Genomic DNA, 63,143 nt, shown 5'->3' with positions numbered 1-63,143 from the left:
CCATGAAGGCCTGATTCACATAGTCCCCTCTGAACAGTTGATGTTGAGATGTGTCTGTGACTTAAACTTTGTGAAGCATTTATTTGGGCTGCAATTTCTGAGGCTGGTAACTCTAAAGAACTTATCCTCTGCAGCAGAGGTAACTCTGAGTCTTCCATTCCTGTGGCAGACCTCATGAGAGCCAGTTTCATCATAGCGCTTGATGGTTTTTGTGACTGCACTTGAAGAAACGTTCAAAGTTCTTGAAATGTTCCATATTGACTGACCTTCATGTCTTAAAGTAATGATGCACTGTCATTTCTCTTTGCTTATTTGGGCTGTTCTTGCCATAATATGGACTTGGTCTTTTACCAAATAGGGCTATCTTCTGGATACCCCCCTACCTTGTCACAACACAACGGATTGGCTCAAATGCATTAAGAAGGAAAGAAATTCCACAAATTAACTTTTAAGAAGGCACACCTGTTAATTGAAATGCATTCCAGGTGACTACCTCATGAAGCTGGTTGAGAGAATGCCAAGAGTGTGCAAAGCTGTCATCAAGGCAAAGGGTGGCTATTTGAAGAATCTCCAATATAAAATATATATGGATTTGTTTAACACTTTTTTGGTTACTACATGATTCCATATGTGTTATTTCATAGTTTTGATGTCTTCAGTATTATTCTACAATGTAAAAAATGGTAAAAATAAAGACAAACCCTTGAATGAGTAGGTGTGTCCAAACTTTTGACTAGTAGTGCATATACATATATATATATATATACATATATATACAGTGAGGGAAACAAGTATTTGATCCCCTGATGATTTTGTACGTTTGCCCACTGACAAAGAAATGATCAGTCTATAATTTTAATGGTAGGTTTATTTGAACAGTGAGAGACAGAATTGTTACCTGTATAAAAGACACCTGTCCACAGAAGCAATCAATCAATCAGATTCCAAACTCTCCACCATGGCCAAGACCAAAGAGCTCTCCAAGGATGTCAGGGACAAGATTGTAGACCTACACAAGGCTGGAATGGGCTACAAGACCATCGCCAAGCAGCTTGGTGAGAAGGTGACAACAGTTGGTGCGATTATTCGCAAATGGAAGAAACACAAAAGAAATGTCAATCTCCCTCGGCCTGGGGCTCCATGCAAGATCTCACCTAGTGGAGTTGCAATGATCATGAGAACGGTGAGGATCAGCCCAGCAGGAAGCACCAGTGACTCGGTTAATAAAAAAGTGGTCAGATGACGCAGATGCTAAGCTACAGGACTGTTTTGCTAGCACAGACTGGAACATGTTCCGGGATTCTTCAGACAGCATTGAGGAGTACACCACATCAGTCACTGGCTTCATCAATAAGTGCATCGATGATGTCGTCCCCACAGTGAACGTACGTACATACCCCAACCAGAAGCCATGGATTACAGGAAACATCCGCACTGAGCTAAAGGGTAGAGCTGCCGCTTTCAAGGAACGGGACTCTAACCCGGACGCTTATAAGAAATCCCGCTATGCCCTCCGACGAACCATCAAACAGGCAAAGAGTCAATACAGGGCTAAGATTGAATCGTACTACACTGGCTCTGACGCTCGTCGGATGTGGCAGGGCTTGAAAACTATTACAGACTACAAAGGGAAGCACAGCCGCGAGCTGCCCAGTGACACAAGCCTACCAGACGAGCTAAACCACTTCTATGCTCGCTTCGAGGCAAGCAACACTGAAGCATGCATGAGAGCACCAGCTGTTCCGGATGACTATGTGATCACGCTCTCCGTAGCCGATGTGAGTAAGACTTTTAAGCAGGTCAACATTCACAAGGCCGCAGGGCCAGACGGATTATCAGGACGTGTACTCCGAGCATGTGCTGACCAACTGGCAAGTGTCTTCACTGACATTTTCAACATGTCCCTGACTGAGTCTGTAATACCAACATGTTTCAAGCAGACCACCATAGTCCCCGTGCCCAAGGACTCTAAGATAACCTGCCTAAATGACTACCGACCCGTAGCACTGACGTCTGTAGCCATGAAGTGCTTTGAAAGGCTGGTCATGGCTCACATCAACAGCATTATCCCAGAAACCCTAGACCCACTCCAATTTGCATACCGCCCCAACAGATCCACAGATGATGCAATCTCTATTGCACTCCACACTGCCCTTTCCCACCTGGACAAGAGGAACACCTACGTGAGAATGCTATTCATTGACTACAGCTCAGCATTCAACACCATAGTGCCCTCTAAGCTCATCACTAAGCTAAGGATCCGGGGACTAAACACCTCCCTCTGCAACTGGATCCTGGACTTCCTGACGGGCCGCCCCCAGGTGGTAAGGGTAGGTAACAACACATCTGCCACACTGATCCTCAACACGGGGGCCCCTCAGGGGTGCGTGCTCAGTCCCCTCCTGTACTCTCTGTTCACCCATGACTGCATGGCCAGGCACGACTCCAACACCATCATTAAGTTTGCCGACGACACAACAGTGGTAGGCCTGATCACCGACAACGATGAGACAGCCTATAGGGAGGAGGTCAGAGACCTGGCCGTGTGGTGCCAGGACAACAACCTCTCCCTCAACGTGACCAAGACAAAGGAGATGATTGTGGACTACAGGAAAAAAAAGAGGACTGAGCACGAAAAAAGAGGACTGAGCACGCCCCCATTCTCATCGACGGGGCTGTTGTGGAACAGGTTGAGAGCTTCAAGTTCCTTGGTGTCCACATCACCAACGAACTATCATGGTCCAAACACACCAAGACAGTCGTGAAGAGGGCATGACAAAGCCTATTCCCCCTCAGGAGACTGAAAAGATTTGGCATGGGTCCTCAGATCCTCAAAAAATTCTACAGCTGCACCATCGAGAGCATCCTGACTGGTTGCATCACCGCCTGGTATGGCAACTGCTTGGCCTCCGACCGCAAGGCACTACAGAGGGTAGTGCGTACGGCCCAGTACATCACTGGGGCCAAGCTTCCTGCCATCCAGGATTTCTATACCAGGCGGTGTCAGAGGAAGGCCCTCAAAATTGTCAAAGACTCCAGCCACCCTAGTCATAGACTGTTCTCCCTGCTACCGTACGGCAAGCGGTACCGGAGTGCCAAGTCTGGGTCCAAAAGACTTCTCAACAGCTTCTACCCCCAAGCCATAAGACTCCTGAACAGCTAATCATGGCTACCCGGACTATTTGCACTGCCCCCCCACCCCATCCTTTTTACGCTGCTGCTACTCTGTTAATTATTTATGCATAGTCACTTTAACTCTACCCACATGTACATATTACTTCAACTATCTCAACTAGCCAGTGCCCCCACACATTGACTCTGCACCGGTACCCCCCTGTATATATAGCCTCCCTACTGTTATTTTATTTTACTTCTGCTCTTTTTTTCTCAACACTTTTTTGTTGTTGTTTCATTTTTACTTTTTTTGTTAAAAATAAATGCACTGTTGGTTAAGGGCTGTAAGTAAGCATTTCAATGTAATGTCTGCACCTGTTGTATTCGGCGCATGTGACCAATAAAATTTGATTTGATTTGATTTGAACTACATGGGAGGATCTTGTCAATGATCTCAAGGCAGCTGGGACCATAGTCACCTAGAAAACAATTGGTAACACACTACGCCGTGAAGGACTGAAATCCTGCAGCGCCCGCAAGGTCCCCCTGCTCAAGAAAGCACATATACAGGGCCGTCTGAAGTTTGCCAATGAACATCTGAATGATTCAGAGGAGAACTGGGTGAAAGTGTTGTGGTCAGATGAGACCAAAATGGAGCTCTTTGGCATCAACTCAACTCGCCGTGTTTGGAGGAGGAATGCTGCCTATGACCCCAAGACCACCATCCCCACGGTCAAACATGGAGGTGGAAACATTATGCTTTGGGGGTGTCTTTCTGCTAAGGGGACAGGACAACTTCACCGCATCAAAGGGACGATGGACGGGGCCATGTACCGTCAAATCTTGGGTGAGAACCTCCTTCCCTCAGCCAGGGCATTGAAAATGGGTCGTGTATGGGTATTCCAGCATGACAATGACCCAAAACACACGGCCAAGGCAACAAAGGAGTGGCTCAAGAAGAAGCACATTAAGGTCCTGGAGTGGCCTAGCCAGTCTCCAGACCTTAATCCCATACAAAAATCTGTGGAGGGAGCTGAAGGTTCGAGTTGCCAAACGTCAGCCTCGAAACCTTAATGACTTGGAGAAGATCTGCAAAGAGGAGTGGAACGAAATCCCTCCTGAGATGTGTGTAAACCTGGTGGCCAACTACAAGAAACGTCTGACCTCTGTGATTGCCAACAAGGGTTTTGCCACCAAGTACTAAGTCATGTTTTGCAGAGGGGTCAAATACTTATTTCCCTCATTAAAATGCAAATCAATTTATAACATTTTTGACATGCGTTTTTCTGGATTTTTTGTGGTTTGTTATTCTGTCTCTCACTGTTCAAATAAACCTACCATTAAAATTATAGACTGATCATGTCTTTGTCAGTGGGCAAACTTACAAAATCAGCAGGGGATCAAATACTTTTTTCCCTCACTGTATATATATATATATATATATATATATATATATATATATATATACAGTTGAAGTCGGAAGTTTACATACACTTAGGTTGGAGTCATTAAAACTTGTTTTTCAACCACTCCACAAATTTCTTTTTAATAAACTATAGTTTTGGCAAGTCGGTTAGGACATCTACTTTGTGCATGACACAAGTAATTTTTCCAACAATTGTTTACAGACAGATTATTTCACTTATAATTCACTGTATCACAATTCCAGTGGGTCAGAAGTTTACATACACTAAGTTGACTGTGCCTTTAAACAGCTTGGAAAATTCCAGAAAATGATGTCATGGCTTTAGAAGCTTCTGATAGGCTAATTGACATAATTTGAGTCAATTGGAGGTGTACCTGTGGATGTATTTCAAGGCCTACCTTCAAACTCAGTGCCTCTTTGCTTGACATCATGGGAAAATCAAAAGAAATCAGCCAAGACCTCAGAAAAAAAATGGTAGACTTCCACAAGTCTGGTTCATCCTTGGGAGCAATTTCCAAACACCTGAAGGTACCACGTTCATCTGCACAAACAATAGTACACAAGTATAAACACCATGGGACTGTGCAGCCATCATACCGCTCAGGAAGGAGACGCGTTATGTCTCCTAGAGATGAACGTACTTTGGTGCAAATCAATACCAGAACAACAGCAAAGGACCTTGTGAAGATGCTGGAGGAAACAGGTACAAAAGTATCTATATCCACAGTAAAACGAGTCCTATATTGACATAACCTGAAAGGCCGCTCAGCAAAGAAGAAGCCACTGCTCCAAAACCACCATAAAAAAGACAGACTACGGTTTGCAACTGCACATGGGGACAAAGATCATACTTTTTGGAGAAATGTCCTCTGGTCTGATGAAACAAAAATAGAACTGTTTGGCCAAAATGACCATCGTTATGTTTGGAGGAAAAAGGGGGTCGCTTGCAAGCCGAAGAACACCATCCCAACCGTGAAGCACGGGGGTGGCAGCATCATGCTGTGGGGGTGCTTTGCTGCAGGAGGGATTGGTGCACTTCACAAAATAGATGGCATCATGAGGAAGGAAAATTATGTGGATATATTGAAGCAACATCTCAAGACATCAGTCAGGTAGTTAAAGCTTGGTCGCAAATGGGTCTTCCAAATGGACAATGACCCCAAGCATACTTCCAAAGTTGTGGCAAAATGGCTTAAGGACAACAAAGTGTCAAGGTATTGAAGTGGCCATCACAAAGCCCTGACCTCAATCCTATAGAACATTTGTGGGCAGAACTGAAAAAGCGTGTTCGAGCAAGGAGGCCTATAAACCTGACTCAGTTACACCAGCTCTGTCAGGAGGAATGGGTCAAAATTCATCCAACTTATTGTGAGAAGCTTGTGGAAGGCTACCTGAAACGTTTGACCCAAGTTAAACAATTTAAAGGCAATGCTACCAAATACTAATTGAGTGTATGTAAACTTCTGACCCACTGGGAATGTGATGAAAGAAATAAAAGCTGAAATAAATCATTCTCTCTACTATTATTCTGACATTTCACATTCTTAAAATAAAGTGGTGATCCTAACTGACCTAAGATAGGGCATTTTTACTAGGATTAAATGTCAGGAATTGTGAAACTCAGTTTAAATGTATTTGGCTAAGCTGTATGTAAACTTCCGACTTCAACTGAATATATATATTTTACAGATCTAAAAGGACGCATTCATCCACGATGCTTTAGATTAGTAACAGTAAAAGCCAGAGGAAGAAGCGACTCTGATGCTCATGGGGATATATTTGATATATATGACATTCAAAAGCTGTGCTACAACCTTCTAAAGTCAAGGAGTCAAAGAAATTGATCTATTCCCTTTTTGTAAAAGAGAATATGTATAATTAAATTGAGAGTTCATATAAATTATTATAATAAAACATATTTGGTTGTGGAATAACATTTGGGGAAATCAGATCAAGAATATATTTTCCTTATCGATTATGATTATTATTAAATAGCCTACCTAAAATATGTCAAGAGTCTTGTTAAACTACGTAGAATTGCAGGAGATTATCTTAAAAACAAATAAAAACATCCTAGGTCCCTCAAATGAAACAAAATCAAGCTGGTGGTGCATTTAATATATGCTACCTCAATAAACAATAATAATAATAATAATAAGAAGAAGAAGAAAATAAGAAAAGGGGGGAGGGGGGATTGTTCAAATGTGAAAAAGGGGGCCCTGGGGAAAACCCCTGGCGTGGTGTCATGGTACTACTCACAATATTAGTAAAGGTGCTATCTTTGATATCAATTGAGGTGCATTCATTTAATAGTAGGCCAAAAGGTTAAATGTTGAAATGTTAAATGTTTACAGCAAAGTGCCCAATAGTCTACTTCATGATGTCAAATAAATTAGGCCTGCCCAACATTTGCCAGAAGATACTGACCCTACCGTTATGCTTGTTTACACTGAGCTGCACTGGGGTCGGAATGCAATCATGGTTACATTAAGACACTGTGGAGCCGGCGCCAGAAATGGGTCGGAAAACGTACAGGATAACAAACCTGTACCCCAAATTTTACCTTTATCCACACACTGATACACGTATCGAGAAGATTGAAATACTGCAAGTTTTCCAGGAAAAATTCCCTTTTCGTCCTCATGCTAGCTAGCAGTAGCCACCACAGCCATTTTGGAATGGCAGTGTCAGCCAATTAGCTCCTTTGTTGTTCAACGCGATGTGTCATTCCATAATGGCTGCTGTGGCTACTGCTAGCTAGCATGAGGACAGAAAGGGTAGTTTTCCAGAGAAACGTGCAGTATTTCAATCTTCTCGATGGAGCAGTGTGGATAAAGGTACAATTTGGAGTACAGTGGCATATCCCTGCATTGAGGTACATTTTATGACCCATATCTCGCGCCGGCGCCACAGTGTCTTAATGTAACCATGATTGCATTCCGACCCCAGTGTAGCTCAGTATAAACAAGCATAACGGTAGGGTCGGTATCTTCTGGCAAGCCCAACATAGACTATTTATGCTATAGGGATGCTCAATCAATGAAAACAAACCTGTTCAGATGTCAATCTACTAGTGTTCATTCGTCCAAAACAATTGATCCAGAGTGGAAGACAAAACAATAATTCATCCTTTCATTCAAAAGAGCAATTCCCAAATAATGACATCTTCGTTTTTTGGACAAAGTCAGCCAGAGAGCCAGAACAAAGCGTTGGGAGAAAAGAGTGCATCAGGATCCTCTGGGCTCCTGATGTGTTACAGAGAGAGGCTGAGCAGCAGGTGGCAGTCTTAGATCCTAGTTGACACATCTGTGGTTCCATGAGCAAAACCGGGCACTCCTCAGCAAAAAAACAGTTCAGTTAACTTCATCAGTGATTGCTCACTCCAGGCGGCCCACCTTTTTACACTGACTCAATTGTTACACAGGGATTGGCAATGGCATAGGCTATATTTGGACAAATACAAATAGTTTTAGAATTATGAATCACATTAGGATTATATAGGATTAAAATAGGTGAATTATATAGGGCCCCCCACTTATGCTTTTTCTCAGAAGTAATTGTTGAGAATTGTTTCAAACAATGTTGTCAATCACACCTTGCCATACCCTCCAGTAAGAAAATTAATTAATCTGCATTCATCTCTCAACAGAACAAAACAATGCTCCTGCAGTTACATATCTCTCTATATTCTAATGCGCTAGCTGTGGTTGAAGTTGTTCACCAGCAGGAGGTTGCATACTAATGCTCTACCTGCCTGTCAGAAGAGCAGACAGCTGACCCGGGAACAGAAGGTAGAGAACACGTGTCATGCCAGAGGGGTCAGAGTCCACTGGCCCAGCACTCCAGCAAGCTTCACATCATGACAGGGGAGCTGGCTGCGGAGAGAGTTATTTGCATTTTAGGTGGAGGAGCTACAAAAAATAAAATGAATTAAAAGCACAGAGTCAGCATGAATAATTTCCCCCCAGCACATGCGAAAACCAGCACACCAGAGCATTGTAGCCAGTGCATCTCCTCGTCAAACTTAATCCTCTCAAATCTGCACGGGTGGGGGAGGGGTGACATATCTATCCTAGGCCTGAGCAGCAGAGAGAAGCGGATTAGACATTTCTATTGTTTATGTAGGAATATTTCAAAGAGTTGCATGAAAAGTTCATTCCTTTCTCAAAATACAATATGCAATTTGATGGTAGAACATGCCCAAAAGCCTTTAACAAAGCTCTGTAAAAGTATTACTGAAAACAAAACTCTGCACACATTTAGCACACTGTTGGTGACACTGCAGCCTGTAATTAACAAAATGATGATTTGAATCAGCTGTGTAGTGCTAGGGCAAAAACGTGCACCCAGGGAGGGCCACAGGACCGAGTTTGGGAAACCCTGCACTAAGCTGCTAAAATGGTGGTTTAGTTTTTACATCCACTTTCAATATATACATCTTTATGTTTAGAAGAGAATACAAATTATAATCAAACTTATAATAACCGAACTTAAACTAGGAGCCATTCCGCAATAGGCAATGATGGTTATTTGTGTTAACTGGATAGGAAGGGTTCTATTAGTGTGCCTTTTTCATTCCAATATTCTCATGATGAAAAATGTACAATGTTTTTTTGAAGAGGCAACTTGAATTACCATTTCCCCTGTTCACACCAGCAGGTTCAGCCCCAGGCTATGTTTGTTTTCCTTGCTTGGAGAGCGTTCTGGGCTGCTGGAAAACCCATTCGTGCCACAGCGGGAAAATCTGCTCCTCTTCCGCTGGGGCGTAGTGTAGCGTGGCAGAGCTTCATGTCACTAATGTGGGCAGAGTGATAGGGCCTGCCAGATCTTCTCCCCCGTTGGCTTCTGATGGAGCGTCATATTGCTCACAAAACCAACATACCTGTTTCGCTTAAGTGGTGGCAAGGCCACTAAACAACTATTTACAATCCTCACCAATGTAAACTAAGAGGGATTGTTGAATGGCGGTTTCAGAGCTCTCAGACATTACATTTCACTGAAGAGTGATTGAAAGTTGTCCCGAGTATCTCAGTTGGTAGAGCATGGCGCTTGCAACGCCAGGGTAATGGGTTTGATTCCCACGGGGGACAAGTATGAAAATGTATGTAAGTCGCTCTGGATAAGAGCGTCTGCTAAATGACTAAAATATAAATGAAAGTAACTCCTGGACATCTCTAATAGGATTAAATGAGACAACAGTTGTGTGCAGCCTTCAAATAAATTAGAGGAAAGTCACTGTCTTGTCTTTATATCTAGCATTACCAGACAGAACCACAAGGGGAGGATAGGTAACAGAGATTAATCTCCTAAAGATCTATCGGCTCATTTAAATATGCTCATCTCACACACCAATCTAGGCAGTCTACTGATTGAGGCAGTATTTATGATAATGTACACATTGGATGGATGGCAGACATTTAGTGGGAATAGTTTGGTTAAACTAAAGATGATACCAATTTAAAAATCTACAGTATCTAGGACATTTTTATTGGAGAAATCTGTATTTGGATCTAGTGACATTTAAATACTCAGTGGTGTAAAGTACTTAAGTAATAATACTTTAAAGTACTACCTAAATCGTTTTTGGTGGTATCTGTACTTTACAACTTTTACTTTTACTCCACTACATTCCTAAAGAAAATGATGCAGTTTTTACTCCATACATTTTCCCTGACACCCAAAAGTACTCATTACATTCCGAATGATTAGCAGGACAGGAAAATGGTCCAATTCACACATTTATCAAGAGAACATCCCTGGTCATCCCTGATCTGGCTCACTAAACACAAATGCTTTGTTTGTAAATTATGTCTGAGTGTTGGAGTGTGCCCCTGGCTATCTGTACATTTAAAAATGAAAATAGTGCTTTTTGGTTTGCTTAATATAAGGAATGTTTTACTTTTACTTTTGACACTTAAGTATATTATAGCAATTACATTTACTTTTGATACTTAAGTATATTTAAAACCAAATACTTTTAGACTTTTACTCAAGTAGTATTTTACTGGGTGACTTTCACTTTTACTTGAGTCATTTTCTATTAAGGTATCTTCACTTTTACTCAGGTATGACAATTGGATACTTTTTCCACTACTGTAAATACTGAGATTAATATGAAAACAACAGCTGTCTTTTAGCATTATGGAGACATGGAAGTGTTTCATGTTGCACTTCAGATGTGAACGGTTAATGGAAATGCAGTAAGAGGAAATGTTTAATTGACGAGACCTGTCTCATTATGTTCCTTCATGCCTCTCTTTCAAGTCAGGGTTTCTGTCAGACACAACCACTAATTAGAAGTTATCAGCAGAACTCCTCAATAACACTTCTCTGCTTTAATTGTTCTGCCATTTGAAAATAACGAGCATAGACATGCAGACATACAGACATGCAAACCGCCACTGGCCCCTCTGATTTAAAGGATTTTAAAAAGACTGGCTTTCCACCTTAGCTCTGGACACAGGGAATGTCAGATAAAAAAAAGAAAGTCAAATTATTTTAATGTTTTATGGGATAGTATATTAGACAACTTGTGTTTTGTACACTGATAAGCTATTGGATTCTGTACCAGTCCCGAATACACCATTGGAGGCCATTTAAAAGAGAGCATGACTTGGCATTGTATTAAAAAAATGTAGACCTTAGTCATTGTGGCCAGAACTGTTATGTAAAGTAGAGCTGTGCGATATGGACAAAAATACATATCACGATAAATTGTCTGAATTGATGCGATAACGATAAATAGAAAGACGCGTTTCTAACATTAATGTGCACCACAGTTTAAAAAAAGTATCCTTTAAACTACTACTACTAGTTTGATGGTTGTAGCCATCAATTGTCCCATTAATAATCACCCATATTAGCAAACGTATTTCCTTTCAAACTTCACATTTCTCTAGTATAGGCTACTTATCGTAATGAACGATATCAGCAAAATGCTTGCGATAAGTGATCGGTATCGCTAATTTTCAGTTTATCGTCCCAGCTCTAATGTGAAGCCTACACTAGGCCCTATTCCCACTACAAGATATGACAGAGTCTTAGGCGCGGCGAAAGAGAGTTCTACTTTTTCATTCACATTAAATCCTTGCCTTACCTTTGACTCTTGAATAATGCAACATTTCACAAGCATGTGCAGATAATTAAAGGGTTTCTTTTCTCATCTATAGGCTGCACTCATTACATTTTAGCTTCAAGACAAAAGCACAGTTGCTAAAAGCATGTCTTCATCAAGTAACGTTATCCTATAAAACATTTACGATTAACCCTCTCATACGAATATAAAAGTACAATAGGCCTACCTTACGACAAACCAGGCTACATTTGTATCAATATCATGCCAATCATTACATGTGGTAAAAGCAAATTGTGACTGAACCAGCTGTTTTATATGGAAGCTCATACCCGCCACCCAAAAATTTAAATAAAATGCAGTGGCAATGGAATATGAACGACAGTCATCCAACACGCTGTAATAGAAATAAGGCCATGCTCATGAAAAAAAAAACACATCCTCCCTCATCATAAACGGCACTGACCGCCACTGCCCTACGCTCCATATTTTCCACTGGCTGCCCCACCACCACAGAAAGCACTGAGCTAGGCTGAAACATCTGCATTTTGGAACTGCCTTTTCTCAAGAAAGCAAAAAAGGGACCATGTTTGTATGGAGGCTTTATTAACTCAATTATTGTTTTTATATTTTTACATTGTTTGCGAACTGATATGTGACACGTATTAATGCCTAAATAACATGCAAAACAGGCAAAAAAAAGTATATATATATATATACAGTTGAAGTCGGAAGTTTACATACACCTTAGCCAAATACATTTAAACTCCGTTTTTCACAATTCCTGACATTTAATCCTAGTAAAAATGCAGTGTCTTAGGTCAGTTAGGATCACCGCTTTATTTTAAGAATGTGAAATGTCAGAATAATAGTAGAGAGAATGATTTATTTCAGCTTTTATTTCTTTCATCACATTCCCAGTGGGTCAGAAGTTTACATACACTCAATTAGTATTTGGTAGCATTGCCTTTAAATTGTTTAACTTGGGTCAAACATTTAGGGTAGCCTTCCACAAGCTTCCCTCAATAAGTTGGGTGAATTTTGGACGAATCCTCCTGACAGAGCTGGTGTAACTGAATCAGGTTTGTAGGCCTCCTTCCTCGCACACGCTTTTTCAGTTCTGCCCACAAATGTTCTATAGGATTGAGGTCAGGGCTTTGTGATGGCCACTCCAATACCTTTACTTTGTTATCCTTAAGCCATTTTGCCACAACTTTGGAAGTATGCTTGGGGTCATTGTCCATTTGTGTCATGCGTCAGTGTGTAGCGGTAGGATGGAGTCAGGCGCAGGACACAGAACTTAGTAAACGACATACTTTACTTAACAAAAGTAACAGAGCATATCTTCCACGCAGGGAAGAAAAAATACCAGCTCACAAGAAAGACAGAAAAACAACGAACAATCATGCACAACACCATGAGGAAACCAGAGGGTAAAATAGGGAAACAAATTAACGTGATGGGAATCAGGTGTGTGCAACCAAGACAAAACAAGTGGAACACAGAAACATAGATCGGTGGCAGCTAGTACTCCGGTGACGACGAACGCCGAAGCCTGCCCGAGCAAAGGCAGCCTCGGCTGAATTCGTGACAGTACCCCCCCCTTGACGCGCGGCTCCAGCCGTGGGCCGACACCGGCCTCGGGGACGAGGAGCAGGGCGAGTCGGATGACGACGGTGGATATCCCTCAACAGGGAGGGATCGAGGATGTCCCTCCTAGGAACCCAGCACCGTTCCTCTGGACCGTACCCCTCCCACTCCACAAGATACTGCAGGCCCCCCACCCGACGCCTCAAATCCAGGATGGCCCGGACCGAGTACGCCGGTGCCCCCTCGATGTCCAGTTGGGGCGGAGGAACCTCCAGCACCTCAGACTCCTGGAGCGGACCAGCTACCACCGGCCTGAGGAGAGACACATGGAACGAGGGGTTAATACGGTAATCAGGAGGGAGCTGACATACCTCGTTCAATCTCCTCAGGACTTTAAATGGCCCACAAACCGCCGACTCAGCTTCCGGCAGGGCAGGCAAAGGGGCAGGTTTCGGGTCGAGAGCCAGACCCGGTCCCCCGGTGCATACACCGGGCCCTCACTGCGGTGGCGGTCGGCGTTCGCCTTCTGTCGCCTGATAGCCCGTTGCATGCGTACATGGGCAGCGTTCCAGGCCTCCTCCGAGCGCCGAAACCATTCATCCACCGCAGGTGCCTCGATCTGGCTCTGATGCCATGGTGCCAGGACCGGCTGATAACCTAGTACACACTGAAATGGAGACAGGTCAGTAGAGGAGTGGCGGAGGGAGTTTTGGGCCATCTCTGCCCAGGGGATGTACACCGACCAATCCCCCGGCCGGTCCTGGCAATATGACCTCAGAAACCTACCCACATCCTGGTTTACTCTCTCCACCTGCCCATTACTCTCGGGGTGAAACCCTGAGGTCAGGCTGATCGAGACCCCCAGATGGTAGTCTGTAGTACCGTAGGGAGACCGGGCAAGGGAATGAGACAGCAGGACTTAGAAAACCGATCCACAGCGACTAAGATCGTGGTATTCCCCTGTGACGGGGGGAGGTCCATAACAAAATCCACCGATAGGTATGACCACGGCCGTTGTGGAACGGGTAGAGGTTGTAATGTCTTGAGATGTTGCTTCAATATATCCACATAATTTTCCTTCCTCATGATGCCATCTATTTTGTGAAGTGCACCAGTCCCTCCTGCAGCAAAGCACCCCCACAGCATGATGCTGCCACCCCCGTGCTTCACGGTTGGGATGGTGTTCTTCGGCTTGCAAGCAACCCCCTTTTTCCTCCAAACATAATGATGGTCATTATGGCCAAACAGTTCTATTTTTGTTTCATCAGACCAGAGGACATTTCTCCAAAAAGTACGATATTTGTCCCCATGTGCAGTTGCAAACCGTAGACTGGCTTTTTTATGGCGGTTTTGGAACAGTGGCTTCTTCCTTGCTGAGCGGCCTTTCAGGTTATGTCGATATAGGACTCGTTTTACTGTGGATATAGATACTTTTGTACCTGTTTCCTCCAGCATCTTCACAAGGTCCTTTGCTGTTGTTCTGGGATTGATTTGCACTTTTCGCACCAAAGTACGTTCATCTCAAGGAGACAGAACGCGTCTCCTTCCTGAGTGGTATGACGGCTGCGTGGTCCCATGGTGTTTATACTTGCATACTATTGTTTGTACAGATGAACGTGGTACCTTCAGGCATTTGGAAATTGCTCCCAAGGATGAACCAGACTTGTGGAGGACTACAATTTTCTTTCTGAGGTCTTGGCTGATTTCTTTTGAAATACATCCACAGGTACACCTCCAATTGACTCAAATGATGTAAGTTAGCCTATCAGAAGCTTCTAAAGCCATGACATCATTTTCTGGAATTTTCCAAGCTGTTTAAAGGCACAGTCAATTTAGTGTTTAACTTCTGACCCACTGGAATTGTGATACAGTGAATTATAAGTGAAATAATCTGTCTGTAAACAATTGTTGGAAAAATGACTTGTGTCATGCACAAAGTAGACGTCCTAACTGACTTGCCAAAACTATAGTTTGTTAACAAGAAATTTGTGGAGTGGTTGAAAAACAAGTTTTAATGACTCCAACCTAAGTGTATGTAAACTTCTGACTTCAACTGTATATATATTTTTGGCTAAACAGGTGGGGCTCAAAACAGGTAGGGCTCTGCCCCACCTGCCCTGAATGACGGGTCGCCACTGTGTAGGAGTGTTGGCTCAACAAGACAATTCCGTTTACACTGCCCTGCTTCAAGGGTGGCAACTGTCAGGCAAGTGTTGTGCGCTACCTCCATAGGTAGTGGTCGAGATGTAGCATGTACGCAAGTTTACATTTGAGTAATATGTGTAGCCGATGGTTTTTTACGAAAAGTATAGTAAGTGTGAAGAGGCTATAAGAAAAAAAGAGGCTATCTAGAACCTAAAACAGTTCTTCAGATGTCCCCATAGGAGAACCCTTTGAATAACCATTTTCTGTTCCAGGGAGCACCCTTTTGGGTTCCTGCAGAACCCTTTCCACAGAGGGTTCTACATGGAACCCAAAAGGTTTCTACCTGGAACCAAAAAGGGTTCTACCTGGAACCAATAAGGGTTCTCCTATGGGGACAGCCAAATAACCCTTTTTTCTAAGAGTGTATGCGAGCCTAGGATGACTAAGTAAATCAAGGAAAGTTCAATTAAATCTGGAACAACTGACTAGTAACAAGGATCCCTTACCCAGTTCTTCTTCTTCTCTATCCAGGTTAATATACTGTCTAATCTTACTCTTACCCACTAAAGTTTAATACTCTAACTTGTTACTCTGATCAGGGCCTCGGTCTTGACCTTGATAATACCTTGAACCGTGGAAGAACCTCAACTCAATACCCATGCCTCCAGCCTGGAATTCACACCTATTGGGCTGGGCAGCTCTGGCATGAAGGGAAAATATATCCCTCAGTTCTCTGAGAAACTATTCACATTTGGGTGGGGGTGCATATGTCCACCATTGACAAATCACAAACTCACTTTGATACCATTTGTTGATGACCATCATTAGATTTGCATGAAGTTTCTGTTTAGTGATCTTGAGGCTTCTTCATCTTAACACCATTCTCTTGAGTGTGCCAAAGTGCCATACCCTCAGAGCACCAACCTAAACCATAAAAAGCCAAAAAGAGGTCACCCATATACGTCTTTGATTGCCCTGAGGACACAATCCCCCTTAATAGCACATTATCCTTGCCTCAATTACCCACACTGCAATGGTGGGGGGGGAGTAATTAGTAATCATTACACAACTGTTTGCCTGTTATCAGAACCCACTGGTAATCAGCAATCTGCTCCTAATTTACCCTTTATTGTCCTGTCTGATTAAGGCTCTGCAGCTGTGAGCTGGTTTGTGAGGACCCCTGGATTGGGTGTGATGCTCTATTTTTATAAATGACGATGACAAGGACCTTCCAGTCCCCTACCACCACACCCCTGACCTGGTGGGCTGTAGATTATGTCCGCTATCCTGGTGTGGGAAGAAAGACAATGCCCAGCCCCAGCGTCACCCCAGCTGCTTTAGAAACAATGCCGAAGCCCAGCTCCACTCTCTGGAGCAATGGGAGCTATGGCAAGTATGTGCATTAGTTTAGCAGTCTCTTGACTTTAGCAGCTGCTCTTGTCATTATGGTTTCTACAACATTGTTATTTTAGATTGTCTGCAGTGCTGTTTTCTGTCTAATGCTCATGTTCATGATGGAATAGAACACTAGGGAGTTAGCCTAAACGGAGTATTGGTGTAGTGCAGGCCAGGGTGCTGCATGTGTTAGAGCGTGTGTAGTGGTGGAAGATGACAGCGTGGGTAGAAGTGTAATCTCAGGGAAGTTCAGACTTCAAAGGCAGTGTCCCACGTCTGACTTGAAATAGAGACACATTTCATCACCTCCTGCTACCACTGACTGAGCTGGTGCCTCCCCTGCTGCAGAGTGCAGCCGACCCATGAGACAGCGTCAGGGGCAAGAGCCAGAGAACTTTATGTCCGGAAAACACAACTCAAGTCCCACATCTAAGCGACAGATATAGAGATCTCCAAAATGTGGATGCAATAGCTGTTTTATGATTGAATCACATTTTTATTTTAGAGAATATAATTCTATACACACCCCATTATCCAGTTTCATGTTTTTCTTTACCTCATGCCTTCCGAGATATTTGGTGGTACATGTATACTTTGGGGTTGTGTTGTTTTTCACACATCAGGTGTTTATAGGAGTGGAAACGGAAACCGGTTTTCTCACTAGAGGATGAAGTGACAATTAATGCTAAGTGTGTGATGAACACTGACTGAGTCGCACCTGCTTCATCGTTTATTGGAGGCAACAATAGACCCTATCATCTAAACTATGATATCATCAGATCAATCAAGAACTGCCTTTGTTTTGGACTGGGTTATGTTAAAAGGGATATTTTGAATTTGTGCGGTTAAGCAGCTATGAGGAATAGCTTGGCTGAATTGATTTATTAGGATTCAATAGCCTCAATTCATAGTATTATCTGTGTGAGAGATTATCTACTGTCTACTGTATATGGTTTTGAGGGACCTGGAGAGCTGATGCTCTGTGTATCAACAATGTCATCTTCAGTCATCCCAATCCCCTCTTTTCAGCCCCCTGCCCTTGTTCCAAACTTTTACCATCTGCATGACTGATACCCAGTCTTACAAGCTATCTTTTCCCCTTCCTTCAGAAGTCGTGTATCAGGTGTCCAGTTATTAAAGGAACTCATCGTCTGATGGTGACGCAGGCTTCTTGCTGTGGTGTCAATGGGGAGAAAACACACATGAGAAGCACAGCAGCACCTCTCACCACCCTGTCCACCTTGAAATCTGGCACCTCTTTTAAATAGCTGGAAGAGTATTTATAAAGAGAAACATCAGAGGTCTGACATGTGAACTGGCTGACAAGTGCATCTCTGTGAAAAATGGCCTTGGTTTAATGTCTGAGTTAATGGTGGCTGGGCAGGGGGGTGATAGTGGCTCATCCTATTCTGTACATGGCTGAAGGAAGGTAAAATAATCAAGCAATACTGTATGTCACTTTAAACACACTCTGTTGTTGCTATGCGAAATCAATACCTCAATAACTACAATACCGTAGACCATCAATTCGTAAGCTGATCGTAAATTAATATTAGGCTGATGCTATCTGTTCCAGGCCAGGGACCATATGAAAGTTACCCCCATGTCTAAGAGGTGAGTTACAGTACACATGTTATATAGAACAACACACTACGACCCTTACTAAAATGGTCTTTGGTATGGTTTTAGAAGGTACATGCCTTGTACTATCATGTCATACTATGGTGTTCATGTCACACACTCTCTTTCACAGACAGTTCCTGGATCCTCTTCCCAGTCACATTTAAAGCCCTCAGCTCTCTCTTGTTTGAAGTGACCATCACTCGGCAGTGTATGAAACCAGACACTTGATGTACATCCTGTCGCTCTCCTGCTCCTATATGAGGCCTAACACATTCTCCAGTCCAATCAGTTTAGTAGGCTATTGTTCCCTGCTATAATGGGAACAGTGAGTTAAGGACAGGGATAGGGGTAACTTTCTCCTCCTCGTCTAACTATTGTCATGTCCCAGTCATGGGATTGTACTGTATATTAGATTATTGACCACCTGTTGTCACAACCTTCCCCTCATAACGTTCCTAACCTAACCGACACAGTGCTAATCTCTGCTCTACGCTATCAATTAATACGATTTGGAGGGCAAAGGCTGAGTAGTGAAGGATCAGTCATTAGGCCTCAGGAGAACCTGTTTTCACTTCTAAGCAGAGGCAGTGCATTGAATATGTTTATGGAAAGCTGTCAATAAGCAACACTTCAGAATTGGTTTTCAGCTCTCTATACAGTCCCTCATGTAACATTGATGTGCAATAACTCAAATGATATATAATGAAGACCTCCCATATGTACAATTGCACATGACTGAAAGTGAATGCTGTTTTGAGATCTTTATTTCATGGACACTGCGGTTTCACTCCATCTTCTTATTCTCTGCACAGTTGTCTCCTTCTCTGTTAATAAAAAGCATGAGATGGAGACCCATGAGGCGGCGCACAATTGGCCCAGCGTCGTCTGGGTTAGGGGAGGGTTTGGCCGGCCGGGATTTCCTTGTCCCATCGCGCTCTAACGACTCCTGGCGGGCCGGGAGCCTACAGGCTGACTCGGTCACCAGTTGGACGGTGTTTCCTCCGACACATTGGTGCGGCTGGCTTCCGGGTTAAGCGAGCAGTGTGTCAAGAAGCAGTGTGGCTTGGCAGGGTCGTGTTTCGGAGGACGCATGTCTCTTGGCCTTCGCCTCTCCCGAGTCCGCAGGGAGTTGCAGCGATGGGACAAGACTGTAACTACCAATTGGATATCATGAAATTGGGGAGAAAAGGGGGTAAAAAAGTACAAAAATAGAAACAGTATATATAAAATATATTATTTGTTTTAAACGTGAGCTGGCGCACACTCAGAATTTATTTTTTTGTGTAGAGGTGCTGACTAATAGCGAATACACTGTAAGCTATAGAAAATAAATAAAGAGAGTCTCCTTCTCTGTTAATAACAGTGATTAAATAATTACATGTACATATAGCAAGTCTATAGAGAAAGAAACTGCTGATTTAATTAACAGCAAGTAAAGTAACTCTAATATCACCTCCTAACAAATTCAAGCAGGGTCCATAATTCTTTATCCAAACCACAGGCTCCAGCTAAGAGTAAGGCAGCGCTGCAAAATGTCCCTCAGAGAATTAATAAAAGAGAGTAGACGGATTAGGAGATTATTAAAGAGAGAAAGGGTCTACCATCAAACATAGGGATTAGACTTCTCACTTTATTGATATCGAGCTACTAACTGAAATTCCCATGGCAGATAGTGCTCTGTATTGTGAGGTAAAATGGGACGTTTTCCTTCCAGATGGAATGAACATAAGGAGGGGATAACCCTTTGATGACAAGAAATGTAGAGTTACTTGCATAACCCTTGGTCTATGATAATATGAGTGAAATGTCTCACAATGGGATTCGCTCAGCGGATCACTGACGGCTTGAAGAAGCAATCACACAACGTCTGTTGGAGACAGACAGGTCGAGTTGCGAATGAGGTGAGCCCTTCTCCTTATAAGGCGCCACTTGCCTACCCACTGGTCCTTCTCAAGCATGCCTCTCTTCCTTGCGCATTAGCAAGCAGGGAAACACAGTGAGACATCTCACTCATATTATCATAGAACCGGGGTTACGCAAGTAACCCTAAGTCCTATTTCAAATACTTGTTTCGATGTCTCACGATGGAATATGGTCAACTCCCATATCGCAGACATGCTTTCCGAAGTCAGGGTAGTCCTAACAGCATCACCCCTCAGAGGCCCTGACATTGAGGACAGTATGTGCCAACGAAGGTGCAGTGACATCCAGTCGGTAAAACCAGATATTATTGTATGAGGGGTGGCCCAACATGCCGCCTTGAAAATCTCTTAGCCATATCGCTCATATCCTTCAGGCCCACCAGGGTCTGTAAACCCTTGCTATTATAAGCCAATATACACTGAACAAAAATATAAACGCAACATGCAACAATTTCAAAGATTTTACTGAGTTACAGTTCATATAAGGAAATCAGTCAATTGAAATAAATAAATTCGGCCCTAATCTATGGATTTCACATGACTGGGAATACAGATATGAATCTGTTGGTCAAAGATACCTTAAGAAAAAAGGTAGGGGCGTGGATCAGAAAGCCAGTCAGTATCGGGTGTGACCATAATTTGCCTCATGCAGCGCGACACATCTCCTTCACATAGAGTTGATCAGGCTGTTGATTGTGGCTTGTGGAATGTTGTCCCAATCCTCTTCAATGGCTGTGCGAAGTTGCTGGATATTGGCTGGAAATGGAACATGCTGTCGTACGCGTCGATCCAGAGCATCCCAAACATGCTCAATGGGTGACATGTCTGGTGAGTATGCAGGCCATGGAAGAACAGGGACATTTTCAGCTTCCAGGAATTGTGTACAGATCCTTGCGACATGGGGCTGTGCATTATCATGCTGAAACATGAGGTGATGGCGGCGGATGAATGGCACGCCAATGGGCCTCAGGAACTCGTCACGGTATCTCTGTACATTCAAATTGCCATTGATAAAATGCAATTGTGTTCGTTGTCCGTAGCGTATGCCTGCCCATACCATAACCCCAGCACCACCATGGGGCACTCTGTTCACAACGTTGACATCAGCAAACTGCTCGCCCACGCGAAGCCATATACATGGTCTGCGGTTGTGAGGCCGGTTGGACGTACTGCCAAATTCTCTAAAACGACATTGGAGGCAGCTTATGGTAGAGAAATAAACATTACATTCTCTGGCAACAGCGAGCTACCAACGGAGACTGAGGAGTAGAAAATAAATTTGACTCAAAGCAAAACTTTCGTTTTGGTCAGTACTCAACACTATCGAGCTGAGGTCCTATGTTCTGCAGCGTTAACCTCACGGTTCACCTGAGAACAGTTCAGTAGGAAGAAAGGGATCAAGTCGTGCTGAGGAGAGCTTCAGTGAGCTTTATCTCTTCGACAAGGAAAAGAGGCGAGAATGACCAGTGGGCGGGCGAGTGGCGCCTTAAAGACGAAAGGGGCTCACCTCATTCGCCACTCAACCTGTATGTCTTCAACAGACGTTGTGTGATTGGTTCTTTGAGCAGTCAGTAATCCCCTGAGCGAATCCCACTGAGAGACATTGAAGACAGTATTTGAAAAAGAACCAAACTGTACAGTGCCTTCCAAAAGTATTCATCCCCCTTGGCGTTTTTCCTATTTTGTTGCATTACAACCTGTAATTTAAATTGATTTTTATTTGGATTTCATGTAATGGACATACACAAAATAGTCCAAATTGTTGAAGTGAAATGATAATTCAAATAATTCTACAAAATAAATACAGGAAAAGTGGTGTGCGCATTTTGCTACGAAGCCCCTAAATAAGATCTAGTGCAACCAATTACCTTCAGAAGTCACATAATTAGTTAAATAAAGTCCACCTGTGTGCAATCTAAGTGTCACATGATCTGTCACATGATCTCAGTATATATACACATGTTCTGAAAGGCCCCAGAGTCTGCAACACCACTAAGCAAGGGGCACCACCAAGCAAGCGGCACCATGAAGACCAAGGAGCTCTCCAAACAGGTCAGGGACAAAGTTGTGGAGAAGTACAGATCAGAGTTGGGTTATAAAAAAACATCCCACGGAGCACCATTAAATCCATTATTAAAAAATTGAAAGAATATGGCACCACAACAAACCTGCCTAGAGCGGGCCGCCCACCAAAACTCACGGACCAGGCAAGGAGGGCATTAATCAGAGAGGCAACAAAGAGTCCAAAGATAACCCTGAAGGAGCTGCAAAGCTCCACAGCGGAGATTGGAGTATCTGTCCATTGGACCACTTTAAGCCGTACACTCCACAGAGCTGGGCTTTACGGAAGAGTGGCCAGAAAAAAGCCATTGCTTAAAGAAAAAAATAAGCAAACACGTTTGGTGTTCGCCAAAAGCCATGTGGGAGACTCAACAAACATATGGAAGAAGGTACTCTGGTCAGATGAGACTAAAATTGAGCTTTTTGGCCATCAAGAAAAATGCTATGTCTGGCGCAAACCCAACACCTCTCATCACCCCGAGAACACCATCCCCACAGTGAAGCATGGTGGTGGCAGCATCATGCTGTGGGGATGTTTTTCATTGGCAGGGACTGGGAAACTGGTCAGAATTGAAGGAATGATGGATGGCACTAAATACAGGGAAATTCTTGAGGGAAACCTGTTTCAGTCTTTCAGAGATTTGAGACTGGGACGGAGGTTCACCTTCCAGCAGGATAATGACCCTAAGCATACTGCTAAATCAACACTTGAGTGGTTTAAGGGGAAACATTTAAATGTCTTGGAATGGCCTAGTCAAAGCCCAGACGTCAATCCAATTGAGAATCTGTGGTATGACTTAAAGATTGCTGTACACCAGCGGAACCCATCCAACTTGAAGGAGCTGGAGCAGTTTTGCCTTGAAGAATGGGCAAAAATCCCAGTGGCTAGATGTGCCAAGCTTATAGAGACATACCCCAAGAGACTTGCAGCTGTAATTGCTGCAAAAGGTGGCTCTACAAAGTATTGACTTTGGGGGGGGTGAATAGTTACGCACGCTCAAGTTATTTTGTCTTATTTCTTGTTTGATTAACAATAAAAAATATTTTGCATCTTCAAAGTGGTAGGCATGTTGTGTAAATCAAATGATACAAACCCCCAAAAAATCCATTTTAATTCCAGGTTGTAAGGCAACAAAATAGGAAAAATGCCAAGGGGGGTGAATACTTTCGAAAGCCACTGTATGTTCTGCATTTGTAATATCTAATGTGGACTTTGATCGCCAAGCCAGGATATTTGCTTAGACCAGCAAACAGATTAGGATAATGGCTGCATTTCCAAGAAGCTCAATAATGCACTCACAGCATCATGCTCAAGGCCAGTCTATTATCAATTAATTCTCCTTCTTTTCCTTCCTAGAAACAATTAGCCTCTCTGTAAGGAGGACTATTAATGAATGGAAATGGGTCCCTAACCTGTAGTGTTCTCTCTTAGCCTCTCAGGTCTCTGTGATGCCTGAATGGTCTGGAAAGAGCTGTGTGCATCTTCGGTGAAACAATTCTCAGTAATTGCACACCATTGCAATTATGTTAATAATCGCTGGAGCTCACAGAGCACAGTTGAAAAAACTGTTGCCCTGCATGAATGATCAGCCTGGTGGCAGCATCACATACATTTCACCCCTAATAAGCAAGTTAGAGAAATGGTCTGAAATGCATGTTCTGTGTATCCTTTAATAATAATATGCCATTTAGCAGACGCTTTTATCCAAAGCGACTTACAGTCATGCGAGCATAATTTTTTTTGTTGTGTATGGGTGGTCCCGGGGATCGAACCCACTACCCTGGCGTTACAAGCGCCATGCTCTACCAGCTGAGCTACAGAGGACCACAATGCCTTAATATTCATAATAATAGCCAAGATCATTTTAAAATGTTTCCAAGAAATGTAGGCCTATATACAACTTTGGACTCACATTAATGTTATGGACGCACAATAATGTTAACCCTCTGCTCAATTTGCAAACCAGTATATATAATCTCCATTTAAATACAGTTGATATTGGCATAATAGAATCCTGTCACTGTTGTCTCAGCACCCATATCACTTCATTTGAATTATGGGTAATAGCGGACTGAGACACACATTGCATGTTGAAAGACCTCTGACCCGCTGGGGTCCCCCTGCTCCTCCTGTTTGCACCAGCAGTAACACAGCATGGCATTTTATAATCCAGATAAAAGGCAGAGTTCCCTCCCACACAGCCTCAGGGCAGATGAAAACAGGGCGCCTAATTGGAGCTCTCAGCACCGTACAACCGGCTTATTGGTTTTATTCCATGAAGAACTTTTCTTATCACCTCTCGGCAGTTATTAATAATGCAGCTTGGATTGTGCTCATTGTGGCATTGGGTGTGGATCAGGTGTCGACTCGAGACCCCTATAGTAGCGGCCAACAGGGTGCAGGCTGTTCCTCTGTGTGTGTATACATTACTCCCGCTGTGCACTGCCTAGTGTCTATCTGTCCAAAATACAAAAGTGAACTATATTTGATCATGGCTGAAGACTGCATTGAAAGCTGATGTTATTCACTCTTTAGTCGTTATACAGCCCTAGGGGAGACACAGCAGATATCAAAGAACAATGAAAGTGAAGCGTTTTCCAACGAAAGGCTGGCAGTCTGTGTTTTACATACAGTAGTTTATTGTGGTTTGAGGTACTTGTGAAACAGTTCTTAGCCAAGTGTGCATAATACTGTTTATGACATGTAAAGAACATTGAAAGTCAAAGAGGGGAGAAGCCAAGAAGCGATCGAACATTATGATTTCAAACACAGCATCAGAATGAGTGGTTCTTGAATGACAAGACTAGTTTGTTCCAATGATTCAGTTTCATTAATTGGACATACTGCTGTTCAGTCTTGTTGTCTCAAGGGAGGGTTTGTGGGCTCAACTGTTACGGTCTTAAGAGGCCATCATGCAAGGCACTGTTTGTCCTGGGAGTGAAATGGCGCATGTCGAGGTGAGGAGGTCAAACACACGATGATCAGAACGTTTGTCTCCTTGTTTTGGGAGCGGTGTCTCCAGTTACCACGCCGACTGCTCTCTGGCCCCGTCACTCAGGGCCCCAAATTGTCCTTCTTCATTTTCACACACATACTGTTTACACGTATGCATGTCCGTACACACACACTGAACAGAAGCAAACCTTAACCCTCATCTTCGATTCCAGGATTTATCAACAGCATAGCAACATGACTGTGTTTACCTCAGACAGTTCCTTAGAATACCATCCAAATAGCTTCCATATATTTTTGCACACATACAGCCTATTGTTCAAATGGCATTCCCACGGCCTCGGACCTCATAACACAACCTTGCCCTTAAAGGGATAGTTTGGGATGTTGGCAATGAAGCCGTTTGTCTACTTCCCCAGAGTCAGATGAACTCGTTGATACCAAACTATCCCTTTAACCCCCACATACTACACAGAGAGGCATGCACGCAAGCATCCTGACACCCAGACACCCAGACAAAGACACACATGCTTTTCAAAACCCCTCCAACTGGTAATGGTGAAAACTGTAAAGACATAATGCATGAGGCACTTGGGACAAGCTTAAGAGGACTTAAGTGCTTATTGGATCTCTGAGTTGAATCCATACAGTCAAGAGATTCTGGGTTTCTATAGCCATTGCACGTAACATGCCGTGGGGAAAAAAAGTCTGAATGTATGTCGGCCATCCGGAGACCGAGGGCGGTTAGATGCCTACTGGCCCTGCAATCTTCTTCACAACCCTCAGCTGCTCCCAGGTCAAGGCTGCTGCTGGTGTGGAATGTTTGTTGTTTGCTCCTCCCACCATTCAGCCCCATTCTCATCCCAAGATAAACAGACAAGCGGTTTCGGGCCAGGTGGCTTTGGGGGTGGGGGGCATATCCGTCCCCTCATATTCGAGAGTCATTCAATACCTCCGCTATCAAGGTCTCTCCATGCTGACAGACAGCCCCTCGCGCCCTGCATTGTGTGCAGATTACTAGCAGTTAAGGGAGAAAGCATCTCACAGCTGCACCGTCTGGTTCAATGTGTTACCTCTCAACCACCCTTAACGGGCGGCTATTTCAAAGTCCCCACTGGGCATGATCAAATTTAGCGCTCCTCAGCCAAAGTAACAATGAGCCCTGGGATTAGGTTACAACAAACAGGCCATGTACCCCTGGGACACCATCCCGCCTCTGCCTCGGGCAGGGGACAGGCAACACATTTGCCAGAGTGCAGCAGGGGGACACTGGCACGTCCGGCCCACCTCAAAGTGACAGGAGCGGAGCATCCCAGCAATGGAACGTTAATTCACGCTCCCTGCTTGTAGCACACAGGGGGACGGAGGGTGTTAATGACTAGAGTGATATCTCCTTTCAAAACAAATATCTGGAAAGAGCAAAGAAGACAGAAAACTGGCCGCTCGGACTTGTTGCATCGAAGTTGTTGGCCACTGTGTCTCAGTGTCTTTCAGACGGTCAGGTGACTACTTCAGGCTGTGCGTCTCTCTGAAGAGGACCTTACCTGAGCTCTGTGGGGCAACTGAATGTGAGTTCAGCTGCTCTCTCTCTGTCTATTCAGTTTCAGCTAACAGAGTGGTGTGGTTGCACCTATCCAGGAGGGCTTACAGAGGGATCGGGACGAAGCGGGTAGTCAGATGTCCGGCAGATTAAGAGGGCTTCGAGACCTTGGCATTTTTTTTGTTGAGTGACCCATGTAATAAAAATGGATTCCTGACATCAAGGCCAGTAAGACAAGCTTGAGCCTCTTCTGTTGAGGTGATACTGAGCACCTTTTTCCTTTCCTTCTCTGTAGTTTGACGCTGACAGAAAAACACTTGCCGGGTGTTGATTTATAGACAATAAAATATCCACACAACAAGCTTAGCTATCTGATATTCCATACAGCCGTCAGAGCAGTCTGACACAGAATCAATCAGAGAACACGTGGATGGCAAGAGTTTGAGGACTCTGTGCACTGGAAAGGAAGAGTGAGTGAGTGAGTGAGCTACAGGGGTGTGAATAGTGGAGTCAGTGAGTGAGCACTCATCGTCCATCCTCGGGGACAGAAACTTTCCACCAGCGCAATCCAACAACTTCTGTTCAAAGACCCCGAGAGCTGGTGGCTGCTGTCTGTTTTCTCTCTCTCCTTCTCAATTTCTTCCACTACACTTGGCGGGGCAATAAATAGCCACAGGTGTGTGGAGCTGCTATCTAATCAGAACTTAATTTAACACTGCCGCAAACAAAATATCCGACAAAGGCGTTCGAAAATAACCTGCGACCCTCCCTCACTCTCTCTCTCTCAGCTCAATGAGGAAGTGAAAAGAGTGTGTGGCCTGGAAAGTTAGGTCTGCACCCAGAGGAGAGGGTTAGGCGTGGAGCAGCCAGAGAGGGTGTGAAGTGGGGTGGACACGTGTATCCTTGTCGTCCAGCTAGAGGGGGAGCAGTGGCTTCTCCAGCCTGTCTGCAGCTCACCACACATTAAAATAACCCAACACCCACCAGAGGGAGGCTGCTGCCCAGCGGGTGTGAGGACTGGACACACTTCAAGAGAGGAGCCCACCGCCAGACTGATAGATTGGAGTGTAAGAGCACACTACGGGAGAGCTTTTCTCTACTTTTACAGAGTGAAGGACTGAGAGGAGTTTATTTGCCAAACAAGGTAAGAACTGAAATCATTTCACATAGAATACATGGACACATTTAATGTAGATCATTATGTTTGTTTTCTTGCAAAAGTGTTTGTGGGCAAAAGATTAAGGGCAACCTACTAAGTATATTAAAGGGAGAGTTCACCCAAATTACAAAATGACATTGGTTTTCTTACCCTGTATGCAGTCTATGGACAAGGGAAGACAGCAATCCATGTTTTGTTTACCTGGTTTACATGCTAACCTTTTAGCATTTGTGACAAAAAGCCAATGCAAGTCAATGGTACCTATATTAGCATGTTTGGCTTCATGTCCAAATCATCCTAAAGTATCTAGAAATTGATTGTGTAACTCAATGAAGTTACTTTAAGATTATTTGGACATGAAGCACGAAAATGCTAATATTTCAGGTATTTTACCCTGTTGAGACATGCTTTTGGTTCCTGGGGTAGAGTTGTATTTTAAGCTCACTGACTTGCTCTGCTCACTTGGGATTCATTGTCCAGATCGAAAGCCACAGGCAAACAAATGTGGTGTCCATAACAAGGGGACCTCAGTGGCCAGTAAATCAGTTAATAAATACTTCCTAATAAAAAGGCAACGAGTCTATAATCTGCTTTCACTGGCCCTCACAAGGCATTCTCTGGAACCAGACTAGGAGGCGGGGCGACGCGGCTTAGTGTAGACAGGTGTGTGTGTGTGTGTAGTCTACACAGGCATGTGTCTGTTTGGGTGTTTGTAAATTGCGCTGGTGAGAGAAAGAGTTTGTATTTATGAGAAAGTACTTTATAGTTGTCTGCAGCAGCGGTTCCCAACCTTTTCTGTTCCAGGGACAACCAAATCACCGTCAAAAGCTCTTTCGAGGACCACCATTCACGGAGTCTCAGATTTCTTTTAACATAAAATACTGTATCTTGGTGATCAAATTTAGTACATTTTTGCAGTGAATGTAACAAATGAAAGGCATATTATTATTATTATAAACAATTTGTATTGTGAAAAGTATGTAAAACTGCTTATAATACCTACTACTAACTGTTATTATATTTGGACGATTTTTGTTTTTTGTTTTATCAACAAAAAACATGCAGACCACCTGCAGAACCCCACAGGTTGGTAACCACTGGTCTACAGCATATGTGAGGTAATGACAATTCCTGTTCTTACAGATCTTGATTTAACGTCCTTTAATTAACAGCAACGTAGACATGCTGGGCACATTAACAGAAATCATTTATCAGGGACACTCATTTGCCAAGGCTTTATCATGTTATTTTCTGGCTGAAACAGTGCAGGGCTGGAGATCCTCTGTCCTCCTTCACCGTCACACAATCACAGTTGTCTCTCTGCCTTCTATCCTCTACAGATGCTTCCTAGTGATTTGTAGGAGCTGACAGAACCCAAGGCAGGGAGTATGTAACACACTTAGGGGTTGTTATTGGCAATATCAGGCCCAAAGGATTCTCAGGCTCTGTCATTGACTATCTGCAAGTCAGACTCCAAGTCTGTAGGACATTACTATTACAGCTTTATGAAAATGGAAGCATGTGAAAGCGAAATGACTCATCATGCACCACATGCCCTGCGATGAGGCAGTATGCTAAAGACCCTTGAGGAGATTCGCCAGAAAGGCCAATCTCTTTCGCACTGCCTCCCAAATGTTAGCAGCATCGGTCCTCTGTTGCCATAGCAGCCGTTGACCCCTGTGAAGATCAACCAGTGTTCTGGTGGGGTTCCTAGTAACTGGATTATTCGCTTCCAGGGCTCGTAGCATGTGAGAGGCCTTTCAAGGTACTCCCGTTCTGGTAAAAGGAAGATGAGCCACACTGCCCAAACATTAAAGACAGATATTCAGTTTACGCAAGAAGCCTTTTCCTCCCTCAGACGCTGTATTCTCCCTCCAAATCCAAAATAATGAAAAAAACTGTGGTAGTGCAGTGACTCATACTATAAAGCTGGGTAGAGTTACCTTTCACAACAGACCCCTGCGTAACAGGGCAGGTCTATGCAGTTAGAAATGACAAAGGAGAGGCAAACTCTTCATGTTCTGCCTTGGAGAGGAAATTGGCACTTGGGCCAATGGTAGTGCTGCAAGAGCAAGTCACAAAGTATGTAACTCCATAAACATTGATTTGTATTTAGTATTTATTTTACGTTACTGTTGCTTTTGTAATGCCTAGAGGATTTAGAGGCCTGACAAATTTATTTCAATTTTCCTAAGCTTGACACCATGTGTTACTAGAGCACTCCTTGAGTGGAATAGCTCTATTCAGATAGTAAAACTTTAAAAGCCAGAGGAAACCAGAAATATCATTAATCATGTATTAAGAACATGTGGGAAAATATATTCAATAAAGTCAAGTATTGTGGTGAAGTCGAGTTACATAACAGGACGATAGCATGTGAAGGAGGTCTATTCCAGTTTTCCCACTGGTGTTCTATCAGTCTAGTCTGAATGATAACAATTGGAATTTCAAGACAACTTTGGGAAAAGCACACATGCAGTATCTGTTCAACTCTTAACATTTTAACCCTTGATGATGGGAAGGTTCTTCCTTCTGTCAGTGAAACATTTTGTCCCAGAAATTTGTGCAAAACAATGTGATTTCAGTCAGAATCAAAGCAGGTAACAGCACAATATATTGTACAAACATGATGCATATGTTTTCCTATGGGTCCTCAGCTGATTAGGAATGATAACAATGTGACCATATTTTCATTTGGAGGCATTACACTGAAAAAACTAACAAATTACAATAAACTTTTGTAATCTCTCTTTTTGTTGTGTGTAATGCATACAAGTGTTAATTTAGCAATTTTCTAAATTGCAGTCATTGACATCAAATGTGGCTATTTAGAATCGAGGGGCTTTGGCTTATTAGAGAATAAAAGACTGACAGAACCCATATACTCTCTGAAGAGAGCTACAGAGTGAATGCAATTATTTTGTTTTTCATGTGGAGCAGATGCATCATAATCATGCTGTCTGAAAAGAGAGTCACCAAATGTAGATATCAAATTGCCTGGTCGATGGGTAGAATAATAGGCATGCCATTATCCCAATATAAACACAATGTATGCAGGCAGCAGAAAGCAGCACAGTTGATTGCGCTTCTCCATTCATCTGAATTTGGAGAGGGAGCCAGGCTGGCACACACCAGGACAGCACTAACCCACTGGGCACAGACGTCAGTTCAACGTCTAGTTTTGATTTACATTTGGTTCAGTTTTCAACTAACGTGAATTCAACAAAAAATGTAATGATGTCATTGGATTTAGGTCAAAAGTTGGGTGAAAAAAAGACAAAAATTACCTTAAGTTGCTGACTTTTTGCAAATCCAATCAGTATCACATATATTTTTTTGGTTGAAATAACGTGGAAACAACGTTGATTCAACCAGTTTTTGCCCAGTGGGAAGGCTATTTGGGTTGAGCGAAGTGGATGAAATTCCTTGAAGTGTCACAAGAGCTGTTGTGGGCTCCAGGAGTCAAATTCCATTTCACAGCAGATGTGCAAACTACACACCCAGGGTGACTGGCAAAGCTTTATAATGTGGTTTATTTCATGGCAAGATGCTATTTTATATACAGGCTTTCAGGGCTTCTTACAAGTGAAATGGGACTACAGCCACTTGTAAAAACAAGCGCCTGTAACCATTGTCTCTTAAAAACAATGGTTTGCCTGTGGTTAGCTGGACTAAACCAGACAGTAAGGTTAACATGAAAGGTGCAACAGACTTCTGATTGTCATGGGAGATAAAATACATATTTCAGGTAAATGTTCTTTCTTGCACAATATGCAGTAAAACACAATTACAAAGACATACACTATCAACAGGCAGTCACACATTTACAGTAAACACACACACACACATACACAGGCAGACGTACACTACGTGCGCACGCAAACACACACACACACACACACGTCAGCAGGAGGCAGTCATCCAGGCATGTAGATGCCTGTTTTCTAAGGCACACAGTCGTGATATTGTGGAGATAATCCTCTGAAAAATTATCCTTTTCTTACTATCACCTGCAGTGGAACGTGTGGGCACAGCAACCCTCCAACCTCAGGAGCCTGATCTGTCGCTACAGCAACAGCCATCCACTGACTAGCTCCACATTTCTAGGAGGTACAGAATACCAAGAAGCACACACAAGGGGGCTTGATTGATACTCATCTCAAATGTGTTTCTCTAGTCTAGGAGGTTGAGATTTTGAGAAACAGTGACAGAAATCGATCACTCAACCGATGTTTGTGAGTCCATTGTAGAATAGAAAGAAAGGTGATTATTAGACGTGATGGCTGTCTAATGGATATAGACATTAACGGTGCCTGTCTCTTTAAGAGCTGGTCCTTGGCAGGTCTGTGCTGTTAAGTGGGGAGGTGGATCCCTGCCTGTCTTTCTTCTGCCTCTTGTTTCTCTGACAGGCTTTTTGATCAACAAACTCCTCCGTGCTGCCTGCCTGCTCCTGAACGTGTGTCTGTGTTTCTCTATTATGTGTTTTTAATTGTTTGTGAAAGCACGTGTTCCTACTCGCTCTACCTGAGGATTCTTATTCAGTGGTGAGGTGACCACCTTCAGCTCAGGTGTGTAACATACATAAAGTGTGTGTATGTGTGTGTGTCTATACAATTATAGGCAATTGTAACCTTCTTTAGGCAATATATTGTATTGTTTTGCAAATGAACGAGAATCAGAATTGCTGATTAGGGTTGTGGCATAAAGTACATGAAAATGTGTGTGGACATCTTGGTGAGTTATCTAATCTTGGTTAGATGGTGATTTAATGTTTATGCTAAATTGTGGCCTGCAATTTGCATATTTAAAGAACATCTTGGTATCTTCTTGTTGTACTTAAAACTGAATTAAAAACCTGTTTTGCCACAAACCTACATGGAAAACGCACATTTGAAGTACAGTAATGTAATAAGTAAGGTCGTAATGACTGAATGAAACAAAACCAAGTACATTGTTATTTTAATTCGATGCTATTTGTCAGTAGTTTGATTGAATTCTACACAAAGTGGTGGAGCAATCAATGACTGTTAGCATTTGAAAATCAGCCACTATGGTCTTGTTATCATTCAATTGACCATTTACGCAATATGGTCAACAATTATCAGTGTTGGATTACAGTCAGTATTCTGAATACTGTGAGGGATGTTCTTTCTGGATGTTTTATCCTTGACACTCCATTAGTGGTTCAGGGACATAAGCACAAATAGCACTTCCAATAAAGGGTTAATTCTGAGATAAAATCCCACATGACCATTTATTGAAAAATGACATTTGAATCAGTTTCTGGGGAAAATTGCAATGCTGCGTCTCAACAGCAAAACATATGACTGCTGGCAAGGTTGTGAAGGAAGAAAACGATGTTGCCAAGAATATCACAGGAGATCCTAAACTCACACCTCTGCTATTTCCTACAGATGGACCGTAAAGACAATCAGTCATTTACAGTTGCCACAGCGATAGAGCAACATTTAGCTAAGAAGACTATATAGTGAGAACAGGAGTGGGTGGGGTGAAGTACAGACCAAAGTATTTTTGATTCCTGTGATTGGAAAAATGTAATTTAATTCAGCAGTTGATCACAAAACATTTATGTTATAGCCAAAGGAGAAAAGGGACAGAAGGTAGGCCTTAATCAAGATAGCTGCACTCAAGTCTCTACTGAAAGCAGGAAACAGAGTAATCTTGCGGAAGGTCTATTGAAGTCTGACCTGTATCTGATTGATGAAGAGCCAGGCTGAGATGTGCTGCCTGATGTTAGAACGTGTCACCTGCTGTAGCTGTGAACCCACAGGAAATACCCTCACATCTCTCTGCCAGTCTCTATCAATGTACTGAGAGAGATGGGCCCTATCCACATCCCTGTGGGAAACACATAGGGCACATGGAAAATGTATCTTCAGAAAGGAGAACAGGTGAGAAAAGGAAGGATGGAAGGATCTCAATGTCATCAATGTAGATTTTGTGTCAGAAAGGCCAGTACATGTTACACATGTTAGATTTTTGTGAGTGTGAGAAACAAATCCATACGATTCATTTGTTGGGTTTATATTTACATTTATAATATTCTTGCCAACACTTGAGCTAGAACAGACAGCGTCCCTGATAATTTACATGGAATCCAGCGCATCAAGGACAATGGACTGTGGCTATTTAATGTGGCATGGGGAGAAAGCCCTCCTATTATGGAATTAAAACTCCTCTTGGGTTTCCCGTTCAAAGCAGGGCCCGGCCACCCGAGTGGCGCAGCGGTCTAAGGCACTACATCGCAGTGCTTGAGGCGTCACTACAGACCCGGCTTCGATCCCAGGCTGTGTCGCAGCCGGCCGCGACCGGGAGACCCATGAGGTGGCGCACAATTGGCCCAGTGTCATCTGGGTTAGGGGAGGGTTTGGCCGGCCGGGATGTCCTTGTCCCATCGCGCTCTAGCGACTCCTGTGGCGGGCCGGGCGCATGCACGCTGACATGGTCGGCAGTTGTACGGTGTTTCCTCCGACACATTGGTGCGGCTGGCTTCCGGCTTAAGCGAGCAGTTTGTCAAGAAGCAGTGCGGCTTGGCGGGGTCGTGTTTCGGAGGACGCACTGGCTCTCGACCTTCGCCGCTCCCGAGTCCGTACGGGAGTTGCATCGATGAGACAAGAGTGTAACTACCAATTAGATATCACGAAATTGGGGAGAAAAAGGGGTAAAATTGTTTTACAAAAATAAATAAATAAATCAAACGAAAATAACAGGGTCCATGTTGGCTTTCATTAGCAGCTCACAGAGCTCCATTAGGCTATAGCGGGGAAGGGGCCAGTTGTTGCCCAGTAGCCACATTCACAACGGCTATTGAATGGAATCCCAGAATGACAATTGGGAGATTACTGAGAAGTATATGAAAACTCAAGCCAAGGGTAAGGCTGAAAGGTATAGCTCCCGACCCCTTGCTCTTAGTTTGCTCCATTCCAGGAAGAGCTGGAAAGGTCAACTTGCCATTGCATAGAAAAGTGAGGACAGCACCTTCATCTGGATAAGATATTTAGATGGACCTGGATAGGGTCAAGTCGGCTGACTGCCAAGTGGATATCAAAAATGTAAGTTCAAGTGCTGTGTGGCGGCAATGTAAATGTGATATACCTGAGTCACTGCATACTCTAGCCATTTAAATGGTTTAGCAGACTGCTGTAAGCAAAGAGACCACGCTCACATGTCACATAGGTAACTAATAGCAACGATATAGCAAAGTTGGAGGAGCAGGTTTATGCAGTAACCTTGGATGCAGTAACACTGCACTGATCTCAAGAAGACATAATGGTCAGTTCTCTCTCTAACAGAAGTTAGGTGACAGTCTGTATATGTGTATGGTGGGTGGCGCTGAGAGAGAGAGGTGGCACTGGAGTGGTGTGGTCTTGTTGTAAATGTCCAGTATTAAATATTCACACAATGTTGTAAATTATTGAGTGTCGGAAGACTGTCGAGGTGATCAGGTTTCTTTCAGTTTGATCTTTGGGGGAGTTGGAGGAGTGTTTCAGCGCTCCTGACTAACAGCACGCTTCATTTTGGTAAACTGAGTAAGCATAGCCCCTCTTCTGAGTTCTGGAACTACTGAGAAATAGAGCTGAGTAATATCGGGAAAGAGATCTAGGCTGATACTAGGTTTTGTTGGCTTCAATAGTTGTAACTGTTTCTCTCCAGGACCAACACTTGTCCTTGAATGCCATCATGTCTGAGCTGATTTATAACTGGGACACCTGGCTAAGTGTCCTTTATCAAAAAGATGACAGCAGAATAAGAGTTATGAGCCAAGATGTAATAAACCTGCAGGCCTCCGCGACGGAATGTCTCACTCCTGTTCTGTAACCTTTGGAGACCCCTTTGTGGCCATAAGCATGTTTACCTTATGGTAGAGCTGGGACGATAAACTGACACCGACCATACCAATCACTTTTGCTGATATCGTTCATTACGATAAGTAGCCTATACTAGAGAAATGTGAACTTTGAAAGGAAATTGTTGTTAATGGGACAATTGATGGCTACAACCATCTACAACCATCAAACTAGTAGTAGTAGTTTAAAGGATAATAAAAAATAAACTGTGGTTCACATTAATGTTAGAAACGTATCGTTCTATTTATCGTTATCACATCAATTCATACAATTTATTGTCATATTATTTTTTGTCCATATCGCCCAGCTCTACCTTATGGTAGAGATTTATGTCATGCCAAAGATAGATGTACCTACATTCGAGTCCTGTGTATCGGCACAACGTTAACCTCCTAAAGCCTAAGGAGGAATCTTCTGTGCTCCATTTCAGATCCCCTTTGCATCATGCCTCTGAGAGACTCAGTCACGCTGCTGCTCTGGAGTTGCTGTATACTACTGCTCGTCCACCAATGCGAGGGTCAAGGTAAGGCATTTGCTGCATGTCAATCAGTGCCCTCAAATAATAAATGGCTCAAGGCTAGCTAGTAGCCACCCACTACAGCAGTACATACTGTATACCGGTATGTACATCCTATAGTACACACAGTGGGGTCCGAAATTATTGACACCCTTAATAAAGATGATCAAAAATGACTGTATAAAATAAATAATTTAAATACTGAGCTATATTGTATGTTCCCTCTAAGCTGTGTGTGTGCGCGGGGGCGCAGCTCACCGGGACTGCCATGCAGAAGAAATATCAGCCCGCGCAGAGAAGCACGAGATTGAACTTCACTCAACTTTCCCCGTTAGTTAACACTATCAACGTTGACCCTGGTTGCTTCTGTGGGTCGCTCTGGATGGGAGCCTGTTAGATGACTGAATGTAATGTAATGTCAATGTTGAGCGGCTTCCCTGCAAGTAGATTGTATGTTTTAATATTCCAAAATATATTTTTATTTTTTTAAACACTAGCAACGTTTCCCTTTACTGTGGGAGTTGTGATCGAATCAACGCAATATTAGCCACGTTCAATGCAACATACCGAAACAAATTAACTATGCAAGAAATGTTGTTGTAGGCAGAACACATCGGAGTAGGATTCTATTGCATTGACTGTACTCTACACAGACCGGTGCTCCATCACCAATCAGAGCTGCAGTAGGCCTATATGGAACTGTGCCATTCACTTTGAACTTAACTGTTTTTACAGCATGAGTGGTCGTGAGTAGATGCTCTTGTTTTGAGATCAAAGCGAGAGCTAAATGTAGCGACATTTGTTCATATCCTTTGCTAGTTAGTGAGTTATTAGCCCAGTTATAGATAATTTGTAGTCCTCAATGGGGGAGTGATTGCTTCCTACAAGAGCACAAAACGTGTGCATTTCTAGACATCTTTGAAAAGTGAGTCAGGTAAAGAGCTTTTTTGTCTTAAAGGGGCAGTGTTGCATTTTGAGACAGGCTTGAATAAGCTAAGTAGGCAATACGTAGAGGGTAGAATAATATGACTGATTCTCTGTAATAATTGTATTGGAATAATGATGCAAGTGGATAAACAGGTTAATGTCAAGCCCTGCATGTTTTTTTCAAAAGTCTCATGGAATGTAGGCCTACATAGAACACCACACATTGGCTGCTACTGTAGGCTGAATGATAGAACAGCTGTTTCCATGATAAAATGTTATGGGATACTTTTTCTCCATTGTTTTTGATGGTAGGCCACTCTGGTAGGCCTACATTATGATCAAATAGCCACAGTAGACTACTTGACCACTGTTAAAACTAACTTAAAGCGGGTACAGCCTCAGTGTTCACAGGAAACGCGCACCGGAAGTTGCACAGAATATTCCCAACGTTTTCAGTGACTAAAAAAATTTGAGGGAACATTGATTGTATGCTAAAGAAATGGTCATTAGGCCACAAAATTACAAAAATATATATCTCAAAAAGATAGGGGTCAAAATGATTCACACCATTTTCAATACCTTTCAATAACTCACCTTGCGAGTAAAACGGCACTGAGCCTTTTTCTGAAATGTTTTATGAGTTGGAAAACACATTGGGAGGGATCTTAGACCATTTCTCCATACAGAATCCTTCCAGATACTTGATATCCTTCGCCTGGACTGGCCTCTTCAATTCAAACCACAGGTTTGAGATGGCCATTGCAACATTTTGATTTTGTGGCCAATTAACCATTTCTCTAGCATACAATATTGCTCAGTATTTTAATTATTTATTTTATACAGTCATTTTTTGCTAATCTTTATCAGGGGTGTCAATCATTTCGGACCCCACGGTATATGTACTCCTAGACAGAGAGCCCTGGCAACTGTACATGTGAGTACATCTGATACTGTATGTAGGGTAACTATCGGGTTGAAGCCAAAGGAGCAATACGATTTCTGCTTGCTGATATAAGTAAACAAAACTCTGTTAAAAACATACATCAGAAGTAGTTTGATTTAGAATGATTAAATACAAAATTTAAATAAAAAGAAACAAGCAAGATGTTGTGTACAATAACAAATATGTAGACTCAATAAAACATTGTTTAAAGCATGAAGTACAGATTCTTAACTGCATTTCAATTTAAACTTTGAACATTGCTGTCTGTGCGTGAAGAATCATGTTTTTGAATCAGTCATAATCTGCCCTCAGTACAGAGTGGAATATCACAAACGGAGACGCTTTTTCTCTCCTTCTCCCTTCCCTGTGAAATTCCTGTCTGGTTAAAGAATGTGATTCATTTTGGCGTCGCCCCCTGGGGTGAGAAGGGGAGCCGTGATGTGGTAGGAGGCATTGTGTCAAGAGGTGTGACACGTGTATCAGAAGACAGGAATGCCCTCTGTGTTACAGCAGTAGCCACTAGCCATGGGGTTTGCTTTAAGGATAAAGGGTCGTAGAGCCTTTCCCGACCTGTCTACGTCTTCAGGCCCTGCCAAGCGCCTCAGAGCCATGGGATAAGGCAGTTGATGATCCCTGCTCTGCCGTCCTGCCTAAATATTTTTCTAGCGGCGCAAACAGCTGAGTGGATACAGAGATTGAATGATCCTTAATTTCTCAAGGATCTGGTTACGATTCCCTCAGCTCCTTCAGACGCTGGTGCCCCCTCGCACGTCCCTCCTTACCCCTTCCTCCTCAATCTGGATTTAGGACACGCGTGCGCGTGGGCTGGGATCAAAATGGAGGAAACCGAAACCTGTGCTGCGAGTATAACTGGCACCAAAGCACTTGCCGTGGCGTGAGCAGGGAAGGATGGGAGGTGGGGATAAAGTTTCATGGCCAGGAGTAAATTTAGATCCTTCTGGTTTTAACATGAAGAGACAGCGCGGCCGGTGTGTAAAGTACCCCTCCAGAGGAGCACCGGGGAGCTTGCAGGCTCTGAGGGCCAGACTGCGGAAGAAAACAGCACCTGTCCCCCCATGATTAGATGGTAAATCAGAAGCTCTTAAAGAACACTGCTCCAAACAAAGGACAGTGTGTTTAACAGTTGGTGGTCCAGTCATTATTTCCATGATTATCTGGTGATACATAAGCTGGTGACAAGGCCCTGGTCCAAAGCCTGAATACATACGATATCACCACCCTGCATTCTATGAATGACATGTTGACAACTTACTAAGTTACTACAATACTACAGTGTACTGTATATACACCAGTGGAGGCTCCTCAGAGGAGGAAGGGGAGGACCATCCTCCTCAGTGAATTTCATAAAAATAAAACATTAAACATTGAAAGTTATAATTTTTTAGATAAAACTATACTAAATATATTCACGTCACCAAATAATTGATTAAAACACACTGTTTTGCAATGAAGGTCTACAGTAGCCTCAACAGCACCCTGTAGAGTAGCACCATGGTGTAGCTGGAGGATAGCTTCCGTCCTCCTCTTGGTACATTGACTTCAATACAAAACCTAGGAGGCTCTTGGTTCTCACCCCCTTCCATAGACTTACACTATAATTATGACAACTTCCGGAGGAGGTCCTCCAACCTATCAGAGCTCTTGCAGCATGAACTGACATGTTGTCCACCCAATCAAAGGATCAGAGAATGAATCTAGTACTGAAAGCATAAGCTACAGCTAGCTAGCACTGCAGTGCATAAAATGTGGTGAGTAGTTGACTCAAAGAGAGAGAGAAAAATACATTAGTTGAACAGTTTAACAAATTAATTTCTTTAAAAATGGAGAAGCAAGAGAGAGCGAATGCAGCTGGCTAGTTTAGTTACTCAAACACCTGGCTCAAACAGAGTTAGCTAGCTGGCTATGACTATCCAACAACACTGGAACTGTTCCAAATTAAGGTAAACGTTTGGTTTTATTAATTTATTGCCACCAGGGCTCACCGGTGTAACTGCTTACTGACTATACACTAACGTTACTGCATGATTGTAGCGGGTTTACTAACACATTAGTTCTATTAGCTATGTTGACTAGGACGTTACATTAGCTAATATGGGGACAACGATGTAGGCTGTGTGTAGCGGCTATGACATGGTTTGGCTTGGAAAGGTTTTTTCGCCTGGTCACATACAGCTGATGTGTTGTTCATTGAAGTCCACAAACTAAGGGAAAAGGTGAGAGGAGGAGAGTGCATAGAGGCGAGAAGGAATACAACGTGGCTGTTATGAAAGTGAACTGTGTATACGCGTGATCAGGGGTGTATTCATTCCGACGATTCTGTTGAAAAACGTTTCTTAAACGGAAGCAAACGAAACAGGGATAAAAATACCTGAATTTGTCCAATAGAAACTCTTGTTTGCAACTGTTGGACTAATGATTACACCCTAGATAAGCTAGATGCAGGCAAGAGTGTGCAAGGCGGTATTGAACGTGTCACTGTCTGTCCAGGTGTCACTGTCTGTCATCTCAAGTTTCTCTCAACCTGTGTGCACCTACGTTGTAAACTTTCATTCATAGGCTAGGTTGAAGTAACCTCATGATGGGTATAGAGAAAATTAGAGTATCATGTGGTAGCCTAAACCTATCGATGTTACATTGAACTGGGTGAATGGAATATGAATGACAGTCATCCAACATGCTGTAATAGAATTAAGGCCATGCTCATCAAATAAATAAATAATCCTCCCTCATCATAAACGGCACTGACCGCCACTGATATACACAGTTGTCATTGTTAATATTCTGAAAATGTTTATACTGTATAGAATTTTTTGTTATCTTGCTCAATAATCAAGCAGCTGGGGGACTTCGTCCTGATTAGTTTAGGACTATTTTTCCTTATTCCAAGTCTTCCAGAATGCATTCTGTTGCTGATTCTGAGCCCTGGGTCTAGTTGTGTCTTCAAGGTTCCAGTCTTAGCAGAGCTGGAGGGAACCTATTACAAACACACAAAGCCCACCACAGGGACAGGGAATGGGGCTGGCCAGACAGGCTTCCCTGGCAGACAGTGGCTGGGACTAGTTTTCTCTGAATTGCTGCAGGGCCAGCAGCAGGAATGAAAGGCAGGCGGGAGGGCTGCTGTACTTTCCTGGACCTCTGAGAGCAGGCTGACTTGTCTGTCCACACTCTGCAGTGATCAGACGGCTGTCTGTCCGTCTACCCTGGCCTGCTCATTCCCTCCCTACGGACGTGTGCATGATATGTGCAGTATGGCTGCCCAAGCCTTTGGCGCACGCCCATCCTGCATACTCCTTCTCCTCTCTGTCCCTCTCACTCATTGTGATGCTCACTGTAGTCCAAGTCAGACTGCAGGCTAGCTCCACTTCCATCCCCTTAAATTCTCAATCTGTCTTTCTTCCTAACAGATATAACACACTTCACACAGTGCTTCAAGATGCTTTGAAGTTTACTCTAATAAACCATGCAGAAAAAAGTTGGAAACAAAAAAGGGCCTCCATGCAGCTTTACCACTAGGGATGAGAAATCAGAGAGCAAATTACAGAAATATGCTCCCATCTAAACCTCAGGCACTGGCAGCATGGGGTAAATGGCACCTGAAGGATTGTTGATGTTGTGTACTGTGACATCCTCCATGCCATTTTAGGACACCGTACAGGACAAGCAAATGGCTGGATCAGGGCTCAATTCAATTGTTCTTGCTTTGTGTACACAGTAGCATTTTAACATATTTATTTCCGGTGGTCATATAAAATTGCAAAATGTTCCTAGATAGACACGCATATGTAATAGAAGGTTTAATTCAGCCTTAAGTCATATAAGATGCCACAAGTGTGCTGTTATATTCAACTAATCATGCTTTTAAAAGAGCACAGTTTAATTTGTGCATGTCAAAAACATAAATTAGGTCTCTGAAAATATAACAGCTTACAGCATTATTCCCATTGTCAGTGGGATTTCTTATTTGTTTAATAGCTTCCCTGTTTAGAATACATGAGCTAATGCATTTCATTGTTCAAGTTCCGCTTTGTTCCCACGGACACATGGCTTACTGCAGCCAACTGTCGTGTTGTTCATGGAAAATGCCTGCCATTCCACATCAATCCAATGAGTTTCTGCAGCATTGTATGCATTCGCAACTGAAGGATAACTCAATTGTCTTATGGTACAGATTATAATTGCCAAAGCTACACTATTCTAAATGTTGAGATGTGAAGACGCAACAAAAATAAGAAATATAGTCAGTTGAGCTGAGAAACTAAAGCTAACAGACCAGGCTATATGAGAAAGTTTACTATTGTATATCAAAGAAAGAATTGGTATAAGTTACTGCTCAGGTAACAAAGATAATAGCTGTTATACTGTAAGAACTCTGCTCTAAAAATCCCTCTGTATAGTGAAAGGGTTTGGGTAAAGTACTACAGTGTGGGAGGTGAGACAAGGAGTGATTGTGAATTCCAGTGGTGTTTGGGCAGAGTTTGTGCGGGCAGAGACATGACTGTACGGCATCCCTCTCCTCCCACCACACGCGCTCCCCTCGTGCTGCTCACCGCTACCACACACCATACCTGGCAAGCCCCCATTATTTACTAAAGCCAAGTACAGACAGTACATAGGTATGCCTAAGGCCAGCCAAATCCACTAGTAATAACAACTGATGACAATAAGAGATTAATCACATATCCCTTTAGTAGTAAATGCTTGCCAGTTTATGGGGATGTTTAATTACTCAGCAATGCAGCTTTAGTTACCTTTCTGCAAACCAATAGCATATAATTCATAGTCAGATACAATCATATAAAACCCCAAGTGAAATCAAAGTGTGTGACTCATCATGTGGGCATTCGTCTACCCTCGTCCCCACTCCCAAGGTTTCAAGTTGTATTAGTCATATGTTATACAATGTCCAACGAAATGCTTATTGCAGGTTCCTTCTCGATAATGCAACAACAATAAGAAATAATAAAAGATAAGAATATGAACATAAAGTAAATGGCTCAGTAGAATAGAATAAACATGTTAGCATAAGTATAATACAGGAAGGCACAATTTATAGTACAGTATTTACATGTATCAGGGAGGGAGGGATTGGGGGGAAAGTGTTTAAATTGTGCAGTATTAGCAATAGTGTATGTGTGTGTGTGTGTGTGTGTGTGTGTGTGCGCGCGTGTGTGTGTGTCTGCATGTCTGTGTGGGTGTGTGCGTGAGTGAGTGCATGTGTGCTAAGGTGCGGAGAGTCAGTGCAGGTGGTCAGTCCAGTTCAAGTGTTCAGCAGTCTGATGGTTTGTAGATAGAAACAGTCTCTGAGCCTGTTGATATCAGACCTCATGCTCCGATACCATCTGCCCGACGGTAAGGGAGTGAACAGCTCGTGGCTGGGATGATGCTGCCGGACTTCCTCAGGCACTCTCAAGTATATCTCCCGGATGGGTGGGAGCACGGTCCCAGTGATATACTGGGCTGTCTTCACCACCCGCTGGAGGGCCTTTCGGTCGTGGATGGAGCAATTCCCGTACCAGGCCATGATGCAACTGGTCAGGATGCTCTCGATGGTGCAGCAGTAGTATTTGGAGAGGGCCCAGGGTGGCATTCCGAATTTCTTCAGCCGCCTTAGGAAGTAGAGGCGCTGTTGCGCCCTCTTGACAAGAGTGGTGGTGTTGATGGTCCATGTCAAATCATCGGTGACGTGGACACCAAGGAACTTAAAACTGCTGACTCTCTCTGCTGCAGTCCCGTGGATGTGGATCGGGGCGTGTTCCCTCCTCTGCTTCCTGAAGTCAAAAATCAATTCCTTTGTTTTGCTGATGTTGAGGAAGAGGTTGATGTCCTGGCACCACAATGCTAGTTCACTTACCTCCTCCTTATAGGCTAACTCGTCGTTGTTGGTTATCAGGCCTACAACCGTGTTGTCGTCAGCAAACTTGATGATGGAGTTGCTGTCGTGCAAACCCACACAGTCGTGGGTGAACAAGGAGTACAGCAGAGGGCTGAGAACACACCCCTGGGGGGCACCTGTGTTAAGAGTCAGTGTGAAGAAGGTATTGTCAAGATGGCGCCAACGGAGAAGGGTGACATCTTACGAGTTCCAACCCGTCTTTTTTCATGTTAATCTTTATTATTTTTGTGCAGAAAGTTCATTCTATTATCAAATATGACGCCAAGCACTTATGGACATCAGACCGACATTTACTAACCTCGATTTCAACTTCAAATCCGACCTCAACTCTGACTCAGCTGTTCCCTTGTTCATACCAGACCCCATTCCTTTGTTTCATGGGCTACCAAAACACCACAGGTTTAGACGCGGGAGATGTGCTGGCATCCTGGTGAGATTGAGACAAAGAGAATATCGACTGGCACCCCGGTCCATTTTATTGGCAATTGTCCAGTCACTTGAGAATAAGATAGATGAGCATCGTTCTAGAGTCTCCAATCAGAGAGACTTGAAAAGCTGCAATATTATATGCCTTGCAGAGACATGGCTGGATGACTATGTACGTAGGACTCAGTGGTTTCTCAATGCAGCGGCACAATCAGACAAAGGCGGCCTCGGACAAGTCCAAAGGGGGAGGGGTGTGTCTCTTCATAAACAACAACTGCTTCTAGTGTGAAGGAAATTTCGAGCTTTTGCTCACCTGATATAGAATACCTCATGGTAAGCTTCAGAGTGTTTTATCTACCAAGAGAGTTCTCATCTGTAATCATTACAGCTGTATACATCCCTCCACAAGCCAACACCACTTTGGCACTCAACAAACTGTATGGGGCCATAAACAAACAAGAAACTGCTTACACAGAGGCAGCGTTTCTTGTTGGCGGAGATAAATGAGTGGAGACTTAAAACCATTCTACCTCACTTTTACCAGCACGTTTCCTGCGCCACTAGGGCCGCTAAAACTCTAGACCACTTTTAATCTACCCACAGAAACACATATACGGCACTCCCTTGTCTTCCCTTCGGCAAATCTGACCATGACTCTATTCTCCTGCTTCCTGTTTACAAACAAAGCTCAAACAGGAAGTAACAGTGACGCACTCAATACGGAAGTGGTCCATTGAAGCAGACACAAGGCTGCTTCATTGGACTAGTACAGACTGGGATATGTTCCGTTATCCATTCAATAACATTGAGGAATTTACCACATCAGTCATGGGCTTCATCAATAAGTGCCTAGACAATGTCGTCCCCACAGTGACTATACGAACGTATCCAAACATAAAACCATGGATTACCGGCAATATCCACGCTGGGCTAAAGGCTAGAGCTAAAACTTTTAAACAGGTTAACACTCGCAAGGCCCAGACGAAATACCAGGGCGTGTTCTCAAAGCATGCACAGACCCTCTGGCAAGTGTCTTCACTGACATTTTCAATCTCTCCAGGTGGTGAGGGTAGACTCAACACCTCTGCCACGCTGACCCTCAACACGGGGGCCCCTCAAGGGTGTGTGCTTAGTCCCCTCCTGTACTCCCTTTTCACCCATGCCAACACCATCATCAAGTTTGCTGACGACACGACGGTGGTAAGCCTGATCAACGACGGAGTGGTCAGAGATTTGGCAGTGTGGTGCCATGACAACAACCTCTCCCTCAACGTCAGTAAGACCAAGAAACTGATTAACTCTTTAGTCATATCCCAGTTCACCTATTTGCTTATGGCCCTGCCTACACCTAACCTTTTTTTAATTATATGAGCAAAAAATCTTCCACTTTATTTGGAACGGCAAGCCAGATATAATTAAAACGGGCCTATTTATGTAAGGAATATGAATTCGGAGGGCAGAAATGATTGAATATTAAAGCATTGGACCTCTCACTAAAGGCTTCAGTCCTACAAAAGCTATACTTAAATCCGAACTGATTCTCCAGCAGATTAGTAAGAATGGCTCACCCCGTGTTCAAGAATGGCCTTTTTCCCTTTCTTCAGATTACAACCTCTCAGTTTCGGTTATTTGGTTCTAAACTAACATATGGAATTGTTTTTAGATGGTCATACCAAGGATCATTTAGCTATTTGATTTTCAATTTTAAGGTATCAAAATACATATATATTGGATGAAACATAGAATTTGGCATTACTGCTATTAGCCAACACTGTGAATAACAGTCAAAAATAATCAAAAGGAAGTTTGTTCTGAAGTGTCTGTCCTGTATCTGAGAGATATAAGAAAGATCAGGAAACAATTTTTTTTACATGTATTTATCCCCTTATTTTAGGCATAAAACTATCTCCATATTTACTTCCATATTTTTTTTTCAACCTTCAGAAGAGTCTTGTAAGGCTTGTGGGCATCCTAGAGTAAAACGGAGAACCCATCATTTTCGTGAGGCCAAAACGTTCGGACACTACAGACGTTTTCGGGATGTCTCACGGTCTGACAAACACCGCTCTAGCTCTGCCAACTTTCACTGCAGATGCGGAAGAGCGATATCGACGGATGTGGTGGAATGAGACGCAGCCCAAGAAAAACATATCTCTAGCTTAAAAGGACGGATTTTGATGGGGATTTTGTTGTGTTAATTCGACTTCTGCGGGGGACAGGAAATTGTCATTTAAGGGGTCATTTAAGGACCCACAAATTTACAGCTGCGCCACACAGGTTGCAAAATAGTTGGGAAGAGATTTTCGATTATGAACCGATACACAAAACAACGCCGGATTCAAAACGTAGAGTTTTTCAATTTAAATTATTATACAAAATTATTGTAACCAATATAATGTTATATACAGTGCATTTGGAAAGTATTCAGACCCCCAGCCTTATTCTAGAATGTATTAAATTGTTATTTCCCCTCATCAATCTACACACAATACCCCATAATGACAAAGCAAAAACAGGTTTTTAGAAATTTTTGCAAAGAAACAAACTGAAATATTACATTTACATAAGTATTCAGTCCCTTTACAGCGATTACAGCCTCGAGTCTTCTTGGGTATGACGCTACAAGCTTGGCACACCTGTATTTGGGGAGTTTCTCCCATTCTTCTCTGCAGATCCTCTAAAGCTCTGGCAGGTTGGATGGGGAGTGTCGCTGCACAGTTATTTTCAGGTCTCTCCAGAGATGTTAGATCGGGTTCAAGTCCGGGCTCTGGCTGGGCACCTCAAGGGCATTCAGAGACTTGTCCCGAAGCCACTCCGGCATTGTCTTAGCTCTGTGCTTATGGTGGTTGTCCTGTTGGAAGGTGAATCTTAGCCACCAGTCTGAGGTCCTGAGCGCTCTGGAGCAGGTTTTCATCAAGGATCTCTCTGTACTTTGCTCCGTTCATCTTTCCCTCGAGCCTGACTAGTCTCCCAGTCCCTGCCGCTGAAAAATGTATACAATTTTTGACATGCGTTTTTCTGGATTTTTTTGTTGTTATTATGTCTCTCACTGTTCAAATAAACCTACCATTAAAATTATAGACTGATCATGTCTTTGTCAGTGGGTAAACGTACAAAATCAGCAGGGGATCAAATACTCTTTCCCCTCACTATATATATATATATATATATATATACACATATATGTGTATATATGTGTGTATATATATATATATATATATATATACACACATATATATGTGTATGTGTATATATGTATGTGTATATATGTGTGTGTGTGTGTATGTATATGTATATATGTATGTGTATATATGTGTGTGTGTATATATATATATATATATATATATATATATATATATATATATATATACACACACACACACACACACACACACACACACACACACACACACATATATATACACACTACCGTTCAAAAGTTTGGGGTCACTTAGAAATTCCCTTGTTTTCGAAAGAAAAGCAATTTTTTTGTCCATTAAAATAACATCAAATTGATCAGAAATACAGTGTAGACATTGTTAATGTTGTAAATGGCTATTATAGCTGGAAACGGCTGATTTTTAATGGAATATCTACCTAGGCGTACAGAGGCCCATTATCAGCAACCATCAGTCCTGTGTTCCAATGTCACGTTGTGTTTGCTAATCCAAGTTTATCATTTTAAAAGGCTAATTGATCATTAGAAAACCCTTTTGCAATTATGTTAGCACAGCTGAAAACTGTTGTGCTGATTAAAGCAGCAATAAAACTGGCCTTCTTGAGACTAGTTGAGTATCTGGAGCATCAGCAATTGTGGGTTCGATTACAGGCTCAAAATGGCCAGAAACAAAGAACTATCTTCTGAAACTCGTCAGTCTATTCTTGTTCTGAGAAATGAAGGCTATTCCATGCGAGAAATTGCCAAGAAACTGAAGATCTCGTACAACGCTGTGTACTACTCCCTTCACAGAACAGCGCAAACTGGCTCTAACCAGAATAGAAAGAGGAGTGGGAAGCCCCGGTGCACAACTGAGCAAGAGGACAAATACATTATAGAGTGTCTAGTTTGAGAAACAGACGCCTCACAGGACTCCAGGATGCTGACTTTCTAGGCAGAGTTGCAAAGAAAAAGCTATATCTCAGACTGGCCAATAAAAATAAAAGATTAAGATGGGCAGTCTGAGATATGGCTTTTTCTTTGCATCTCTAATACTGCAAAACATTGTGGCAAAGCAATTCACTTTCTGTCCTTAATACAAAGTGTTATGTTTGGGGCAAATCCAATACAACACATTACTGAGTACCACTCTACATATTTTCAAGCATAGTGGTGGTGGCTGCATCATGTTATGGGTATGCTTGTAATCGTTAAGGACTGGTGAGTTTTCCAGGATAAAAAAGAAACTGAATGGAGATGAGCACAGGCAAAATCCTAGAGGAAAACCTGATTCAGTCTGCTTTCCGCCAGACACTGGGAGATGAATTCACCTTTCAGCAGGTCAATAACTTAAAACACAAGGCCAAATCTATACTGGATTTGCTTACTAAGAAGACAGTGAATGTCCACGAGTTGCTGAGTTACAGTTTTGACTTAAATCTCCTTGAAGATCTATGGCAAGGCCTGAAAATGACTGTCTAGCAATGATAAACAACCACTTTGACAGAGCTTGAAGAATTTTCAAAAGAATAATGGGCAAATGTTGCACAATCCAGGTGTGGAAAGCTTTTAGAGACTTACCCAGAAAGACTGACAGCTGTAATCGCTGCCAAAGGTGCTTTTACAAAGTACTGACTCAGGGGTGTGAATAGTTATGTATATTAGATATTTCTGTATTTCATTTTCAACAAATGTGCAAAGATATTGGGGTATTGTGTGTAAATGGTGAGAAAAAATATATATTTAATCAATTTTGAATTCAGGCTATAACACAACAAAATGTGGAATAAGTCAAGGTGTATGAATACTTTCTGAAGGCGCTGTATATACAGTGGGGAAAAAAAGTATTTAGTCAGCCACCAATTGTGCAAGTTCTCCCACTTAAAAAGATGAGAGAGGCCTGTAATTTTCATCATAGGTACACGTCAACTATGACAGACAAAATGAGAAAAGAAAATCCAGAAAATCACATTGTAGGATTTTTTATGAATTTATTTGCAAATTATGGTGGAAAATAAGTATTTGGTCACCTACAAACAAGCAAGATTTCTGGCTCTCACAGACCTGTAACTTCTTCTTTAAGAGGCTCCTCTGTCCTCCACTCGTTACCTGTATTAATGGCACCTGTTTGAACTTGTTATCAGTATAAAAGACACCTGTCCACAACCTCAAACAGTCACACTCCAAACTCCACTATGGCCAAGACCAAAGAGCTGTCAAAGGACACCAGAAACAAAATTGTAGACCTGCACCAGGCTGGGAAGACTGAATATGCAATAGGTAAGCAGCTTGGTTTGAAGAAATCAACTGTGGGAGCAATTATTAGGAAATGGAAGACATACAAGACCACTGATAATCTCCCTCGATCTGGGGCTCCACGCAAGGTCTCACCCCGTGGGGTCAAAATGATCACAAGAACGGTGAGCAAAAATCCCAGAACCACACAGGGGGACCTAGTGAATGACCTGCAGAGAGCTGGGACCAAAGTAACAAAGCCTACCATCAGTAACACACTACGCCGCCAGGGACTCAAATCCTGCATTGCCAGATGTGTCCCCCTGCTTAAGCCAGTACATGTCCAGGCCCGTCTGAAGTTTGCTAGAGTGCATTTGGATGATCTAGAAGAGGATTGGGAGAATGTCATATGGTCAGATGAAACCAAAATATATATTTTTGGTAAAAACTCAACTCGTCGTGTTTGGCATCCAAAGAACACCATACCTACTGTGAAGCATGGGGGTGGAAACAACATGCTTTGGGGGTGTTTTTCTGCAAAGGGACCAGGACGACTGATCCGTGTAAAGGAAAGAATGAATGGGGCCATGTATCGTGAGATTTTGAGTGAAAACCTCCTTCCATCAGCAAGGGCATTGAAGATGAAACATGGCTGGGTCTTTCAGCATGACAATGATCCCAAACACACCTCCCGGGCAACGAAGGAGTGGCTTCGTAAGAAGCATTTCAAGGTCCTGGAGTGGCCTAGCCAGTTTCCAGATCTCAACCCCATAGAAAATCTTTGGAGGGAGTTGAAAGTCCGTGTTGCCCAGCGACAGCCCCAAAACATCACTGCTCTAGAGGAGATCTGCATGGAGGAATGGGCCAAAATACCAGCAACAGTGTGTGAAAACCTTGTGAAGACTTACAGAAAACGTTTGACCTGTGCCATTGCCAACAAAGGGTATATAACAAAGTATTGAGAAACTTTTGTTATTGACCAAATACTTATTTTCCACCATAATTTGCAAATAAATTCATAAAAAATCCTACAATGTGATTTTCTGGATTTTTTTCTTCTCATTTTGTCTGTCATAGTTGACGTGTACCTATGATGAAAATTACAGGCCTCTCTCATCTTTTTAAGTGGGAGAACTTGCACAATTGGTGGCTGACTAAATACTTTTTTTCCCCACTGTATACTGAACAAAAATATGCAACAATTTAAAAGATTTAGCTGAGTTACAGTTCATATAAGGAAATCAGTCAATTTAAATAAATACATTAGGCCCTAATCTATGGATCTCACATGACTAGGCAGCGGCGCAGCCATGGGTGGGCCTGGGACGGCATAGACCCACCCACTTGGGAGGCAAGCCCAGCCATTGGGAAGCCAGGCCCAGCCAATCAGAATGAGTTTTTCCCCACAAAAATGCAAATAGTCTGGGTAGCCATTTGATTAGATGTTCAGGAGTCTTATGGCTTGGGGGTAGAAGCTGTTTAGAAGCCTTTTGGACCTAGACTTGGCGCTCCGGTACCGCTTGCCGTCCACCAGGTACTGGAGCCGACCCCCACAACGTCGGGAGTCCAGGAGGGATCTGACGGCATCCCTCAACGTTCCAAGGGAGGCGGAGCGGTGTCGTTGGGGACGGCTTCAGCCAGGGGACCAGGAACCACCGGCCTGAGGAGGGAAACATGAAAAGAGGGTCATATCCGGTAGTTAGTAGGGAGCTGTAATCTATATGTTACCTCGTTGACCCTCCAGAGAACCTTGAACGGCCCCACAAACTGGGGGTGGAGTGGGAGGTTCCTGGTGGAAAGCCAGACACGGTCACCAGGATGGAACACGGGAGCCTCACTGCGGTGGCGATCCACTTGCTCCTTCTAGTGGCGGACGGCGCGCTGGAGCCTCACGTGGGCATCGTTCTAAACCTCTTCTGCCCGCCTGAACCACTCATCCACCACAGGAGCATCGGTCTTGCTCGGGGTCCACGGAGCCAGGGCTGGCTGATAACCCAGAACACACTGGAAGGGAGTCAGCCCGGTGAAGGAGTGACACAATGAATTCTGCGCGTACTCCGCCCAGGGAAGGAATCGAGCCCACTCCCCAAGCCGGTCCTGGCAGTGACTCCTCAGGAACCTCCCCAGCTCCTGGTTCATCCTCTCAACATGCCCGTTAGACTGAGGCCAGTACCCAGAAGTGAGGCTGACAGTGACCCCCAGCATCTCCATGAAGGCTTTCCATACCCGTGACGTGATTTGGGGGCCATGGTTGGAGACAATGTCCTCCGGAAGGCCATAGTGCCAGAAGACCTGCTGAAACAGTGCCTCAGCGACCTGGAGAGCAGTAGGGATAACAGAGAGAGGGATAAAAAGGAAGGATTTAGAGAATCTGTCCACAACCACCAAAATGGTGGTAAAACCATCAGAGGAGGGGAGATCAGTAACTAAATCAATGGACAGATGAGACCAGGGACGCTGAGGCACGGGAAGGGGGTGTCCTGCTGGAGTGCGCCTGGGAGATTTAGTTTGGGCATATACGGAACAGGAGTTGACGTAATGAGTGACATCCTGTGCCAAGGTGGGCCACCAGTACTTTTCGGAGATAGATTGAAAAAAGCGGGTGATACCTGGATGTCCAGCGACGACAGCTGTGTGCGCCCAGGTCAGCAGCCGATCCCTTATCCCTGTGGGAACGTAGATGCGCTCAGGAGGACAGGTAGTGGGTGTGGGTTCCCTCTCCAGGGCCTGGTGAATGTCCACATCTACGTCCCAGACCACGGGGGCTACGAATCGAGAGGGTGGAATTATGGTTGCACTCAGGGCAGGAACCTCTCCCGAATCATAGAGATGGGACAGGGCATCGGCTTTGGTGTTCTTTGAACCAGGGCGATATGTCAGAGTGAAGTCCAATCTAGTGAAAAAAAGGGCCCACCTTGTTTGACGCGGGTTCAGCCACCTTGCTGTCCGTATGTACTCCAGCTTCCGATGTTCAGTGAGGATGAGAATTGGGTCCTTGGCGCCCTCCAGCCAGTGTCTCCACTCCTCTAATGCCAACTTCACCGCCAGGAGCTCCCAATCGCCGACGTCATAGTTCCTCTCTGCAGGAGACAGTTTCTTTGAGTAATATGCACATAGATGACATTTTTGTGGATTACCTTGTCGTTGAGACAGGACAGCCCCCACGTCCACTTCTGAAGCGTCCACCTCCAAAACGAAGGGCAGCGTAGGATCTGGGTGTTTGAGAACGGGACGGAGGTGAAACGTTCTTTCTGTAGGCGGAAGGCTTCGTCGGCTGCAGGACTCCAACCCAACTTACGGGGACCACCCTTGAGGTGAGAGGAGAGGCAATGGAGCTAAAGTTCTTGATGAAACGGAGGAAGAAGTTGGCCCACCCCAAAAACCGTTGTAACCCCTTTTATGGTGGTTGGGACTGGCCATGACCTGACAGCATCTACCATCTTACCGTCCATCATCACTCCTTGCATGCCGATCTGGTAACCCAGAAAGGAGACGGTTTCCTGATGGAATTGGCACTTCTCCACTTTGACATATAGGTGGTTAGTATACCGGCGACGTCGAGCACCGGATAAGGGGAGCGGGAGTAGACGTGACAGTATGGAAAATTTCTGGGATATTTCAGCTCATAAAACATGGGACCAACACTTTACATGTTGCGTTTATATTTTTGTTCAGTGTATATATATTTATAAACTGGGTGGTTCGAGCCCTGAATGCTGATTGGCTGACAGCCGTGGTATTGCAGACCGTATACCATGGGTATGACAAAACATGTATTTTTACTGCTCTAATTAGGTTGGTAACCAGTTTATAATAGCAATAAGACACCTCGAGGGTTTGTGGTATATGGCCAATATACCACGGCTAAGGGCTGTATCCAGGCACTCCGCGTTGTGTCGTGTGGTGCATAAGAACAGCCCTTAGCCGTGGTATATTGGCCATATAACACACCCCCTCGGGCCTTATTGCTTAAATATACACAATAATGAGTTTCACTCCCTTTTGCCCTCAGAACAGCCTCAATTCGTCGTGGCATGGACTCTACAATGTGTCGAAACAGCGATGCTGGCCCATGTTGACTCCAATACTTCCCACAGTTGTGTCAAGTTGGCTGGATGTCCTTTGGGTGGTGGACCATTCTTGATACATACGGGAAACTGTTCAACGTGAAAAGCCTAGCAGCATTGCAGTTCTTGACACACTCAAACTGGTGCGCCTGGCACCTACTACCATACCCCGTTCAAAGACAAATCTTTTGTCTTTCCCATTCACCCTTTGAATGGCACACATACACGATCCATGTCTCATTTGTCTCAAGTTTTAAAAATCCTTATTTAACCTGTCTCCTCAACTTCATCTACACTGATTGAAGTGGATTTAACAAGTGACATCAACAAGGGATCATAGCTTTCACCCGGGTAGTCTTTTGGCATGGAAAGAGCAGGTGTTCCTAATGTTTTGTACACTCAGTGTACGTATACAGTACCTGTCAAAAGTTTGGACACACCTTCTCATTCAAGTTTTTTTTTTTACATTGTAGAATAATAGTAAAGACTTCAAAACTATGAAATAACACATGTGGAATCATGTAGTAACCAAAAAAGTGTTAAACAAATCAAAATATATTTTATATTTGAGATTCTTCGCCTTGATGACAGCTTTGCACACTCTTGGCATTCTCTCAACCAGCTTCATGAGGTAGTCACCTGGAAAGCTTTTCCAACCGGAAAATCACCCTCGGTCTGGGGCTCCATGCAAGATCTCACCTCGTGGGGCATCAATGATCATGAGGAAGGTAAGGGATCAGCCCAGAACTACACGGCAGGACCTGGTCAATGACCTGAAGAGAGCTGGGACCACAGTCTCAAAGAAAACCATTAGTAACACACTACGCCGTCATGGATTAAAATCCTGCAGCGCACACAAGGTCCCCCTGCTCAAGCCAGCGCATGTCCAAGCCCGTCTGAAGTTTGCCAATGACCATCTGGATGATCCAGAGGAGGAATGGTCTGATGATGAAGAAGGATGAGTACAACCCCTAGAACACCATCCCAACTGTGAAGCATGGAGGTGGAAACATCGTTCTTTGGGGATGCTTTTCTGCAAAGGGGACAGGACGACTGCACCGTATTGAGGGGAGGATGGATGGGGCCATGTATCGCAAGATCTTGGCCAACAACCTCCTTCCCTCAGTAAGAGCATTGAAGATGGGTCGTGGCTGGTTCTTCCAGCATGACAACGACCCGAAACACACAGCCAGGGTAACTAAGGAGTGGCTCCGTAAGAAGCATCTCAAGGTCCTGGAGTGGCCTAGCCAGTCTCCAGATCTGAACCCAATAGAAAATCTTTGGAGGGAGCTGAAAGTCTGTATTGCCCAGCGACTGCCCCGAAACCTGAAGGATCTGGAGAAGGTCTGTATGGAGGAGTGGGCCAAAATCCCTGCTGCAGTGTGTGCAAACCTTGTCAAGACCTACAGGAAACGTATGATCTCTGTAATTGCAAACAAAGGTTTCTGTACCAAATATTAAGTTCTGCTTTTCTGATGTATCAAATACTTATGTCATGCAATAAAATGCAAATTAATTACTTAAAAATCATACAATGTGATTTTCTGGATTTTCTCTCTCACAGTTGAAGTGTACCTATGATAAAAATTACAGATCTCTACATGCTTTGTAAGTAGGAAAACCTGCAAAATCGGCAGTGTATCAAATACTTGTTCTCCCCACTGTACATACCAGTGGCGGTCGGTGCCGTTTAAGATGAGGGAGGATAATTTTTTCTCATGAACATGGCCTTATTTCTATTACAGTATGTTGGATGACTGTCATTCATATTCCATTCACCCAGTTCAATGTAACAACAATAGGTTTAGGCTACTACATGATACTCAAATTTTCCCTATATCCATCATGAGGTTGCTACAACCTAGCCTATGAATGAAAGTTTACAACGTAGGTGCACACAGGTCGAGATACATTTTTTAGGTGACAGACAGTGACACATTCAATACCGCCTTACACACTCTTGCCTGCATCTAGCTGATATAGGGTGTAATCATTAGTCCAGTTTCTATTGGACAAATTCAGGTATGTTTATCCCCGTTTCGTTCCATTTAAGAAATGTTTTTCAACAGAATCGGCGGAATGAATACACCCCTGATCACGCGTAAACACAGTTCACTTTCATAACAGCCACATTGTATTCCTTTTTGCATCTATGTGCTCTCCTCCTCTCACCTTTTCCCTTCGCTTGTGGATTTCAATGCACAACACATCAGATGTATGCGACCAGGCGAAGAAACCTTTCCAAGCCAAACCATATCATAACCACTACACACAACCTACATCGTTGTCACCATATTAGCTAAAGTAATGTCATAGTCAACATAGCTAATAGAACTAACGTGTTAGTAAACCCGCTACAATCATGCAGTAACTTTACAGTGTACAATCAGTAAGCAGTTTAGCACTTAAACCGGCGGGCACCGGTGGCAATACATTTGTAAAACCAAAAGCTTACCTTGACTTGGAAGAGTTTCAGTGTTGTGTTGGATAGTCATAGCCAGCTAGCTAACATAGCATCCCTCTGTTTGAGCAGAGTGTTTAAATAGGCTAACTGAAATATATACAGTACCAGTCAAAAGTTTGGACACACCTACTCATTCCAGAGAATGTAGAATAATAGTGAAGACATCAAAACTATGAAATAACACATATGGAATCATATAGTAGCCAAAAAAGTGTTAAACAAATCAAAATGTATTTTAGATGTTAGATTCTTCAAAGAAGCCACCATTTGCCTTGATGACAGCTTTGCACACTCTTGGCATTCTCTCAACCACCTTCATGAGGTAGTCACCTGGAATGCATTTCAATTAACAGGTGTGCCTTGTTAAAAGTTAATTTGTGGAATTTCTTTCCATCTTAATGCGTTTGGGCCAATCAGTTGTTGTGACAAGGTAGGGGTGGTATACAGAAGATAGCCCTATTTGGTAAAAGACCAAGTCCATATTATGGCAAGAACAGCTCAAATAAGCAAAGAGAAATGACAGTCCATCATTCCTTTAAGACATGAAGGTCAGTCAATCCGGAACATTTCAAGAACTTTGAACGTTTCTTCAAGTGCAGTCGCAAATACCATCAAGCGCTATGATGAAACTGGCTCTCATGAGGACCGCCACAGGAAAGGAAGACCCAGAGTCACCTCTGCTGCAGAGGATAAGTTCATTAGAGTTACCAGCCTCAGAAATTGTAGCCCAAATAAATGCTTCACAGAGTTCAAGTAACAGACACATCTCAACATCAACTGTTCAGAGGAGACTACGTGAATCAGGCCTTCATGGTCGAATTGCTGCAAGGAAACCACTACTAAAGGACAGGACACCAGTAAGAAGAAGAGACATGCTTGGGCCAACAAACACGAGCAATGGACTTTAGACCGGTGGAAAATCTGTCCTTTGGTCTGATTAATCCAAATGTGAGATTTTTGGTTCCAACCGCCATATCTTTGTGAGACGCAGAGTAGGTAAACAGATGGCCTCTGCATGTGTGGTTCCCACCGTGAAGCATGGAGGAGGAGGTGTGATGGTGTGGGGGTGCTTTGCTGGTGACACTGTCTGTGATTTATTTAGAATTCAAGGCACACTTAACGAGCATGGCTACCACAGCATTCTGCAGCGATACGCCATCCCATCTGGTTTGCGCTTAGTGGGACTATCACTTGTTTTTCAACAGGACAATGACCCAACACACCTCCAGGCTGTGTAAGGACTATTTGATCAAGAAGGAGAGTGATGGAGTGCTGCATCAGATGTCCTGGTCTCCACAATCACCCGACCTCAACCCAATTGAGACTGCAGATTGAAGGAAAAGCAGCCAACAAGTGCTCAGCATATGTGGGAACTCCTTCAAGAATGTTGGAAAAGCATTCCAGGTGAAGCTGGTTGACAGAATGCCAAGAGTGTGCAAAGCTGTCATCAAGGCAAAGGGTGGCTACTTTGAATAATCTAAAATATATCTAGATTTTTTGGTTACTACATGATTCCATGTGTTATTTCATAGTTTTGATGTCTTCACTATTATTCTACAAGGTAGAAAATAGTAAAAAATAAAGAAAAACCATTGAATGAATAGGTGTGTACAAAAAACGCTTAGGCGGTCCAGCTAAGGATTTCAACAGCATAAAAATCCATGATGTTGTAAAGAAACACTACACACGTGGACAACAGTCGGGTTAGAGGTCATAGTCCCATTAGCATCTGATTGAGTCCTGAAATCCCTCAAACACACAAACGGCTGTCATTCAGACATGCATATTCTGACTTGACAATTACTGAACCACCAGTATACTTCTCAGCAACTGTTGTGTTAGAAATGGTTGTGGTAGAATTGTGAGGAATAAACTCTCTGAATTAAAACATTCTGTTAACATGCCTACATCACAAATACTGTTTGAAATACAGCACTGTCATTATCTCAATTAAGCTTCATAGAGCATAAAATGGAGTTGTTTCCAGCTGCTGCTGGAGGAAAAAAGCTGTGGGGTACATGCTTACAAACAGTAGAAATATTACAGATAAGGCTAATTAAACTGTTCAATGGATAATAGGCATATCTAATCAATGACAAGTATTAAGTCTGAATGTCAGGGAATTACTGGTAAATCTTGGATCTGTCTCTGAAGCAAGTGTTTCCTTTCTCTTACAGTTCTAAATTGTACGTGTAATGTGACCAACAGTCGGTGTGATGAGAATGCTGTGTGCAGGTAAGGTGAAATATGATGCTGAACAACATCTGAACAGTGATATGTATCTAACTAAAGCATATTTCAAAAAATATATATTTGAATATGTTGACAGGGAAAAGATGGGAATACCCGGTACACCGGTAGTGATGACCCCATCGTATTTCAGATATGAATATGTTAACTATGTCAAGCATACAGTACATGACAATACCCTGATGTAGACAGCTTGGCTGTCGAAACGTTGTTATTCAATTATTGCATCTGAGCTCCTAGAGCGCCTCTCCTTTTCTTTTTCAAGCATATATGACAAACCTATAAAGCCATCATTAAGGCCCACAATTTTCTGGTGTCAAGCCTATGTCCTTGTCACTCTCTAGAGAAGGTCACACTCAAAATATATGAGTGTTTCTACTAAAGAACAGATAAAGTACCGTACAGAGCAGGGCATTGCAGAAGTTATTCTGTTAAGTATGGGCGCCCTCCTGTGTCCATCGTGGAGTGGCTCTACATTATTTGATAATGCCACTGTATATAATAGTATATATATATATCCCTTCTCAAGAGGCTGTGTTGGCTACAGAGTTGAGAGCTGGTCTAACTGGCTGTGCTGTATTCCAGGTGTGACCCGGGTTGGGAGGGGCAGCAGTGCGAAGTCTGTGTTAGAATGCCAGGCTGTGTCCATGGATCATGTCACCAACCCTGGCAATGCACATGCGAGCCTGGATGGACGGGACGCTTCTGCGACAAAGGTGACAGAAAATATTTGTATGTATCAGACAATCATAATCTTATTTGTTGAGTGAGTGGTAGCACAGTCCTTTTTCACCACTTCTCTCCTCTGCTTCAGATATCCATGTGTGTACAAATGAGGCACCTTGTCAGAACGGTGCAACTTGTTACACCAACATTTCAGGGGAATACTCCTGCCTCTGCCCCAAGGGATTTTACGGGAGGAACTGTGAGCACAAGACAGGACCCTGTCATAAGATCGGCAGGTGAGTTCAATTACCAACACACCAGAAAACAATCTATGGAACAACTTTGTCTCAGGTCTACTGCTTCTGTCTTAATCAAAACAAATCACTGTGAACTACAAGTTCAATCCCAAACAGACTCAACATACACGTGTATAGGAATGAGTGGTCATTTCAGACTCTCAAACGGGAAACTAGCTGCACTATGTGTGTGAATTTCAATAATCCGTTTTTCTCTAAGAGCCTGTTTGATGAGTGTATTTTAGTGTGTGTGTGTTTTGACTGTGGCATCCCAGCTGGTCCCCTGATGGCAGTCAAACACATGCAGACTGGCACTGGCCGTGTAGCAGCCTAGTCAATTTGTATACACTGTAGAGCAATCATGTGATTTAATGGGCTCAATATTGGCCAAGTGAGTGGCCTGTAGTGCTAACAAACACATTGTAGCCAGGCATCTACACTACAGCCCCCATGGAGTCCCCAAATCACTGGCTAAGCGGTTACCAGGGAAACCATGCAGACCAAAGCACAGATTTGTCTTAAGGTGCCAAATTAATGCCTGATTGAATGGAAACAGTGATCATCAGAGTAAGCGCCACACATTTACTTACAAATAAGTTGGAGGCTCAGGTCAATATGAAAAGGCTTGGGTTAAGTAATCAATTCAGCATTGAAAATCTATTCAGTTATTCAGAACATTTCCCTCAGGGTTTTTAGTGCTTATGTTTTAATTTTTTAGGTCTCCATGTAAGAATGGCGGGCAGTGTGAGGACAGTGGTGGCTATGCACCAGAGCTCTCCTGCCGCTGCCTGGCAGGCTTCACCGGGCAGCGTTGCGAGACCAACATGGACGACTGCCTGATGCGCCCCTGTGCCAACGGTGCCACCTGCCTGGATGGCATCAACCGCTTCTCCTGCCTCTGTCCCGAGGGCTTCACGGGCCGGTTCTGCACCATCAACCTGGACGACTGTGCCAGCCAGCCCTGCCTCAACGGAGGGCGCTGCCTGGACCGCGCCAGCACCTTCCACTGCCTCTGCAAACCTGGGTTCACTGGCAGGACCTGCGAGGTTCCCCTACGGAGCCCAGAGAGCCAAGCACCCATCAGGAGCTCCCATGGCTGGGCTGGGGGAGGAGAGGGCTGGGGTAGGGTGACTCAGGCCAGGCCAGACCAGATCACAACCGGCGGGAACCACTCTCAGGGCAGCAGTAACAGTAATAGTGGAGACCGGCTGCTGAAGATCTCTGTGAAGGAGGTGGTAACCCAGCGCGGGTCGTCTGGCCTGTCGGAGGTGCAGCTCATTACCTTGCTGGTGCTGGGGGGCATGACGCTGGGCGTGGTGTCGCTCACAGCTGGCCTGGTGCTGAGGGGGCATTGGCAGGACCGCTGTGCCAGCTGCCGGTGCTGTCCCACCCCCCGCCTGCACCCGCTGAGACACAGAGACCGCCAGCCGACTCCGCAGAGCCACCTAGTCACAGTGGAGCAGGAGTGTAAGATCAGCTTCCTGCACACGCCCACGGCCCCCGAACTGGAGAAGAAGAAACTGAACACTAAGGTGATTTAGGCTAGGTTTACCATCTCCACAGCCCTGAAGACAGGACAGGAGCAGAGAACAGACTGCTTTCAGCAGAGGGAAAGCCATGCTTTTAATCCCAGCCCTGTCTCCATGACTGATTGTCTTCAGTACTGACAGTCAAAATACAGACAACATACCAATCTAGGAATCGATACCTAGAAAGACGCAGGACCAAGAAGAGACCAGTGGGTCTGTTCAAGGAGAAATGGTAGGAGAATGTGTTTGACACTCCTAACAAAAATAGCATAGTCCTAATATGACGGATTATTGCTTGACCACAGGGGTAAGAGGTGCATAATTACAAAATATACTCAAGTCTTTTGGTGACCTGTTAGAAATGTGTCACAGAAAATGAATGTGTAATTTGTCCATTCTCTAAATCTGCTGTTGCGGTTACTTGGCATAAACTGCACGTAAGATAGGCGTACTGACAGACAGCTTTGGAATGTTAGCCGAGACAATGCCTTTTTCATGTCAACCAAATTGGTGTACAGGTATTTGTCAATGCTGTTCTAGTCACAATATTAGGCCAAAATGTTAGACTTGAATGCAGATGTGCAATCTGCCCATATATTTTCAAATGGGCTCAGACATCAAAGCCTTGGAACAAATTCCCTGCTTAGAGCTCTGCAGTGAGCAGAATTCAGACATCCAGACAGAAAAAATATGACCTGAGTTCATGTTATGTTTCAACAATGTACTTTTTATACGACTGCCTAAAGAACTGCAACATGTACTTTGTTAAATTATAATTGTATTATTTTGTAAAAAGTAATGTGTCTACTATTATGTCAACATTGAAACCTAATTGTGATCTGCTATTGCTGTATGGTGGTTACAGATGTAGGATCTTAATTTGAGCCAGTTTGCGACAGTAGGAAAATAATCCTGCGCAACAGGAAATGTGAATTTTGTGGATTATAATTAATGGACATTTTTGTAGTGGTTGTGAAATGTCAAAGTGGAAATTAAACTTCAGAAGCCTTTTTAAACCTCAAATACACAAGTTTTACATGTCCTGCATTGCAGCAAAGTTCCCCTGAAACAGGGTGATCCAATTCCCTTCCCTTTCCTAAATTAAGATCCTACATCTGTAATAGCAAATAAAAAACTGTATTTTGAAGCTGTAAATGTAATTTATTTTCTGCAATTTAATGTGGAATGTGTATGTGTTCTTTTTTGCAATGAGTCTTATTTTTTTTATACTGAATTGTGTGCAATAAAGTTGTGAACTATTTCCTGTACACGGTGCTGGTATAACTGCCTAAATGCTTCCACTTCAGTGTAGATATGATCCTGACAACAGGTATAGAATATCTAAGAACACATACCTATGGTATGTGTTCTGTCTTTATCCCTAAATTACACGACAACAGTGTGACAGCTCAAATCAGCAGGTAGCTTAGTGGTTAAGAGCGTTGTGCCAGTAACCGAAAGGTCGCTGGTTCTAATCCCTGAGCCGACTAGATGAAAAATCTGTCGATGTGCCCTTGAGCAAGGCACTTAACCCTAATTGCTCATGTAAGTCGCTCTGGATAAGAGCGTCTGCTAAATGACTAAAATGTAAAATGTAAATCAATCAAGCAATTGAAAACCACACATTTATCTTTGACACAAACCTGGTTTCCATCCAACCATTTTATGCGAGTACAGTCGTGGTCAAAAGTTTTGAGAATGACACAAATATTAATTTTCACAAAGTCTGCTGCCTCAGTTTTTATTATGGCAATTTGCATATACTCCAGAATGTTATGAAGAGTGATCAGATGAATTGCAATTAATTGCAAAGTCCCTCTTTGCCATGAAAATTAACTTAATCCCAAAAAAACATTTCCACTGCATTTCAGCCCTGCCACAAAA

At 43.4% G+C, this 63,143-nt stretch overlaps 1 protein-coding gene across 2 annotated transcripts; it reads left to right on the top strand.

Annotated features, from left to right (window-relative positions):
- The first annotated feature begins 26,492 nt into the window (after positions 1-26,492).
- Positions 26,493-62,191, top strand: LOC121569557 (protein delta homolog 2-like). 2 transcript variants are annotated; one of them, XM_041880628.2, is made up of 6 exons: positions 26,493-27,985; positions 36,299-36,391; positions 58,696-58,753; positions 59,354-59,484; positions 59,583-59,730; positions 60,449-62,191. In XM_041880628.2, the coding sequence occupies exons 2-6, from the start codon at positions 36,313-36,315 to the stop codon at positions 61,269-61,271; spliced, it is 1,239 nt and encodes a 412-aa protein (XP_041736562.1). In that variant the 5' UTR covers positions 26,493-27,985; positions 36,299-36,312; the 3' UTR covers positions 61,272-62,191. The 2 variants fall into 2 exon arrangements, with proteins under 2 accessions (XP_041736562.1, XP_041736571.1); XM_041880637.1 differs by lacking the exon at positions 26,493-27,985 and adding an exon at positions 32,433-32,568.
- Positions 62,192-63,143: the final 952 nt, after the last annotated feature.

Source organism: Coregonus clupeaformis, chromosome 1 (genome assembly GCF_020615455.1).
Source record: "Coregonus clupeaformis isolate EN_2021a chromosome 1, ASM2061545v1, whole genome shotgun sequence".
Classification (NCBI taxonomy): Eukaryota; Metazoa; Chordata; class Actinopteri; order Salmoniformes; family Salmonidae; genus Coregonus; species Coregonus clupeaformis.
This window is presented reverse-complemented; position numbering and strand designations above follow the sequence as displayed.

Bases quoted from the DNA above. Each gene is read 5' to 3' on its own strand.
- LOC121569557 (XM_041880628.2), top strand. From the start codon at position 36,313: ATGCCTCTGAGAGACTCAGTCACGCTGCTGCTCTGGAGTTGCTGTATA. The intron at 58,754-59,353 runs GTAAGGTGAAAT...GCTGTATTCCAG, and splicing joins GATGAGAATGCTGTGTGCAG to GTGTGACCCGGGTTGGGAGG. The intron at 59,485-59,582 runs GTGACAGAAAAT...CCTCTGCTTCAG, and splicing joins GGGACGCTTCTGCGACAAAG to ATATCCATGTGTGTACAAAT.